The 71559-nt window shown below is 31.6% G+C and overlaps 7 protein-coding genes and 1 pseudogene across 7 annotated transcripts in view; 2 read left to right on the top strand and 6 right to left on the bottom strand.

The window, feature by feature from the left end:
- The window catches only part of LOC114417373 (ABC transporter C family member 12-like), a 14938-nt gene extending 3591 nt beyond the window's left edge, over positions 1 to 11347 (bottom strand). The window contains exons 1-23 of the mRNA XM_028382544.1: positions 10348 to 11347; positions 9964 to 10142; positions 9384 to 9423; positions 8659 to 8815; positions 8412 to 8526; positions 8249 to 8329; positions 8091 to 8115; positions 7486 to 7542; positions 6875 to 6940; positions 6354 to 6428; positions 6110 to 6217; positions 5842 to 5976; positions 5390 to 5496; positions 5210 to 5303; positions 4204 to 4371; positions 3976 to 4116; positions 3501 to 3701; positions 3299 to 3397; positions 3065 to 3217; positions 2282 to 2664; positions 1852 to 2032; positions 1412 to 1735; positions 1 to 677 (exon numbers count right to left, since the gene is read on the bottom strand). The exon at positions 1 to 677 is cut by the window's left edge and continues 80 nt beyond it. Of these exons, the coding sequence (XP_028238345.1) occupies positions 1 to 677; positions 1412 to 1735; positions 1852 to 2032; positions 2282 to 2664; positions 3065 to 3217; positions 3299 to 3397; positions 3501 to 3701; positions 3976 to 4116; positions 4204 to 4371; positions 5210 to 5303; positions 5390 to 5496; positions 5842 to 5976; positions 6110 to 6217; positions 6354 to 6428; positions 6875 to 6940; positions 7486 to 7542; positions 8091 to 8115; positions 8249 to 8329; positions 8412 to 8526; positions 8659 to 8815; positions 9384 to 9423; positions 9964 to 10142; positions 10348 to 10680 (3899 nt within the window). The 5' untranslated portion in view covers positions 10681 to 11347. The remainder of the gene's footprint in view (positions 678 to 1411; positions 1736 to 1851; positions 2033 to 2281; positions 2665 to 3064; positions 3218 to 3298; positions 3398 to 3500; positions 3702 to 3975; positions 4117 to 4203; positions 4372 to 5209; positions 5304 to 5389; positions 5497 to 5841; positions 5977 to 6109; positions 6218 to 6353; positions 6429 to 6874; positions 6941 to 7485; positions 7543 to 8090; positions 8116 to 8248; positions 8330 to 8411; positions 8527 to 8658; positions 8816 to 9383; positions 9424 to 9963; positions 10143 to 10347) is intronic.
- Positions 11348 to 14675: 3328 nt separating this feature from the next.
- On the bottom strand, positions 14676 to 24706 carry LOC114417372 (transcription elongation factor SPT6-like). The gene is made up of 18 exons (XM_028382543.1): positions 24545 to 24706; positions 24361 to 24423; positions 23337 to 23448; positions 23169 to 23250; positions 22978 to 23053; positions 22635 to 22749; positions 22302 to 22521; positions 22017 to 22208; positions 21796 to 21918; positions 21290 to 21670; positions 21086 to 21196; positions 20230 to 20997; positions 19251 to 19395; positions 17984 to 19152; positions 17699 to 17896; positions 16839 to 17253; positions 15221 to 15731; positions 14676 to 15078 (listed from the first exon to the last, which is right to left on the bottom strand). Exons 1-18 carry the CDS (start codon positions 24594 to 24596, stop codon positions 14934 to 14936), a joined length of 4878 nt encoding a protein of 1625 aa, XP_028238344.1. The 5' UTR covers positions 24597 to 24706; the 3' UTR covers positions 14676 to 14933.
- A 4316-nt stretch (positions 24707 to 29022) lies between these two features.
- LOC114417368 (immune-associated nucleotide-binding protein 9-like) lies at positions 29023 to 34130 on the bottom strand. Its single transcript, XM_028382539.1, has 6 exons — positions 34050 to 34130; positions 33551 to 33780; positions 32752 to 33020; positions 30335 to 30499; positions 30104 to 30238; positions 29023 to 29442 (listed from the first exon to the last, which is right to left on the bottom strand). The coding sequence occupies exons 2-6, from the start codon at positions 33753 to 33755 to the stop codon at positions 29194 to 29196; spliced, it is 1023 nt and encodes a 340-aa protein (XP_028238340.1). The 5' UTR covers positions 33756 to 33780; positions 34050 to 34130; the 3' UTR covers positions 29023 to 29193.
- Positions 34131 to 36864: 2734 nt separating this feature from the next.
- On the top strand, positions 36865 to 44259 carry LOC114417367 (cysteine-rich receptor-like protein kinase 10). Its single transcript, XM_028382538.1, has 8 exons — positions 36865 to 37397; positions 37780 to 38174; positions 41366 to 41488; positions 41569 to 41738; positions 41831 to 42041; positions 42694 to 42931; positions 43028 to 43178; positions 43629 to 44259. Exons 1-8 carry the CDS (start codon positions 37018 to 37020, stop codon positions 43935 to 43937), a joined length of 1977 nt encoding a protein of 658 aa, XP_028238339.1. The 5' UTR covers positions 36865 to 37017; the 3' UTR covers positions 43938 to 44259.
- A 5060-nt stretch (positions 44260 to 49319) lies between these two features.
- LOC114417369 lies at positions 49320 to 52652 on the top strand. The gene is made up of 3 exons (XM_028382540.1): positions 49320 to 49530; positions 51310 to 51665; positions 51754 to 52652. Exons 2-3 carry the CDS (start codon positions 51312 to 51314, stop codon positions 52318 to 52320), a joined length of 921 nt encoding a protein of 306 aa, XP_028238341.1. The 5' UTR covers positions 49320 to 49530; positions 51310 to 51311; the 3' UTR covers positions 52321 to 52652.
- A 9-nt stretch (positions 52653 to 52661) lies between these two features.
- LOC114417366 lies at positions 52662 to 55000 on the bottom strand (annotated as a pseudogene).
- A 91-nt stretch (positions 55001 to 55091) lies between these two features.
- Positions 55092 to 57912, bottom strand: LOC114417364 (pentatricopeptide repeat-containing protein At1g11290, chloroplastic-like). The gene has a single exon (XM_028382534.1). The coding sequence runs from the start codon at positions 57840 to 57842 to the stop codon at positions 55392 to 55394; it is 2451 nt and encodes an 816-aa protein (XP_028238335.1). The 5' UTR covers positions 57843 to 57912; the 3' UTR covers positions 55092 to 55391.
- Positions 57913 to 60174: 2262 nt separating this feature from the next.
- On the bottom strand, positions 60175 to 63483 carry LOC114416383 (mediator of RNA polymerase II transcription subunit 15a-like). Its single transcript, XM_028381241.1, has 6 exons — positions 63142 to 63483; positions 62677 to 62855; positions 62290 to 62586; positions 61046 to 61246; positions 60867 to 60955; positions 60175 to 60514 (listed from the first exon to the last, which is right to left on the bottom strand). The coding sequence occupies exons 1-6, from the start codon at positions 63449 to 63451 to the stop codon at positions 60304 to 60306; spliced, it is 1287 nt and encodes a 428-aa protein (XP_028237042.1). The 5' UTR covers positions 63452 to 63483; the 3' UTR covers positions 60175 to 60303.
- Between the last annotated feature and the right edge of the window lie 8076 nt (positions 63484 to 71559).

Below are 71559 nucleotides of genomic sequence, written 5' to 3'. Positions count from 1 at the left end.
CCATCAATAATGATTTTTCCTTTTTGTAGCTCCACAATCCGGAATAGTGCGTTAAGCATGCTAGATTTTCCTGCACCAGTTCTTCCAACTATCCCTATCTTCTCAGTTGGAGGTACTGTAAAGGACAATCCATGCAACACTGGAGGAAGTTCTGGCCGGTATCTCAGAACAACATCCTCAAACTCAATTGATCCTGATGTTGGCCATCCTGGTGGTGGACGATGTGTCTCAATTACACCGGGAGCCTCAGTTTCTAAATTTATGTATGTGTCGACACGCTCAACAGAATTTAAACTGTTTTCAGCTCTACTTGCTTGTCTGAGGACACCACTCAAGAGATTTGTTATGTTCAAAGTATAACTGAGAAGTAAACCCATTGTAGATGCAAACATTGCCTGGTTTGCAGCTCTTGCATTCTGCAAGACAGCAGATGTTGCTATCAACCAAATCATCAGGCCTCCTAATGTTTCTAGCCTTATGGTTAGCCAACGATTTGAGCTGATATTCACAAGAGTGAATCTGATGTTTTTATCCATGAATTTTCCATTAATGTGTGCCATTCTGTCATATGCTTTATATGCACGAATGCTTGACAAACCGTTCAGTGATTCACCAAAATGTGCATAAACAGGAGATCTTGTAATGGAATCCATGCGCTTTACCTCTCGAGCTGTGCTCTGCAAGGCAAGATGTTAGTAGAAAAGATCAATTCCTCAAACCATGACAACATAGTGCCAACTTAAAAATAATAAACTTTTCTGGTGTTTCTTTCCAGAAGGGTGTTTGACTGTTTTCTATTGGCACACCTTCACTTGAACACCAGTTTGACACGTTTGTTATGGTGGTTAGGAACTTATACCTTTGCAGTTTGCACTAGTTATTCCATGTTTATTTATAAATTAATTTCTTTAAAGAATTTTAACATATAATAGCAATATTGTAAAAAACAGAGAAAATAGTAGGAAGTAGGGTGCATATGAATCAGGCCTTCATTGCTGAGATAATGTTACTGTGGTTCAATTATGAAGTTTGGAGACTATAAACTATGCATCATGAGAAAAACTTCAGTGGATGTAGAAGGACTTCAGCCTTCAGATATCTGAAAGATTTCCCTTGTAATATATTGTGCAACAGAATACTAAAACTTCTAACCTGGACTTTAACCAAAAGAAAATCCTGTATCTCAATGTAAATTGTTCTGAAAAATATATAATACCCATAAAATGTTTGCACGTGTCCATTATTTAGCTATCATTCATCTATCTCTCTATGCAAATAAAAAAGAAACCCCTTTCTTTCCAGATATCCAAATCTCAAGAGAATCCATAATGCAAAAGTAGATAAAACCAACTTGGCATGTGAATAATCTAATGAGACGACTCTAAAACTAAGGACAAGATATGGGGCATACCTGGTAATATAGATAAGCTGCATAAAAGAAGATCAGAAGTGGCATTATAGCCCACAGGGATATGGTGCTCACGGTGCCTATAAGAACAAATGTCGAAAGTAGTTGCCAGACTTGCCCCAAAAACATGTTCACCAAATTAAAAACATTGGTATCTATATCTCCCGTATCTTTTGCAAACCTATTAATTATGCGGCCAACCGGATTAGTTTGGAAGAATACCATAGGAGCCCGGAGGATTTTATCTAGCATTGCATCGTGCAAATTTTTGGCAGCACGAAGACTACAAATGATCAACCAATAAGAGTTTGCAAGTGCCACAGATACCTGAATGCAGCAAAGGAAATATTCATTTCGTTTTCCCAAAAGCTGATAAATATAACTCTCTGTAAAGATGCAAATTACCAAACAAAAAATTAAATAGAGACTGATTGCACAATGACCTGTCCAAATGAGAAAAGTGCATAGATCAAAAGAAAATACGTTGGATCATAATCTGCAGTGGAATCTTGAGATGTCCACACACTTAACCATGTGCTACTTGAAATTCGAAGAACTTCTGTTAATGTATAGCAAGAAAATAGTATGGAAACTACCCACAGTCCTCCCAGTGCAGATTTGTACCTGTAAATAATCACAAGTCATAACCAAATTGCAGCATCTAATTTAATTCAAGCACAAAATAAGTGTCAACAAGGCCAAAAGGAAAAGGAAAGAGAAAAAATCAACATTTTGTCATTTTAATGGAGGGAATACCATGTGTTCCTAATCCTTATCATTTGACAATCAAAATTATCTTATTCATAATTTCTTAATAACAATAACTCAAAGCAAATAAATTCATCCTTTTCTGAGGTTCCATGGCAATCTTACCGCATTACAACTTTCCAACTAACCACGCCTGTCTCCCGCTCTTCTTTCTTAATAAGTACTGATTTTCGTAATTTTCCTTTTTTCTCATAGCTTGCATCACTTGGTAATTCCTCAATTGCTTCATTATTCATGGGTAAATCGTTATCTGTGCCATGACTTTCTCTATCTTCATTATTATCTGCTTGTTCCATTTTCCCTGCATTTTCCATTAGTTTCTGAAATAGAGGCCCACTTTTTGATAACTCCTCAAAGGTTCCCTGCTCCTTAATCATTCCTTCACTAACCAGAATGATTTTATCCACCTGAGGGAGAAAATGTAGTTGGTTGGTGACAAGAACCCTGGTTTTCCCTCGTAGCCCTTCCTTTATACAGTTCCTGAAAACCTAAAGGTAATTGCAACTCAGACTATATGAACTATGATCATATCTATTTTCAAATTTTTAAATGGTCAACCATTAATGGTGATATCTGAAATTCAAACATTTATACTATATAAAAACTTCGTACCCCATTGCCCAGAGGCTCTTCGCTATGCGAAGGTAAAGAAAGAAAAATCCACGAGCATGCATTCCTTGCATTAGTTTCTTAATAATAAAAATCAGTTAGATTTGATTCTTGCTCACATAATATTGACAATTTGAATCAACATCGTTTATACTTGTTAAATGTTAAGGATGGAAGTAATTTTTGAATTTCAACCAATGTACCCTAGCCTCCATAGATGGTACTTATACCATAACATGGACTTGTCATCTAGAGCTTGATAAGAAATAAGGAAGATACCTCTTGAGCAATATGAGCATCAAGAGCACTCAAAGGATCATCAAATATATATATATCCGAATTTGAGTATACAGCCCTAGCTATGGAAACTCTTTGCTTTTGACCACCACTAATATTGACTCCTCTTTCTCCGATCTCTGTAAAATCACGTCCCTGAGAAGATATAAATGAGATGATTATAAAAAGAAAATTCCCATTAGTTTAGAGAAGATGACATTTTATAAACAATCTTACAGGTAGTAAGTTGAGATCATGCTGTAGAGCAGTCATATCAATGACCTTCCGATATTGTTCATATTCAAATTTTGATCCAAATAATATGTTTTCACGAACCTGAGAAAAGAAAGCATTCAGAATGATAAATGTGGTATTTTTTTCACGTAATTTGGTTTAAAAAAATAGATAAAAATTGAATCATAAGCAAGCTGCAACTCACTGTGGCATTGTAAATCCATGAAATCTGAGGAACATAAGCAACAGTGCCTCTGATTGTAGCATTTCCATTGGCTAAAGGAGGTAACTCTCCAATCATCGCTGAAATAAGTGATGTTTTGCCTTCTCCAGTACCGCCAATGATTGCAACTAAGCTGCCAACTGGTATTTCCACATTGATATCTGATAATGTCGGTTTCTCTTCCTGTGAATTGAATACAGTTTTCATGCATGAAGTGAAGTGTGAGTTACTAATATCAAAATTATAAAATGTATCCAAAAAATTGAAAACTATAGAATCTCATTCATCAAAAGCAACAACATGGTAATCTAAAACCTACAAGGATTATGAATATCATTATTCCAGTTGACACAGATTTGGCTTATATTGTAAACATATCTGTGCCTGTTAATTTTGAAAATTAACACAACTTTAAAAAACTAGTAACTGTGAACAGAAGGATCATAGACAAATTCACCTTACGATCCCATGAAAAGTATCCATTCTCAATTGAGATGGCTGGAAGTCCTGGTTCAATAGGTGGATTTTGTTTTAAATTTCGCTCCTCAGCTAAGAACAGTTCCTCCAAACGTTGCAATGAGACATTTGCATTTGCTACCTGTTAGAAAAAACAATCAGTAAGGAACAATTTGACATCGCCAAATAAAACAAGTGTTAACAGAACGTAACAAGGGACAACAACAACCTGACTTAGTAAGTTTGGTAGCATATTTAAAGGAAAGCGCAAAACTGAAAACAGAGATAATGAGGTAAATGCCCTGGCAGGTGTCAATTCTCCACCCAGTAAAGTGAACATTCCAAATGAGGTCACCGTCACAAGAACAGGGATGCTGTTCAGTATAAAACTGTTAAGCTGCAACAGAAGACAAGTAGTTAATATATATATATATATATATATATAAATTTTTCACAATCTAGGAGAATTTCTATGTTATAAGAATGTTTACAAGCATTCTAAGAACATGTTTAGTCATGTGTTACATGCATATATAGAAATAAGTAATTGTATATGTTGTATGAATGATAGATGAATATATCTCCAAAATAATACAAACTGATACAAAATTCCAATAAAAGAACTTGTGGGTCCTATAAGCATATGGCATTAAGTACAATACTTCTGACAAAATAGTTTGTCACACTTATAAACAATTCTTTTATTTTGGTGTGAGATCCCAAGATATTACAAGCCTGGAATTTCATGAATGGTGGCAAAGTATCCTTGGAATTAGCCCCAAATGTAGGCAATAGTAGCATGTATTGCTACATATATCAAGCTTAAGAAACACTGACATTTGCCTTCAAAATCATCCCTGATATAGCTTAACCCAACAACAATGTCAATAGGCAATACAAATATTATTACCCAAGGAAGGTCTAGCAACATATTAGAAAGTCATTTTCTGATATCATACCAGGTGACCTTTTCCTTGAAAACAATTTATACTGACAGATTAATGTATATTAAATTTGAATGTACTTATCGACCTTGTAAGCCATCAATCTTTTGCTACTTTTAAATGGAGTATATAATTAATCCAATTGGTGTAAATGACTAACCCAGTGCTCTTGATGCAGAATGCATGAAAGATGATTAATATTAAATCCATTAGTTGTCACCATGAATCACAGACTGGATAATGGAAACAATAGAGTAACACTAAATTCTAAAATTATGTCAAGGCTCATACAGCATATAGCAGCTGGGCTTTGCGGAACCATGATAGCTCGTTGTCTCGTATGCTTAGAATTCTAGACTGAAAGCTTGTTTCCCATGCATAACATCTGAATCATATCAGCATATCACAAAAACTGTTAAAACACAATCTGAGTCACATGTTGTAAGTGGACATTTTTTAATGTATTCATACTTTACAGTATCCATGGCAGCCAGAATTTCATTCATGAGACCAACCCTTTTGTCTGTCTGTTGCAGTCCTTCCTTTGTCAGTTTTCGCATTTTGCTAATCACAAATGTCTGCTCTCAAAAACAATAAAATTATTTATTTATTGGATCAAAACCTATAAGAAAAAAGAGAGCAGTTATTGTTAAGAAAAGGAACAACATACCAAATATATCAGTTTCAACTATACTAATTTCAAAACTCTCTAACATTTGCTCTCTTTATTAAAATTAATTGAGTTTTAGCTTCTCACCAATAGGAATCATATTATTAATGTACCAAATGTACTATACAAAGAATAGAAAGATATCAAGTGCTGCTAGACAAGGATTCTCAGGGTTTTTTCCTAATATTTGTCTTTCAGACAGCAAAAACCATAATACACATATCTGAGGTATAAAAGAAGTGACAAAACTTGCCTGCAGTGGGATAATGAGAACTAGCATTAATGATCCAATAAGTGAAGCAACACCTAGTTGCTGGTATAGGAGAACAATAGCTACAGTGATACGGAATGGTGCTGACCATAGTCCATGAAGTTGTTGACATATTTGCTACACATTGCAAATGAACATTAACAATAAGATTTATACCATGGGAGCGTTTTACACTCTAATTAATAAAAATAAAGTTTCAGTTAATAAGTAGACAATAGACATGAATATTCAGTATAAGTAGCAAATGAACCTGTAATGCATTGGCATCTGATGTTATCATATTCATAAGCCTCCCAGATGGGAAGTTCTTTCGACCATCATTAGTTAGCCTTAAAGATTTTCTAAATATAGCAGCCACCTATATATAATTAGACAAGGTCACATCATATTAACTGTGTTGATAAATAAAATAAATTAGGATAAACCAGTTTATTTAGGGCTATCTAGATTGGAGGAATAGGTAGCTGGACTCTTAAGAGAAAGAGACATCATACCAAAGTTGATCTAAGCCGAAAACCAACACGCATAACATTCTGGAAATACTGTGCTTCACAAAGAACACCAACTGCCTGAAAAGAGTTGAACGACTCGTTAATTGTTCTTTTCTTCATGTTAATAAATGCTATCAAAAGTACAAGACAGCTATGATATTAAAAACAAACTCTGCATTGTCAGAAAAAAGTATATATACTCCTCTATCATTCTTCATGCATTAAAGATATTCGTACAAGTCACTTATTCAGGGAAAGTTCTAAAACTAGTTTGTTCAATTGGGAAAATGTGGCTATAGAAAAACCAAGAGTGATAATATGTTTTTTTTATTAGTTATTTTTATATGAAAATAAAAACTGACATGAGAAGGTAACGCTAATTGATCTTTTGTTCTGAAATTATAGTACATCATTTGATTATTTGAAAAAGTATGAACTCATGCTACTCATATACTGTAAAACCCTTAAAACATGTTTTACATTGTACTAAAGGGTCTTTAAATTATAAGAGACAGTAGCCATACCACTCCAACAAATATTGAGAAGGCATAGATGTAACCAATCCAAGATGGGTCTCCTCTTTGCATTGACTGTCATTCAGCATAAATCACAATAAATGATAATGTAGCTAGCAGAACAAGCCACAAACATACTTGTAGAAATGAAATCATCAACGTAATAACAAAATTATCATTTAAAAAGGGCAACTTGTATATATGAAGAAGGTAAGATTAGAACTAATTTTGACCATTTAATCTTAAATGAATGGTCAATATTAGATTTCAATAAGCCTAAAGTGACTTGGTTGCAATAATGCTTTATTTGCAATCAAATACCTCTGAACCAGGAAATTACCGTATGCAACACATTAAAGTCTGAGTTTGAAATCATAAACAATCTTCATCGTTTTTTTGTACATAATGTTTTTCTCTATAGTGAGGGATGATATGATCTCAAAACAAATAGGCTTGTGAATTGACAAATTTTAATTGTTGTGTGTCCATTCTTTTATTTATCATGTCTATTCAGTGTATGCATGTGTTGTTGGGTTTATCATAATATGATTATGCTTCTCCGCACTCTTATTTTTCTTCTCACATCAATCCAATTTGGTTTGAAGGAGAAATAAACTTACATCTAAGAGATGATTCAGCAAAATAGGTCCCACAAACTGAGAAAGATCATTACCAATCTGCAAAGATCATTAAAAAATTTGAAGTTCCACAGGAGTCAGCACACATAAAACTTCACAACGTTATTATATGCCTTTTGATGTACAATTTTTGGCAAACTATACACAGATTATAATTCTATATACAAAGCAAGTCGTACAAGATGAGTTAAACTCTGATGAGATTACTGGTTACTATAAAAGGAACAACAGGCTGCAGCCATGTACACCGACTATTCTAATGCCCAAAGAGCTTTTGCGAGAGTGTTTCAGAGTTATAAAACCATTCCTAGGCCTTCCCCTAACTTTTTAAGCTTTTGGCATTGCTGGTTCTTGACAAGTAGCATTTGTCATTCTTTCATTTGGTAAAGCTAATGACTTAAGCTTAGTTAATTTTGATTTTATCAATTTAAATTACATTTGAAGTTTAAATCGTTGTGACAAAATAAACCTCTCAATGTGCAATTAGAAGTAAGTAACAATGAGAAATGTTTACTGATTCATTTGAATTTGAAGCAATTAAGTTAAAGTTAAAGATCAAAATGGGGGGGGGGGGTTAAAATGTTCACCTTAAAGATGCCTCCCATCCAAAACCTAACAAAACATTGAAACCAAATCAAATTAAAAATGAGACCGTAATATTACTAAGTTCATCTTTGTAGAGTCCAAATAAAGATTAAACAACTAAGGAAAGACAAAGTATCATAAAAAAGCTGTCAATATGCACCTTTTCCCCAGACTACTGTTCAATGCTCTTAAAAGCCATGGGTTAGAGCTTTGAAATTCTAACATCCAACACTTTTGGAACCTGTGGTAACCAAAAAATACTTTAAATTATATATACAGGATGTAAGAATTTCATACAGTAATCGTGGAGAAAATATACAAACTTTTCAGTTAATGTCTCTGTTCGATCCCATTCATCTAGCTTCCAAACATCCTTTTCAGTTATTGGTTTTCTGTAGCCTTGTTTCATGAGTGGCGTTATCCATCCGAAACATATTCCTACACAGAATGCAGAAAACATCACTAGTTAATAGAGTTACGAGGATAGAGACTACCTAATTGCACAAAAAAGGAAAACAACCAAAAAATACACAGCAAATTGTAAAGCTGTGAATTGTTAATACTACTCACTAGAGAATATGTTGGCATGCCTCTCAGGGCAAACTTGATCATCTCCACAAAGAGGTTCATATTCACCATGGTCAGGTAGCTCAGCTTGCATTGTTGTATGACCAGAATAAGGAACCAAATCCGGAATGTAAACAAAAAGTAAGGTACCAAACAACACCTACATCAGAAAAGTAGCCACAATAAATTCATTGTGATGTATCTGAGTTAGTGGCATAGCAACTTTGAATGTCCTGCTGTTTCATGGTGAACTAAATAACAAAACTGTAACACACTAATCGCTCTTCCATCCCAATCTGCATTAACTTACAAGTTGATACTTGCATATCATGCTAGTGCAGGATCATACTTAGCACAACCTATTAAATGTTTCACATGTAACATGTTAAAGCAACACCTTCAAAGCTACTGTTTTCAAACCCAAATATACAGAACAAACACCGTATTTGCTAGATTTTAAACTACGAATTGGGTTCATTTATTTCTAAGCACAAACAAACTAGTACAAATCCAGGCTGAATTGCATCAAGTTTTCTAAAAGGCTGTTAGACAATGCACATAATCATTATTGGCCTAGGCTTATAATTATACAATAAATATGAATTTAGTAGCCTGCTTTAAGAAAACGACACTCTTCTTAAAGTTGCAGTCTAGAATTGAAATCAACATACATGTATAATGAAGATTATTTTGAACTTCATTAAAAGATGAGAAAATCAGAAATTCACCTGGCAGATGAAACTGCTAATGTACAGAAACAGAGCAGATCTGCAAAAATGAAATGAAAGCTGGAGTATGTTGCTGCATATACCATCAAGAATGAAGTATATATTTTTTTTCTTCTGATTCATTTCAAATAAAAGTCCGGAATTCATTTCCTCTTCTGTGGCATTCAATGCTTTTCCTTGGTGACACACTGAAAGTCATAAACTTTTACACAAACAACTGACAGTTTTTTATTTTGAAAAACAAAATATTTATCGTTTGTAAATTGAAAAAACTCGGTTGACTTTCCATGCATACTAATCTCAAACTGGTAACCCTTAATTCTTTAATTTCCTTCCCAGGCCCATGACTATTGTCAATATACTGAACGGGCTTATTGTTAACAGACATATTTCACTGGGTATGTCCATCACATTAAAGTAAATTATTTTAGAAAAAGAAAAACTCATGATGCTACTAAAGCAATAAAAGCTTACTGTTTATATTACTCCTTAGAATATGAGAAAAAAACAGTATGAAATACAATGCATTATTGACCAAAAAGTGAAGAAACAAGGTTTTAGGCTTAAAATTGAAATCTACCTGCTGCAGTAATCTTTCACTGGCAGAAGAAGGTTAAGCATTACAATATCTCCCACCAAAACATATATAACTCCAAAGCGCACCAACCATCTAAATTGTCTGATATAAACCTTTGTTTCCAAGAGGATGAGAGTTATCATTGAGCTCCAAGTAAGCGCTTCAACGATCAGTGTAGTTATCTGCAAAACCACAAAAGCAAAAAGCGTTTAAAATTGCACATTCCAATCAAATTGTACACATTTTTCAATTGCAGCATAGCATCTATCTCCTAACTATCACTAAATGAGCTGAAGCCATCATCAAATATCAACCTGGAGTGACAGAAGATACTGCGCATTCATGCAAAGGGACCTCATTGGAGTATAGTATGCATGACACACTTACCTCAACTGGAGCAAATTCGGTTTCGCCATTCAGGTTGAAAGCTGAATTTCCAGTTAACAATCTCAAAATAGGTTGAACAGCACAATAAGCAGCCAACATTCCCAGAAGATAGCTATAGCAATTCGAACTCAAACAAAACCTCTGAGCTTTAGCATTGCAAGTGATAAGCCATATCCGATACAAGCACAAACCCACAAGAACCAAATTGGAAATGGAGATAACAAGAGTGTTGATTGCACAAGGTGTATAGGACCCAAAAGCACTATCCACTGCTTTTGCCCAAATGCTGTTCTCTGCTGGCCGGCAGTACCAATTCAATGGCTGAAACCCCATCTTTGGTTCAGTCAGCTAACACAAACCCTCCACAGATTTCACCAATGATACTTCAAAATCTCTTTTTATAGCATAAAAGAGATCAGTATCTCTAACATCATACCACAAACATCATCACATTAAAACAACAAAAGGGGGGTGGTAGTGGAAAAATAAATGAGAAACACCACTCGTTCCTTAACCATGTAGAAAAACATCAAGTACAATAATTTGAGTGTGACTCCTCCCACCTTTTTGGGTTCACACAAGAAAACCAACATGAGTCAAAGCTACAGTTAACTATGTTAGTGTACAATTTGCATGAAGACCCGTCTTGGACTTTGCCAATTAAACTGAAAAAAAAAACAAGGAAACTGAAAAAGTATCCAAAGAGCAATAGCAAGTGACAGTTACAAAAACGTAAGGGTTGAAAAAGAAGTGAGAATACAATTGTGGGACGGTGTCACAAGACAAATATGGAATGTAGCATAGCACTTAACATTATTATTGCATGACAAATCTTATTTGATACTATATAGATAACATTGTGTAAGGCATAAGGTTGGCATATTGGTGTAAGATTTAATTGTATTCACATGTAGGGGACAGTTTATTTAGCATAAGGATCTATATTTAATTCTCTCCCTTTGTGAAATTTTGTTAGGCCAGTGGCACCCAGGGGTGTTCACTGGTAGGTTTGGTTCAGATTTAGAAGGGTAAATTTGGTTCAGATTTGGGAGAAAATAATATCCAAATCCATTGATTTTAATTGATTCAATTTGATTTGAATTTTAGATTTTTTTTTTTTTTTTGTCTAATCAAAATCGAAGCAACTTCATGATGAACAAGTTGGTTTGGATATAGAAAGTGTGAATTAAATACTCAAACCAATTAACATTAAATTTCAATTGGTTCCGTTCGAATTGTCAAGTTCATCAAATTGATCTAAACCAATGACACGTGTGATATCTAACCCATTAAAAAAACTATAGATAACCTCATGCTTTAGATTTTGTGAGTGATGGATATGCAACTTCAATAGTACACGACAGAAGACAACGTTGAAAGTTTGAACCAGAAATGAATAAGACAAACATTGTTCTATATGAATATTCATTGCTAACGTCACGGCTTACGGGTTATATAGCGTAAAATAATTAACTAAAATGAAAATAAAGATTCTCTCGGTTCAATAATATAAGTTGGGACCATTTTACGAAGTTAAAAATAATGATAAAGAATGAGTATGTGTTCAATAATGACTCTGAATATGAGGCCACATATACGACCTGAATGATGTCAATCCAGTGAGTGGCTAGTGGCTACTAATGACTCCAAGAGAAATATTAACGACGTAATTTTTTAATATATTTCATGGCATCAATTAAAATTTATTGAAATTCTTAAATTTATGCAAATCTTATTTCTTAGTATTTCAAAGATATCACACGTGATTTTATAAGTATTAATTAATCTCTAAAATAATAAAAGTTATATTAAAAATATGTTGTTAGCATCACTTGTGATTTCCCATAATTTGTTTGGTGTACGAGTGGCAATGGGGCGTCACGGATACTAATCCTTCTGGGGTGTTGCTAGGTGCATCAGCATTATTGCTGGTGCACCCAGTACTCTACGTGAAAAGATAAAAATATTCCCTGGGTATATTTAAAGTAGTTTTTGTGCACCTAACTCATTCTGGTTGATTTGTGTATGTTATGATGTGATCTGCATATGGTTTTGTTGATCCACAGTTGATCTGTAGTTGACAATGTTGATCCGCAAGTTTCTTATGGATGAAGTTGATCCGCAAGTTGCTTACAGATCAACTTGATTCGCAAGTATTTTACGGATCAACTTGATTTGTAAGCATCAACTTGATCCGAAGGCATAAAATCTACATGTGGATTAACTTGATACATAAACTTTTTACGGATCAACTTGATCCGCGCGATCTACGGTACCTCGTATGTCGCCGACGACCACCGCAACACTGAACACGGGTACCTTCACCTTTACCGAACCTAACCTTTGCCAACGAACCGAACAAAATGTGGCACTGACGAGAGAAATGGGAGAAGAAGACTGCACAAAAAATGGTTGTTGCGAATGTTTAGAATAAAAATAGTTTTTAAAGGGAGAAAGAAGCCAAGGGCATTTTTGGTATTTACAAAGAATGTTGGGTGCACCAGCAATAATGCTGAGTGCACCTAGCAACACCCATCCTTTTGTCACACAGGTATTAACAAATTTTATGAATTTTTTAAAGTATTTACAAATATTCAAAGATATTTATTAAAATATAGATTTCAAAACAATAGTTATTAAAAAAAATTTAAAATCAATAAATCGTGATTGAAAGATAAGAATCTCACAAAAGGTAATTAGTTAGATTTGTTGACAAAAATTAATTATTAACAAAGTCAATGCAATAAAGTGATAAAAAAAATAGTCTTTGAAAAAAGTTAAAAAAAAATAAAACAAAACAATAAATATATTATAAATATTTATATATAAAAAAAATTAAATAAATTGAAACATACAATACAGTGAAATTAAAAGTAAGTTAAGACAACTAACAACATCTAATGTTGAATTGCTTTCTTAAGCGAGATTCTACTGGATCCTACACATCACATCACACTTGTTACTATTTTTTTTCAAGGTGATGAATGGTTTAAATGGGTTTAATTTTTTTTAGAGACTATGTGTGTTTTGCAATCTATTGGGTAAGAGATTAATTTCGTTCACGATACATGATTGTCGTTGTTCTAAGAAAATTTTACATAATGAAATCTCAAGTACAAGTTCTTCCACTAAATAGGTTGTTCTCATTTATGTGAATTCTGTGGGATCTTACACCACTACGTTAACCCTTTGGATTTAATTGAAACTTTTTATTGAAAAAATAATTTTTATTGTTAAAAAATTGTTAGACAATGTCACGAAAGCAATTCTTGATAGACTTCCAGCAGGAGGAATACAAGAATGAACCAAATGCATACTAGAATAGGAGAAATTCAAGAGGTTGTACATGAGGAAAAAGTATTACACATATCAACAAAATGTATCAACTTTTTAGTGATCCATTATTTAAGAACTTATATTTAATTTGAAATAATTGAGAGAAACAACTCAAATACAAAAAAAGCCATAAATCAATTGAGGTAAGCAGGAATCATGAATATTGCAAACTCCTTCATAGTGTCTTCAAATCCTAAGAATAAAAGAAAATCAATGGGATGAGAAATGAGAAGCAACCAGAATCAAACGGAAGAGCCAATCAAGGGTTAATAAATTTCCTCAAAAGGAAGATTAATACAACCTTTTTTCATAATTATAAGATAAGAAATTCATAAAGTGAAACAAGACATGGTCTCAACCTTAAATTGAGGCTCTAGGGATAGATATGTTTTATACAAGTATCTAATAATACCAAATAAACGTACCTGCACTCTCCCGAGATCAAGGTTATCATCAAATTCAGTTATTTCCCTTTTAATAATGTAATCAATCAATTTTTAGTTTCCTTAATAATTTCAATATGAAGTATTAAGAACTCCGTAAAAATACAAGTTCATCTCAACATCAATGAAAGAAGTTGAACCAAAATCTCATTTGAGCGTCAACTTCACTGTTAACCCTGTGATTCATTGTATCTCACGTAACAAACATTTACGTGGAGGAGGAGAATTCCTTCCCCAAGAGCACGCTACTAACACATTCCTAAAACAATTTTTTATTGTATAAAATTTATTGAAAATCAATAAATTAGAAGTATAGTTCATTACTAAAAAATGAGACATACAATTTTATAATTTTAAACAAATTTTCAGTCGATAATAGAGTGTACTAATAAATTTGTATTAAAAAGTGTTTTTTTGCATTTCTCTTCCTACCAAAAGCAAAGAAAGGATGGGGCAATTATAATATTTACCTCTATTGAGAAAAATAATAAAGAGAAAATAATAGATACAATAAGAATTGGAGAGAGAAAAAAATGGATGAAAGTAAAATAAAAGATAAAATTGTATGATAACAATCTCCTTAATTGAACAGGGGAGGGAAGAAAGATTAAGATAAAGAGAAACTGTTAAAATATGTCCCTAAATGTGATGACGAACTTATCAAGTAATACGTTGCAAATATTATGTTTGCGTAAATACTAACCAGTAACCAGGCCAAATATATAATAAGATGTACCCTAAACAAGATATCATTCATTTCTAGAGAGGAAAATAACAACCACTAGGAATCACTGGCAGTTAAAATAGTTACCAACTACTACCCCCTGTCCCTCCCCATCCACTGCCATCACCAGAGGGAGTTGCATTCTTCCCCCTTCCTGAGTTCTCATTTCCTGACCCAGCATTACCGAATCCCCAACTGCCATTTCCTCTGCTCTCTTCGTCCTTGTTCCTAAAATTAATTAACACATTGTTCAATAGAACACACATTCTTCAATGTAAATTTAGAACTTAAGATTAATTTGAACACATGTTCCAGAGTTCAAAATCAATGTTATCAAAAACAATTTTAATGAACTTTAAAACAAGCTCACCTTTCTTCATTTGAGTTGTTTCCACCCCATCGACCACGTCCTTGGCCATTACCATCGCTTCCTCTTCCCTGATCCTGACCTTGTCCCCAACCACTATCACTATTGCCATCACTATAACCACCTCTCTCGTGGCTATTTCCACCCCAAGGAACACGTCCTTGGCCATCACCTTGGCTTCCTCTACTTCCTCTTCCTCTTCCCCTTCCCCTACCCCTACCTTGTCTCCCGCCATTGCCTTCTCCAGAACCCCTCACTTCCCAACTCTTACCTGCACCAAAGGAATCATCAGGGGAATCTCTAGAACCAGAGCCCCAATTTGAACTTGGAAAACTACTTCCATCATTGTCATCACCATTAAAATAATCACGAGAGCCAGATCTATGGCCAAATCCACGTCCACAACCTCCACTATCATGGCCACGTCCACAGCCTCCACGGTCGCGGCCTCGTCCACGGCCTCCACGGCCACGGCCACAACCAGCATTACTACCATTTCCACTGTCATTGTAAGCTAAAATACATAATTCAAATGAGTCAGATAAAAAAAAGGAGTTAAAGCATCAATATTGTATTCTGGGATACTTATGTCTACAAGGAAACACAAATTCTACTTCAATCTAAATTCAATAATGTTAGTAACTTTCTTCTAGGAACTTATATTATTAATATTGTACTGTAAATTTGTAATAACAACATGCATATTTGACAATAGTATATAGGGTTATATTTTTTTACCAACAATCTTTTACATTATTTGTTTTTTCTGTAATTTTCCATATTACCATTTTATCATATTTTTCTCTCTTCTCTCTAACTCTCTAAATCATACAATACTTTTGTACAGTGTACATACAAATGGTATAAATACAATATCTTCATTATATACAATTCAGTGACCTTGAATTCGAACAAATAATCCAAGATCACTATTCTTTTCAGAGGAATAGGCTGCCAGAGACATAAAAACTTTTAATTTGATCACAGGGCAACAATGCTTCTGGAAGAAATAAAATCTATTTCTTATTTCTGAAACAAAAATGAAAGTCGTGTCAAGAGTTTATTCAGTTTACACTATTATGAATTTTGAAAGTACATAATTACATTCAATATACATTATATGTACGTAATAATCTCATAACAATGTAAAACAAAGCCAGTCCATCTATACGTTATCCAAACTCATCTACAACTACAACTAATATATGAGGGTTAATTGAGGCAAACAAAAAAGTGTGAAGAAATTTCCCAAGTCCCGGATACTAGTTCACTGGAAAGTTGTGGAAGACTCAGTTTATTACTTGTGAGAAGGGAACAAAAGTTCAAGATAATCATTGGCTTGTAAACAGTTTCACAGTGCTTTAACAGGAAAATGAAGAGAACTGATGCATGTGAAGAAATTGGAGGAAGAAAGCTTGAGTATGATGCAAGAGATCATGGAAATGCAAAATATGAGGTGGTTTTAATATCAAATAAATTAGAACTTCATTCCTAAAATAGATAAACTTGCTATTTCCCCCAAATTCCAGAACTTCTTTCACCACAAGTTTAATAAATTAAAGTATCGAAGTATATAATGTTAGGTCCAATAAGTAAATAAATTGAAAGGTCCTGCTTATACCTATTGATTCAGTGTGCTGATCTACATTGTTGCTTCTCCATCCTCCAGACAAGGACTCCCTAAATGATCCAACTGCTATGCAGGATTTTGCAGGTGCAACATTATCATTGATATGATTTTGAAAATATGCCACCAGCTGCTCAATATTTTTGAATATTTGCTTCCTAAACTTGAATCCCTTTCGCTGGATAGCAACAAACTCATGATGTGGATTTCTACTTCTAATGTAAGACAAGATGAAAGTGCCAGGATGCTCATATGAAATGCCAAAGCCATATGCTATCCTATTTGGATATTCATCCTTCTCAAGTTTTAAGAGTTCATCAACCTCAGCTTTTGTGCCCTTCTTAAATTTTCGGAAATTAATCATATCTTTCAGATGAACTACCAATGGATTGACATAGTGTTCAATAACCTGTTTCCATGGAAGAGGAAATTATTAACTGAAGGAAAGAAGTAAATCTCAAAAGCATCAAGAAATGTGCACAAATACTAGATAAACAAATTCAAAATGAATTTATTTTCAAGCTAATTATCCATGGACCAATATAAAATTAACTTGGTAAAATATTCAAGCAACAACTAACCTACATGTCCCGAATATATAGGCATTTGTTTTCTATGCATAAATTGATTAAATTTAAAATATGTGCCAAATCATGACATAAAAAATAATAAACCTTGATCTTCATATCATGATTCATTACCTAAAGGAAATAAACAACAAAGAACAGAAATTTCGAGTAATAACTTGATATGTTTAAACCTAAACAATGAAGCAATAAAAAAACATATGGAAGAATTATGTAGCAATTGAAGCCTCCTTAAATGTATCAGAAATCTAAATTAAGAATGCCAACCTGATTTATGTCCTTAAATGTTTCCTCTCCTATTTTTAATGTCTCTCCAAGTTCAGGCAAGTTTTGACTCTTGCCACCTTCCACAATGTCTTTGTGTACATAAACTCCATTAAAAATTTTAATAGACAGGATCAAAAAACTAAGACCCCTTGAACTTGGGTGAAAAATATATTCCCCAACTTCCTGATCTGCAAGGAACTGTTCAATAAAGAATAGATAAAATAAAATCATAAGGTGACTGGAAAATTAAAATTAACTCAAATATCAAACAACAAATAAATTAACCTGTTTTGCTTGATCTGCAGTTATATTTTGAAAATTGGGGTGAGAAATCATCCTGGGCTTGAAATTTTTAGTTCCAAGCTCCATTTTGTCTGCTCTCTCCACCTGACTAATTGAAATGATGTTTCCTTCATGATAATAAGGATCCATGTCATGGAAACCTTGCTCACCATCATTCTTCAGCTCGCTCAATTTACAAGTCAGATTGACCCAACATTTGTTCTTATCAATTAGTTTGATCTTGCATGTAAGCACGGCACCTTGATGCAATTTGTCTGTTAAAGAGATATTCTCAGTTTCATCTGAAAAGTCCTCCTTAAAAAGTACTCCAGTCATTCCGGAGTCAAGCACACAAAATGCCTGTTTAGACATCACGTTACGAACTGTTGCCTGAACTCTTTTTCCTTCAACTAGTGCATCCCCAGTTTCTCCAGTTATCATATAGAATTCCTCCTCTTGAGTCAGTTCCGTATAGGGAATCCTAGGATCCTTAAATCCATGAAGTAATTCCATCTTTATGTCAATAAGAGTAATCCTTTTGTATTCACCTTTTTCTATTTCCAATCTATCAGCATATTCATTTAAATCAAAATTCTCAAGCAGGTTTGGATCATTTTGAATGTATTCAATTGCATTCACTCCAGAAAAATTAGCTTCTGGATCAGGAACATGTTTCTTGTAAACAGCTAATGCTAATTCCTCAGAAAGATTATACGACTCTGGATGAATTCTTGTATGATCAAGAGTATTGCTACCATTGTCAACAAAGTTTTCTTCATCGCAAGAAACCTTTAAAAAGCCAACAGCATTGCAGAAAACCTTCTCTTTATCCAGCCCAAATTTAGCCAAATCCCTTCTATTTCTCACATCAGTACCCCCAAGTAATTCTCTATGCAACACGCCAGCTTTCTTGGGTCCAAGACCAGAAACAAACTGCAAAGGAGCTAGCAGCCAGTCATGTCGGATGGCCAAATTTATGTCTATGCCTACTTGGTTTGTAACATCTGTCATGACCCATTCAATTATCTCTAACTTCTCATCACTTGTTAGGAATTTCTCCAGGGTGTTCAACTTCCATGACACAATCTCATTTTTCACTCCACATAATGTTGCCACCATAGCCAGCGGGTTTAGAAGGTAACGTCCAAGAGCCACAGCTCTCTTGACAATGCCTACAAATTTTTAAAAACAGGAAAAAAGTACATCAAAATGTTGGGAAAGAAAAGGAAGGAGAGAGGACAGAAATGATTGCAATAATCCCGTGGATTACCATGTTGTCTGGGAAGCTGGTTCTCAGAAATTTTTGAATCTTCATAAAGACGAGGCAAGCCTTCATCCCCTAACACAACTGGTGGCACTCCTTCCATTTGTTGACTAAAGTTTTGAACATTGTGCTCCGACATCATTGAAATAATCTGACAGTTGAAATAATTTATTGAATTCATGGTGTCTATTGACAAAAGAAAAGAACAAAACCATGTAATAAAGAAGCTAAGAAAGCAGTTGCCATGTACTGATAACACCATAACAGTAGAATAAAAAACAAACAGCATTAACAAAATAACTGACTGCTGGAATGACATTAATGAAACTCCAATACAAAGGAAAATTAATAAGCTCTAAGCTGTGATTGCAAGAATGCAGAGGCAATGTTGACAACTTGAAATACAGGAACTGCAGTTCATGATGCTAGTTAAATCCTAAGAAAAAAATTCAAGACACCAATCTACACTCTCATACTAATGCAATCCTTATTGCAAAACATCCTTTTAAAATTAAGAAATGCTACCTTGATGGAAAGTAAATAATACGTACATACTTTTCATATTACAAAGCAAATTGTACAGTAAAAAGAAGTGTTTCTGACATGGTGCCACAGGGATCTTTTTTAAATATTTCATCTCATACTGTGAAAATAACCTGGTTTTAGCCCATGCTTTGTTTCCCTCCAAAGGCAAAAGAAAATACAAAAATAGCATCCTGCAGCATTTGCATCTGCATCTGCATGCAACCTAACCCTTCTTAGAAAATGTAAAGCAACAAAACAGTCAAGAATTGATGTGCTTTGATGTCTCATTTTGTGCCTAACATAAGTATGGTTTTCTCTAATTGAGATGCATCCACATCCCTTAAGGATGCAAAATCAGTTTCTTTCTTCCCAAAAAATGCATTTGATGACTCTTAAAGAATCACATAATTGAATAACTACGCCATCAAGAAAACAAATTAAGCTATAGGATTTAGATTACCTCATTAATCTCCTCCCTCAACCTTAAACAGAATGCATTATCTGCTCCCAGTACAATAACACGTGGTTGATAAGTTGTTAGGAACTTTAGGACACACTGTTGATCATTTTTCTTGCTCTGCTGGTCAATGATATTCAGAGATCGTAGTGTAAGTGAACGAGCATGCATCACATCAACCAATTTTCCTCCAGAATCCAACATGACAAATGAGGTACCTGGCTTTCCATTTCCCCCACAACAAGCCATGACTCCATTCTTCTGTGCAGTGTCACTTTCATTTTTCAAATACGGTGCCACAGAGACTCTGTTCCACACTTCCTTTGCATACTTCATTAATAACCAGTTTTTAGCCTTAGCATTTAACAATGCCCGAGCATCCTTTTCCATAGCAGGCAAAAGGAAATTTGAAATGGCATCCTGCATGATTAATTTACGCTGTTCATTCCAAATCCTAGTAGATATTCCTTCACCATCTTTGAGATAGGAATCTTTACAAGTCATTGTCAATTCATTTATGGTATGATCAGGCAACTCTATTTTAACTTGAAGAAGTTTCTCTTCTTCAGCCTTCTGAATGAATAGCCACTGGGAATCCTCAAACTTTGAGAGAGGTTTGTCCCGCAGCCACTTAACACCAGCAAATTCATGAAAGGAATCTATTGTTGTATTTCCTTTTATTGTAGGGCTAGTTGAAACTAATGCCTTATCCATAAATATGGTGCGCACATATTTCCTGAAAGGAATCTCACTGCTTAACATCACTGCAGCCTGAAAAATAAAATTGTAGATTTGTAAGCTAAGATTATCACTAGAGTTTAAAGTTATGAAAGACCAATTGATGAATTCAACAGGATACCATGTGTCTAGCCCCTTTAAGTACAGCTTCTGTAGTTTGAAAGGTTTGACACTTGTACATTGATGCTATTTCCTCTGGAGATTCCTGCGGATCTTCTTCACTATTTGTTCCCTGGAGTCCAAGAACCTCTCCAGTCAATTGTCACCCAAAAACAAATGAAATTAAGAAAATATTTGGGCAGAGGTAAACAAATAAAAAAATTACCACTTTCTCAAGAGTAACTAAAGAACCAAATTTCTCAGGATCGCCAAATTTGTTTGCAAGTGACCACAGCCCTGCCTTATTGCAATTGGTGTAGTATGATTTTGTCAGAGGCCTTTTAAAACCACTATCAAGAAACACCTCAGCTGGTGGAAAATGCAAATTAAACTTCCTATCAATATCATCAATCTCACTCTCAGTTTCAGCCTTCTTGAGCATATTGGTGATTGAATCAAATATCTGCTTATGAAAACTGGATTCATCAACAAGGAAAGACATTTCGCGTTCTTCCTCAAAATGTTTGTTATAGTATTCCATGAGCAAGCTCTTCCGCTTTTGAAGAAACAACCACTTTTTATCCAATTCCTGTATTATCCAGAGCATCTACACCAAGAATGAAGGAATTCCAACAAGTTCTAAAGTATTAAATTCTTTCATTCACTAAATTTGCTATTTTAACTATCTACCGTTCTTCCTATTCAACAGAAAAACAGTAAATTTGAAATTACCTGGTGCCATTTCAACATAGGCTTTCTTTCAATATCATTGAATATGTTTTCTAATTCTTCCGCTTTTGGATCTTCTAGAAGACTAAGGCATTGTTCCTTCCGGTACATTGCAATAAATGGAATCTAAAAAGTAAAGCCAGCTAAGACATTTAAAAAAAACTAAAAAGGAATATTAATCGTTGTATAACCCAATAAAGCAATTTAAATATATAAATGCTTACATCATATTTCATTGTATGATGCAATTCCAAGAAACTAATAATATCTTCCCTTTTTGCTGTATTGACTAATCTGCAGGATTTAGCCTCATTGAACAATGGATTTATGTTGGATGCTAGTTGACATAGTATCCATGAACTTTCTTCTTCTATACTCATTCTGTCAATTGCAGATCCTACAATGTCCTGAATTATCTGTAAAATTTTGTGACAGATTATAAGTTACATCAAAATATTTTCATTGACAATTGATATATTAGTAATCAACAAACATTTTGTAATCATCACCTGCATTCTCTCAGGTATGTCCATATCATTTACACAGTTATCCTCTCCAGCTGTGTGCATGTCAGTAGGGATGAATGATTTATACTTGTTAGGATCATCAGACTTAGTAGCATGAATTTGAACTTTCCCAATGTGGTTTTCCAGCTGACCTTCCTTGCCAAAACTATGTTTGTCTTTTGAAAATGCGGGCGAATTTTTTATGCCTTTAAGCTTTTTTTGTCTATAGGCAAAGTTGACAACAAAATCACATATTAAAGAGGTAATAACTTATCTGTCATAGGTTATGACATCAGAATAGTGAACCACTAAAAGAACTGAGTATATGGAAAATACCTGAGAGAATCTCCCTTACCATAGATGACATCTTCATCATCCACTATAAAATCTGCCATGTCATCCTCTACATCATCGTTAGTCTCATCTTCAGCAATATCATCAAAGAGTGATACTGGAAAGCGAGAATTTTTTAATCAATTTACAAACAATAGCATGCCAAGAAACCAGAATGAAAACACGTGTATCAGGCATTATTGTTCCAAACACAATGTGGATCAGGCATTATTGTTCCAAACTACAAGATGATTATCAGAACACACTGCAAGCTATCATAGGACATTTTAAAAAGCAATAGAAAGAGAAAATAAAGATAATAAAACCATAAGCAGATACAGATCACCTCCATCATCAGAAGAGTATTCCATCAGCTCAGAGTCTACACCAGCCTTTCTAAGCCTCTTGAATTTTCCATCTCTCTAGAAAAAACAAATGAAGATGAAAGAAAGAAGCATGATAAATGACGAAAGCCTCTCTAATGCTTAGAAACACATACACAGAAGGACTATTTATAGAATAGAGGCAGAAGCTAACCAATGTTTCTTGATTGAAGCTCTTGTTCTCGCGAATCAACTCAAGATCCTCATCGTCAAGAACAATGTTTTTCAATGATTTCCTGAAAATGAGTAGCAAAAGCACACAGTGATGAATACACAATGCAGATGTATGAAAATGCATAACAGGGTAGGAATTAATAATAACCTCTCTTTTTTCTTCTTTTGTGCTTGTTTTTTATTTTCTCCTTCTTCCTCCTCATCATCTTCGGCATCATCAACAATAAACCCATCATTCTCAAAAACATCCAAGTCTTCCTCTGCTTTTCCAATTGAGGACAATAAATAAATAAATCACAAATTGTTCATTAACAGAGCACCATCATCAATGCTACAGGCTACAGGCACCACTGTACAAGTGTACAAGTAACCCTGATCGATTCAACATGTGATGTTTAGCAATGTAATAAAACTCAAAACTGAATGAAATTGATAATAGACAGAATTTTCTAAAAATGAGAAATTGCAAAAAAAAAAAAAAAAAAAATCGCCCAAAATAGAGCAGTAAAACAAAAGGGTGCGTGCTTGTTCTCTATATATGAAAATGAATTTCTACGAAAAATATATCACGAACACACGGGACAATCAATGCATAATTCTACCTGAAATTTAGACTAACAATACTATAGATTAATTTTTTTAATATAATATATATTTCAATTAAATCCATATTCCTGTTCAAAAAAATCCATATTATATATTAAAAATGTATAAAACAAAATTATATGATACTCTTAACACTTTCATCCAAACTCTGTCACGAGATAACCACAAGACGATAGCAGCTTGAACTTTTCGTTAACCAGAAAATCATTTTAAGAATTTAATTTAACAACTTCCTACAACTATTCCTTTCGTATTTTTAATATAAATCACATCTTTTTTTTTAAATCTTATTCAAAAATCACAAAAACGATCTTCAACAATAACAATTAAATATAACCAACAATAATATTAAAGGAAGAAAAAAAAAAGTGTGACATCTTCTACTGAAAGAACTCACTAACAACGTGTTCCTTCTTCCAGCATCTTTACTTCCAAAAAAAAAACTGTTATATTTTTTGGTTTTGCTGAATACGAACATTGTTACTACTCTCTGCGAGTGAAAGAGAGAGAGAGAGAGAGAGAGAGAGAGAGAACGATGATTGAGTTTAAGTTCACAGCGTTACTACCGTCGTCGTCGTCAACTTCGAAGGTAACAGATTCTTTGATTTTTCCTTTCTTTCTGATTTTCTCTGGAAAACGCAAAACCAGAAACGAGATTCAGAACCAAAAAAAAAAAATCACAATATTAACAATTGCTATAAAATGATTTTGACGAGAGTTCTGCAATGTTGTTGACTTGTTGTTGTTCACCTCGCTCATCTTCTTCGTGTGGAAACGTTTCTCTTCTTCTTCTTCTTCCCATTGTTGCAGAAATTACGATCGAGAGAAAACCCTAAACAATGATGAAAGTGTCAAAGGTTTCAGAAGCTGCAAACAGAAATGAAAATGTAATGCCCTTGGCGTGAGCTAAAAGTGGTGCCTCACTGAGACTCTCGCGATTCTATTTTCGGTTAAGTACCAACGCGGCTCAGAATTTTCTATTTGACGAGCGTGCCCTTGGTGTTTCGGTTTATTTACGAGAGTGCCACCCGGGCACTGTGCTTTGAATCTTCCGTTGTGATTTTGCCACGTCGGAAAAGGGGCTAGGTGGCGCTATCTGGAGGGGTTGGGAATGCGGAAGGTTGCAAGGGACAGATGGGTCATTTGGTTGAAAGAGTTTGGGGCTTAGTGTCATTTCGCAGAGGAACATGCATGGAATGTGAAGACTGAAGAGGGTGAGCATGCAACTTTTTTTTTTCACTAATACAGGAAAAAAAATTTCTTTTTGTCTTTTTGAAGAAAGAAGGAATTTTTTGTTGGAAGAAATAAATTTGGTAAGTTGTGTATACATTTGATTTTGTTTTACATTTCTTATTTGAAAAAGCATAGACAGAGAGACATTTAATTAAAGAAAAATATAAACTATATACTACCTGGTAGTCTGATACCTACTCCTTTTAATACACTTTTTACTATTAATTGAAATTTATTTAAAATTTTATGTTTTTTATTTAATAAATCTCACTTGTATTTACATGATTTTTCAAAAACTTATAACTCGGAACTAAAAGGAGTGTATTATTTCTTTTAAAAAAAGAGAGTGTATTATTAACACTTCTATATATCAAGGAGAAGAATTGTGCAAATACTAACATTTTTGTTCTAGAAAACTATTCACGGCTTAGATTCATAACTCGATTAATGTTTAAATTTGTTTTTTAGATTTTAAAATTTTATTTTAAAGTTGAAATAAAAATAAAAATAAGAAAATTATAATTGTTTGATAATTTTATAATTTTTTAGATTTAAAAATAATTTTAAAGTTTTTTATAGTAGTATATTTTTATCATTAAATTGTAATAATAATAAAAAAGGATAGATAAAAATTAAAAGCATAAAAAATTATCTTTAAAATGATTTTTTTTAAAATGTAATTAACTTTCGAAAAAATCTATTTGACTTAAGGAGAAGAAAACTTTAAAACAGATTGAGTCAAATTTGTTAATTTAATTAACTTTATCTAATCGAAAATCCACCGGGACTATACATTTATTGTGCATCCATCTCAAACCACCATTGATTCATTTTACATCTATTTTTTTTTTTTGAAACTGAATTCTTTAAAGGTATTAATAAAATACTTAACTTATAGAGGCAGAACTTGTATACCTAATATTGATAGAATAATTAGACAATTGATTTTGAAAACACATAAAAGTAATTATGCAGTGTGAATGAATGTGCAAGTTTTATGTGTGTTTGACTTGAGAGAATATGCAGTGTGTTTGACTTAAGGTAATGTGGTGACTTGAGAGAATAAACAGTTAAATAGAAGCACCAAAACGTTCTCCAGTCCCAATTTGAACCCCACCACATAATGTCTCTCATAGTCACGAATAATTTCACCACAACTGGCTTCATTATCTGACCTACGAACAACACCATGCATCAACATTGATTTTATATCATCCTATATTAGGTGGTTTCTATGATGACGTAGATTCTTCATAGTAAGGGGTGGGAATAGGTTTGGTTTGGTTAGGCTTTGAAAGGTCTGAGCCTCGCTTACGATTGATTTTTGAGGCATGAGTCTGGTTTATGGCCTATTAAAGGCTTTTATTTTGACTCGGTCTGACTTTTTTAAAAGCTTAGCCTGGCCTGATAACATTTTTAAAAGTCTTCTTCACATTAAATATTTAATATCCCTTTGTTATAGAATAGAAACGTAATAGAAAAGGTAAAGGAAAAGGAAAGTCAATAAAAATAAAGAGGAATATAAAGGGACACATGACTCACACCTAAATTATAATTAAAGTCTTACTTGATTATATGAATAAAAGTTATGGAGCAGTAATGTCTAATCAAAGTCTAATTAATTGTACCCAAAAAATAATATAAGTATATATATATATATATATATATATATATATATATAGGCTAGACTTATAAGACTTTTTAATAAGTTTAAGCTTGGTCTATTTAATTTAATAGGCTTTTAAAAAAAGTCTAAGCCTAACATTTTAATTAAATAGGTCAATTTAGACCAGACTTTATATAGGTCAGGTCGTAAGCTCATATAGGCTGATCTGGCCTATTCTCATCCCTAATCATAACCACAAAAATTATAATTGAGATAATCTTTTCATGCATAGAACAAAAAGATAGGAAGATAGATTGGATCACCTTGACGTAAACCACGGGATGGCCTTAAAGGATCCAGTGCCACACCATATTAACAAAGGAGTCTGTGAATCCAATGTCTATAAGAGAATTTCTAACAAAATCTCACTTTGTGGTGGGAATTGCAGTGTGCAGTTGCTTGGTTCTCAGTCATTAGAATAATGTAGTGAATAGGGTTTTGTCACGTGTTTGTTTTTTATATTTTAATAAGTAAATAATCAAATTTGTTTATAAAAGTGTGAGGAGTTAATAAATTGATTTAAGATAAAAAATTAAATTTAGTCCATGAATATTCAAAAACTACAACAAATTAATTTTGTACATAATTTAATGATAAATTAGTTCTAAAAATTTTGAAACTTAATGACAAGCTTATCCTCAAAATACATAATTTATTGTCAAATACTTAAATTGGTTCTTAAACATTATAACTTAATAACTTAATGATAAAATAGTTTTACAAATTTAACAATAAGATTAATTTGTAAATTCAAGGATTAAATTTATATTTTTTATCTATTGGACAAATTTAATTGATGAGTGTTGTAAACTCTTTAGTATTATCTTTCATTCCAACATATTAGGAAAAAAAATAATAGGTTTAAGGTAAGAAGTTTTACTATTGAGACGGGTCAATTGGAAGCTAGTGAGGAGATAAACACAAGAGTAGGATATATTACATATGACCATCGTTTTTTATTGTGTTGTGGCGGTTGCAATATGGATTGTAGCCATTAATTGCAACATAAAATTATTATATGTTTGCACTGAATATAAAAAAGAATTTTACAATTATTCTAATTATTGGCATAACTTTTATTTATAATACAACATAACTTTTCATTCATTTAAAAATTTGGTATTCCCTAACATCCCTATAGTTGAACCCATGCAACCTTTGACACTTGGAAAGTTCAAAATAGAAGATTAAAATGTAAATTTAATTTAATATATAGTGACAAAAAAGAATAATAGAATGATGTTAAGACTTCATTGAAGCCGCCAATACGGTTGTAGACCGATATTTAAAATCATGCATACCACATGCATCAGTGTTTGGGAGATATTGAAAGAGGATTTGAGGGAGAAGAAGAGAGGGCTAGGTTAAAGTATCATGGTAATTTTTTATATATGGCCCACTAATTTCAAATTACATTATATTTGTTAATTTAACAATTTTTCTTATTGATCTTTCATTTGATTGGCTAAGTTATTGCTATAGTGGGATATTTCCTTTTTCAAACTTTCAATGCAACTTTTTAAGTTACATAAAGATGCTCTCCATCAAGTAGCTATGTAAGAAATGGGTAGTTATCAAATGAATAATTAGAAGACCAGCTCATGAAAAAAAATGTTTCAATCATAATAATAAAAAAAAAGGATAAACCATTTTATAATTTCTGTGAATAGGTCATAATGTAATTTTATCCTTGTATTTTATATATATATATTTTTGATCGATGTAAATTTTAAATAATTTGTGTCACCACTTAATGATCACATAACATGCATTTAGTTATATCACATGATTATCATGTAGTGATATAGACTGTTTTCACAAGTTTTAAAATTTAAGAGAATCAAAATCAGGAAAAAAAACTAGATGAAGCTAAATAAACTTATAAGAAATAAAAATATATTCAAACTATTCTTCAACCCCAGCAGGGATGCATTGTAAAAGCTAATTAACATCAAATATGTAAACCGAAAGGATTCTTCTGTTGATAGTTTAATTTCATTTTAAAATTTTGCAATTAAACCAAACACGACAAAAAAAAAAAACTTAATTCTAGAATCTCGATCGTTTCAAGAAGATGAAAATCATAATATTTAGTTTAATCAATTAATTTAAAAAGAGAAAAAGAAAATCCAAAAAACACATTTTGTCAACTTCATAATTATTTGATCTTTTTACATACATAAAAATTTGAAACAAAGCATGAAATATAAAATTAAAATTTCCGTAGAAATACAAAAGCCAAGCGAGAAAATAGATATATAATTTGGTTATACAAGATCTAAACACACAATAAATCATAATAAATATAAACTTAAAATAAAAAAGTATGTGACGATAAAAAATGATGATAAATTAACAAGTTCAATGCAAACACAAACACCACAGTTTAGTTACACATTGCAATCCTTAGTAAATATTTACAACATTTAGACGAGTATAATCCATACACTTAATTACAACCATGCAAGTATAATAGAAATGTTTAAGAAGGTGCTATAAATCAAAGAATGGGACAAGGAGGTGGAATTGGTCTCCTACCCCGGAAAGGAATCAATAGGTTAAATGGAAAAGGAAGCCCAGGATCTCTTCTTCTATTTGCCTTTTCTAGATCTTCTTTAAGTCTTCGAATTTCATCATTTGATGCATTTTGAAATGACCTATAGTTTTCCTCAGCCTTAAGTCTAGCAACTCTTTCTTCTTCCAATTTTTTCAAAAGATTTGCAGTTTCTTCCTTCAACTTTGATTCAACCTGTATATTAAAATAAAATTATTATTTGAAAGAACAAACTAATTGAATCAGCCCAATACATTTAAGTAAAAAAGATTTCCAATACTTAAAATTGATTTGAATATCTTTATTTCTTAATTTATGATACCAGCCGCCAACCAAGATAGAAATAACAAAATATTGTGCTAAGTTTTGCTTACAATCCATTCTCCCCCCAAATATCTCTTTTAATTTGGAGAAAATCTTAAGACATTATCATTACTAAATGTGAAATCCTCTCCTAAAAGAAATTCAATGTTATCAATATATTCATTTGATTTATAATAATAATAATAATAATAATAATAATAATTCCTTGGGATTACACCTTCATTTCAAAATAACATTGGCAGTTAATTAGTGCAAGAAAAAAACATATAATAGTATTTCATAATATGAGAAATACTATACTACAAAAATAGAAGAAAAAAAATAATCTCAACGATTCAATGTAAAATAACATTTTAAGTGTATGTTTATTTCCAATTTATATAATCTCACTTTTGCAAATACATATATGCACCAATTAATATTTTACATATTTTATCTCTAAGAAAGTTAACATATTTAGCTTCAATGTAATATATATGAAAATCAAATGTTATGAAATAAATATTAAAAGACATAAAAAGATAAAATATACCATATTAATCATTCGTTTTAGCTCGTCGTCATATTTTTGTTGCATTTGCATTTTAATCTCAAACATTTCTTCTTTTGAATATCCTTTTAAGGAGTCAAGTGCTTTTTGTTGGTTATCCCGCATTGTTGCTTTCTCCTATGCAATCGAGTGATAAGTTCAATGGAGTAATATATATTATCTATCCAAGTGTCAATATTAAAGAAACACTATAAAACTTTATAAAATTTTCACCTTTAATTCTATAAATAACTCGTTTGTAAATGGTAGTCCACCATTTTGTGATATAACCATGTCGACGAGAGTAAGAAGTTGTTGAACTTGTCCTAATTGCTTTTCTTTATCCTTAGTCTTATTATCAAAAAGTAGTTTACGATTGCCACATAGGATCATAATATCCTACACCAATATAAAACTGTATCAAAATTGAATCAACAAAATCTAAAGTTAGCATTGAAAATTCACATAGAATATGTTCTTATATATTTCAAGATATTTATGTAAGTAGTATTAAAAGCAGAAGTAATTGACAAGAATGTGACTCATTAACATGGGTTTATTTAAATATGAACACATAGTTCATATATTAAAAATAATTTTTATTAATGTATAATTATTTTGAGTATAATGTGTATATTTTCCAGTATGATTGACAATATAATATGTTAATTTTTATAGTGAAATACCACAAATTAATTACATTAAAACACTTTATTATATACAACACTAAAAAAATGTTATCTATACACTTTTTTTTTTATCTTACACAACAATAAGAACTGTTGGCATTTTTACTATGTCACTCTTGTTAATAAAACATACATTTCATTGTGCATAAGGACTTGTTTTTTTTTAAATGATTTAAAGAATATATATATATATATATATATATATAATAATAATAATAATCCATTTTTAAATATTTTACTTAAATTAAATTTTATTTTCCATTTTGAATACAACTATGAAAGTAGTTTTTATTTTAAAGACATTAATAATTGTAACTTTATTTAAAAAAATTATTCAAATTAAATTTTCAAAAATAATAATAAACTTGATTACTTTTAAATTTTTAATTTTTAAAACTAAACAAATATGCATTAAAAAAATTAAAGTCGTTTTACTCAAAGTGAATGAAAATTTTACGAGAATAAGTAAAAATAAATATGAAATTTTGAAAATAAATGTTTTTAAAAATTAACGTTTGAAAAAGTTAGCCAAAGATTTATTACTTTTACGAAATAAACTACAATAAACACATAATTATTTATTTAAACAAGTCCTATTTAATTAAATATCGAACAATATTTGAAACCTCTTGAGTTGTACCTTTTATGTGTAATATAGTAATGCAAAATGTTAAGTTGTAAAGAAAAGTAGGTATGGGACAATAAAAAAAAAACATGTATGCTATTTAATTAAATAATAAAAGATGTAAAATAATATATTAATCTTTAAATTTGGCTTAATATTTTTACCATACAAAATGGGAAATGAATTTTTAATATCATAATATTTGAAATTTTTATTTATTATAATTGTATTAATACATGCAAGCTTTATATCTTTTTATATCTTGTATTTACTGTATACAAAATATGGTAAATTCTTCTAACATTTAAAAGATCGTATAAGTTGTTGTAACAACTAAAATTTAAATTACTATGATTAAAAACATAAAATAAATTTCAATGATTAAAAAAATTATATTAAACTAATGTTAATATTTAAAATTTTAAATAATTTTAAAATTATTTAAATATGGTTTTTTTACTGTTACAGATTTTATGAATAAAATAATTAAATATTTGAATATTTTTATATCTATTTAAATTTTGAATAACTTCTATTATTTTATCTGAAGTAACAATATTAAAAATTTATTTAAACTGTTACATATATTTTTAAATTTCTATTTATTATACTATCGTGAATTTAGATTTTATTATTTTGAAATATATTTTGGAATTTATTTTCTAAAAAATAACAAAAAAATCATGAAATTTTTAATATATGATTTTAGAGAATAAATTTTGCATTAGTTACTTTCTTTTGTTTAGTTATAGTTGTTTTAAATGAATTTATGAAGAGTAAATAATTTGTGCATTGATATGATACTGTAAAATATATGTTGTCATCCAATCGAAAACTCTCTTATCAACAATAATTTTTAGGCTTAGTGACAATATAAGATTTCTTACACTGACAAATGTTTATAGTTATCAAACTCTTTTATAAAGAAACAACTATATAATAAATATATTACACCGAATAAAAAAATTAACAAATATACTATATTTTATGAGTATAGCATTTAATTGTATAAATTAAATTATCTACTACCTTTGATGTGTGTGTGGAGTTATCAAATGATAATTTTTTCTTATTCTGGAAATTAAGATATATATATATATATATATATATATATATATATATATATATATAAAATCATATAAATCATGTGTGTTTATTTGACTACTTAGTAATTACATGACTACTTAAAAAAAATCATGTGTATTTATTTGACCATTCAAGTATGATTTAGAGACTTTTATTTATAATTATCATTTCTCACGATAAAAAGAGTTCTCACTTGATAATTATGAAAATGAAAATAGCATATATTAATTTAAATGATAATGGTAAAAAACCTTAAGAGGTTGTGGACACTCATGACCTAAATAATCATCAAGTGTCTCCTCATTTTCTTCTAGCTCATCTCCTCCGGTGAAAACCACGATCATATAGTCAACAATTTTGTGGCCAAACAATGCTTGCAAGGCAAGAAATGTAGCTTGTTCTTCTTCAGAAAAACGAGTTTTAACAGAGAATACCATAAGAATAGCATGAATTCCATCCTTGGCCATATCAATACATTTGACTATTTCCTTTCCTGCAGAATGAGTTCCATCAAATAGTCCTGCAAAATTTATTTGGTTTTAGATTTAGAATTAAATATGTTTTATGTTCATGCAAATATAACTTTTACTTGTATTCCCTATATATATATATATATATATATATATATATATAAAAGTAATGCTCATCATCGTCACTTGTTTTGGACCTCGTAATGCAAAGAAAAATTATCATCTTACAAGGACAATTGGATGGCCTAAAAACAAAGAACAAATATATTTGTATTGCCATATTTTGCAAGTAAATTATATTTGTAGGGATCTAAAACTTGTACGTTTTTGCTAGTAGTAGGTTCAAGGTGATCAAATTACAAAGGTTATAGGATTAAATACTAATTAAAATGAAGAGTTATATCGGAACTAAATTGTACATACATAAATTATTTATTTAATTTATAGGGACTTAAAGCTTATATTTATACATGATAAAATTTCCAAGAAGCGTAGACAACAATAGTTAAGCAATCACAATCCTTTTTAACTCAAATCAAATACAAAATCATGTAATGAATAATAAGTTATGTTGCTTTACCTGGGGTGTCAATAACATTAACAATTGGTCCATCCTTTATAATAGTTCTTTGCAATTCACAAACACGTGTTACACCAGAGGAGCTTGACTTCGATTTGAAGGCTCTCCTTCCAAGAACACTATTTCCTACTGCACTCTTGCCATTGCCAGTACGTCCGACTAAAACTAGTGTCCTAACTTCATTAGACGAGGATGTTTTTGCCATTGATAGTAACAAATTTAGGTTACAACTGCAAGGAAAATATATCATAAATAAAAATTTAGCAATAGAATAAATTAAAAACACACACACACATATATATATATATATGAACATATAATGTAATTACAACTAATAAACATTTAAAAAACAAATAAGTTTTGAAGTATAAAGTATGTCTCAATCAACAATTTCCTTGAATTAAGTAACACTATAGAGTTAAATAAACTTATGTATGCGTGTGAGATGTAAAATCACGATGCATAGAAGAAAATGAATATGAGAGAAAATACACAGTACACGTTATTTCTCAACTTTCAATTATATGATTATTTTAATTTCCTATCCTTGAGATCCTTTTTATATTTTTGCTCAGGAAAGAAACTACACTTGCTTGAGAAAAGCACAAACAAAAAATCCTAGCATCTCAAAACAACATAATTGAAGTGTGTTTGAGAGTAACAAGAGAATAATATACCTAAACCGAAGGTGTTGGAAAGGAATAATACAAACTTTTGGATTTGAGTCAGAATAAAAAGAGAAGTGAGTTGTAAATCCACATCTCGGAAGACGGGAGAAAACAGAAAAGATAATCCCCAATATAAGAAAAATACATGGAATCTACAAAAAAAGAAGTTCCCAAAACCCGGAAGATAGATTCACGTGTAACTTTTTTGAAGCAACCTTAATTATTCCCCATACATTTTCTTTTTGTATACCCTATTTGAAAAGTTTGTTTTAGTGCTTAAATAGCACCTATGTTAATGTTTATAACCATTATTATGGGATCGCTAAGAAAAAGGGCACATACACGGGTAATTGCTGGTGTGGAGATTAAATTTTTATATTAGTTAATCATTTTTTTTAGTGGTATTCTAAGAGTGGTCGCTAATAAAGGAATCTAATACCTTAGTGGTTCCATATATGCACACCATTAATACAAACATATTTTTAAAGAATACCAAAGATAATAATTTTTAGTCACTACAATTTAATGTTTTTTGTTTTTCATTGTTGTAATTTTTTTTTCTTTTAGTTCTTAAAAATTATGTTTGTTTTGTTTTAAGTCTTTAAGACACTTTAAAAAAATACTAAATTATAGAGACTAAATATATATTTAAACTTAATTTTCAAGTAGAATTTTCATTTTTTTCCTTTTAAAATTGTAGTTCTATTTTTTTCACCATTCCTATAATACAAAATCAAAACCACAACCAAAACATGATATATTCTCATCCAAGTGCACCAATAGAGCAATTAGAATATATACAAATTTCTTCAAAAGAAAAATTTAAACATTAAATTCATCAAACAAAATTAAGTTAATAAAGTCACAATATTTCCATTTAGTATAGACTAATTCTTACATAAGTGAGCATGAAAAGTAAGAACATGTAACCATACATGGTAGGATCCATGTAAAAAGATGTTTCTATGTAACCTCATATCCTACTTTTATATGTTCTTAACCAATCACATATATGTTTGTTATTTTATATAATATTTATTTATATTGTTGGAAATTTCTCCATAATTAAGATTGATATGATTCACATTCAAGCAAACATGCAAATTCAAATACATGAAAAATTGAATAGCACATTTCAAAGCATGCATAGGAAGTTAAGGAGCACTTTCCAAGGACTTGAAATTGGTCTCTTTGACCTTGAGACTTCTACACTCCACTTAAAAAATTGAATATTAGAGTTAGAGTTTTGAATGTAACCCATTTATTAGTATCCACCACTCACTCTTGAAGGCCACATCCCTCTCCTATAAATAGGGAGACATGTGAAAAGTTGGAACATCCCACTTCATCTCATCTAAAGAGAAGCAAAGTAAGAGTGATAGTGAGAAAGAAAGTTCAAGTTTCCACCACACTTAGTGAAAATTGAGAGAAATTGTAAACCATTCTTGTTGGGTGAGATTGAGAGATATTTTCTTGTATTAAGAGAGTCATCGTAATCCTACTTCTAATAAGAGAGATATTTACGGGCTTGATTCCAATTTTTACCTTTTACATTGAAAAAACTTTTCATATTAAAAATTCTTAGTATCATTTTTCTATTCTCTATTTTTGTTTTTTCAATTTTGCTAAATGTCTATTTTGAGTGTATAGAAAGAAAAATAGTATTGATCCAACATATATCAATTCACTGGGTTTAACCAATGACGTTCACTGATCTAGCTAGGATATCCATGTTGGGTCAATGACCTATCCCAGTTTTAAAACAATAGTTCAAAAAGTGTTAATTTTAACGGTCTTGGGGTTGAGAGAAGATGGAAAACAAAGGAAGTTTCAACTATTTGTTAGGGATTCTTAATTTTATATTTAAGTAATTTTCTTTATTTTTTAAATTTTAATACATTATTAGAGATATGGTAAGGTAATAAAACTCGGGTCGCCTCATCGTCCTAAGACAAGCATTGTTAGATAAAAGGACAAGTGTAATGGCGATTATAATTACCAAGATATGTATGTAATTGTCAGTTAAAATATTTATCAGAAATTACACTGTTTTACGGTGGTTTATGATAACCGCCACATATAACTACCAATAAAGTTCATATATTTTGTAGTGTAAATTACAATCAAGCTACTCTTTTTTTTTTTTTGAAATTTTAATCATTGAAAATTGGTTGCTTATTTATTTTAATTTTTTTAAGATTTTGTTATAAATTGTTTGGCCCAACTTCTCCTTTTAAGAAAAAAAATAAACTTAAATAAAAAGACTCTAACATGCTCAATATGAAACGTGATGTATGAGTAAAAATGAAGAAAAAAATTATGAGTTTTCTACTCAATAATATTTAGTAATAAATCAACAGAAGATTCATCCACTTCATTTTATTAATATTTCAATATGTTTGAGAAAAGGAGAAGTCGTGCCACTAGTTGGATTATTCAACTATTCATTTTTAAAGTGGTCCTTTCTTCAGATTGCTAAATTTCTTGGCCGGCCATTGAATTGTGGTGTTACAATATTCTTAGTTGACATCAGAAAGCGCCACTTTAATATCCTAATTATGTTAGAGAAACAGGTGCAATCATCCTATAACCGGTTTATTCAACTATTTCATTTTAAATTCAAAGTGGTGCTTTTCTGTAGATTGCTCAATTTCTTGGTCATTGATTTTCAAACATATGTGAATTAATATCATAAGATCCTCTCACACACAACCCTCCATAGTCTTGGGGACTTGAATTCTACTATTACTACAAGTCTATAACATATTGCTATGCCTATCATTTCATTACACAATAACAATGGCAACAAAAGCACTCATTACCATCCAAAGTTTTCTTGGCTTCATGACCGCCTTCACCATGGCAAGTGCACAATCCCCAAACTACATGAATGATGACTGCCACAACTCAACAACACAACAAGCCCTAACCCTAACATACCAAACCAACCTTCACAACACCCTCTTGTGGCTGTCTTCGGATGCTGCCACAAGCAAAGGATACAATCACACCACCACAGGAAATGGCACAGTTGATGCTGTGTATGGCCTCTATGATTGCAGGGGTGATGTCACAGGATCCTTCTGTCAGTTTTGTGTCTCCACTGCAGCCTCAGAGATTCTTCAACGCTGTCCTAACAAATCTTCTGCTGTGATATGGTATAACTACTGCATTCTCAGGTAATCAGGACCAATTCAAGGATAAGACTTCTAAAGCTCAAGCTTTTAACCCAATCAACAAAAAAATTATTTGTTATTAACTTTTATAACGCAAAAGGCCACATATTTTAACAAAAGGCACAGCACAAGGTTTTAAATATTGGTTGCAGTTGCGTTGCTTTTCATCACGTTTGTTGATATCGTAGAAAACCATAGACAAATGCGACCAATGCATTCCTAGTTGCAGTCGTGGATGGTTAAATTAAAAATCTTGATGTTGCCGTCCAAATCATGGTTGTGGACCGTTTTTTAAAACCTTGGCATAACATATAACTTTTCAATTTAAAATAGTCTCTCTTAAGATTTGTGTTAGGCCTCACTCGCTATTGGGACGGTTTTGTAGGTACTCAAACCATAACTTCTTTGGGAACCTTACCACAACTCCATCATGGCAAATTGTAGGGTCCAAGAACACAACTAATCCAGAAGAGCTTCAGAAATCTGAGGATTACATGCAAAGTTTGAGAAGAGAAGCCACTGTGGAGACCAACAAATTATATGCAATAGGAGGGTTCAATTTGAGTAATGGTGAGGAAAGGTATGGGTTGGTGCAGTGCAGTAGGGACCTTACTAATGTTGAGTGCAGTCAGTGTTTGGAGGCTATGTTAGTCAAAGTTCCTCAGTGTTGTGCTGCAAACCTAGGATGGCAAGTTTTGGCTCCAAGTTGTCTTATAAAGTATGATGATTATATGTTCTACCAGATTACTAATCAAACATCTTCTCTTTTGCCTAATCCAGGTACATATATATAATTAGTTGATTAATTGTTCAACTTTATTGCTAGGTTACTATTTTGGTTTTCTTGGTTTCATCCCGCATGTTGCACTGCCACTTAAGTGTGTTGAATTGCAATTTGGTTCGTTTGCAAGAGATTGATTTCACGATTCAAAATGTGAACTAGCAGAAACTCCATCCATTATGTCAAGGCTTCCTTCAAGTCTTAAACCCAAACAAAATAAATGAGATAAACAAATAAAAAATCATACTCAGCGGCAAATGTAATTAATCTTTTTTTATACTACTAACGTATATTAAATATGATTTTTACAGCAGTTATTATAAAAATTAATGATTGTATTACACATGAAAATATATAGAAAAAAATCTTTAGTATATATATATATATATATATATATATATATATATATATATATATATATATATATATATATATGAGTGTATTCTAATTATTTTTTTATTAAAAAAACAAACTAGTGGGTGCTTTTGACCTGGTTCAGGAAGGATCGGTAGCTGGTGATGGGTGAATGATTTGGTGAGATTATTTGGTGCGTGTTGCTTTGGAATAATGCAAGTGTTCACGACACACTTGACTTTGGAACATTTTTCTTTTTTGGTGAATGGACTTTTTGGAACATATGATTGTGCTTTGTGGTGTTTAGGTGGAGTTGTGTTATTTGTGCGTGCGACAGAAATAGAAAACTTTAGTATTTGATAGAGAAAGACTGCTTTTAATTTCTTGGGGAAAAGATAGCTTACATTTTCAGATTAGAAGTCATTCTTTCACGTCAATTTCTATTTAAAAAATAATCATATCACATTAATATTTTCTTATATTCTTCAATTAAATATTAAATCATTCAACGTATGCACTGAATATCTTTTTTATTTATTTATTTATAAAATGTACCTTTTCCGAACGTTAAGGATGAGCATAGAACATCCTTAATAATTTGTGTTCCATACATGTTACATAAATTATCAGAAATCTTTATGTTTAATTTGTAATTATTAATAATAATAACTTGTAGTTTTTATGAATATAATTTTATCATTTAATTGTAGTTTTTATTAATTAATTTGTAAGTTATATATATAGGTTCATAACATTTGGCATAAAAATATTTTAAAATAATATATATGTTTTGAATCGAAGTAACGAAATTGATCATTATACCATGATTTTTCTTTCACTTAAAATTTTCAGAAATAATCTTGGTTTTTTCTAAGTTAACCCCCGGGAGGTTAATGCGGACAATTTGTTTAGTAACCATTTGTGATTAGGTAAACGGGCTCATATTTGGGTCAGCACATTTGTTAAGGGCATTTGTTATATCCACTCTCTTTTTCTTATACTTAAGTACACTCTCCTTTTTCTTTTTTAAACTCAAATGACTTAAATAATCTTTTTTAATCTCAAATCTTCTTCTTTTCCTCACACGATGACATACTCCTGAACAATATAATACACTCTTTCAATGGCAACAAAACATTCCCCCTCCTTTCATTAGAATCATTTATCTCTTTCACTTTATTTTTTACTTCCATGACAATAAAACATTCATTTCTTTCTCATTTTCTTGGTTTTACTGATTTGATAGTGTTATTCTCTTGTTTCGAACTAGAAAAAATGCTTACAAGCTTTGAATTTTCATACATGATTTGTACATGTTGTATAATTTGGTGAGAAGTTCAAGAGGAGGGGTATAGTACACATAAAAATGCTTTCTTTATATGTCACTTTACTTAGATGATCTTCTTTTTGGATTTTATAACAAATGAAACATGTTTTTTTCCTGGAAAGTACTTTCTTGGATGTTTTTAAACTTCTGGAAAGTACTTTTTGGAATAAAAAAAATTAAAATTATATTTTGGAAAGTACTTTTCATAACCTAATGTGTTTTAAAAAATATATTTTGGAATGATGTTTAAATTTTTGTTTTCTAGAAAGTACTTTTTGGGAATACAAAAATTTAAACATCAATTATGAATTGTACTTTCTTGAATGATGATATAGGGCATATTGGGTTTAGTGAGATCTATGGCAGTAAGGGGAGTTAGAAAAAAGGGGAGTGGATATAACAAAAGCATTGTTAAGAAAGAGTTTGTGATCAAGCCCAACACTTTTTTTTTTTTTATAATAGTCTTCCGAGTAGGAATATAATTTATTGAAGCCTCTGAAATAATATAATGAAGAGTTAATTTTCATGAACTATAAATGCATTTTTTTACACCAATAAAAAGTGGTCCTAAATATGTTTTCTTAAAATTAATTATAATAAAATTTAATAAACTAATTATATATGACAATTCTGATAATGATATTTTACATTATCAACGCATTTAAATTAAATTCTAATAAAAAATTGTTATTATGCGAGCACTAAGGAGATTCAGTTTATGTTTCATATCATTTATTCAAATGGTCATTCAGGTGCCACACATGGAGGCTTAAAATATGAGCAATCAGAAGTCAGAATTTTCTATTTCAAGCAAAAAAATGTATATTTGCAAATGTGTTAATTACATGTTATCATGAGAACACTAAAGAGATTCAGTTCACATTTCCTATCATTTATTCAAATGGTCATTCAGGTGCCACATATGGAGGCTTAATATATGAGCAATCAGAAGTCAGAATTTTCTATTTTATGCAAAAAAAAATGTATTTTTGCGAATGTGTTAATTACTTTTTGAAGAATTGTTTGATTGTAGTCTGTCTACAACCTGTTCTAATGGTTTGCTAATTGCAATACTATTGAACAGTCCGAGGTTCGAGACATCACATATATGTTTGATTGTAAGTTTTATTTTGTTTAGTTTAATGACAATACAATGACACTTAGCATAATTTTATACTATCAATCAATTAGAAATCAATGTTGTCATAATTTTTAAGATAATTATTGTAAAAGTCAACAACTTATTATACATTATTGTTTGTGACTGAATAACAATATAAAACTGTTTTATAATATTAGTGCATAACTTATTTTTTCTTTTATTTTTTTTGGATTTTGATAAAAAGAGATCAAAACAAGAATTATAAATTAAACACTATTTCATCTGTCACTTTGAATCCTTTGACTAATTAGAACTTCCATAAATTATGTGTTTTTGTGGAATACATTTGGTATATAAGAGAAAAGAAATGTGACATATTCATCTTTGCTATATTTTTGCACTTGCAGCTAAGAAGGGAGGTAAAATTAAGTCAACAACCTTGATCATAATCATAGTGAGTGTATTGGTGGCACTAGCTTTAGTAGTTTGCTCTATCTACTACTTGTGGAGGCAGTATCTGTCAAACAAAGGTAATTGACATTACAAACACGGTGAAACAACTCATCTGTTGCAATAATGCAAAATACAAAGTAATAAGTTTTCTTTGTAGATGGATTGCTATCAGTGAACACCCCTACATCTTTTCATGGCCATGTTCAAAGAGAAGATGCATTGACTGTAGACCTTCCTACAATCCCTTTAATTTGGATTCGACAGAGCACTAATAACTTTTCAGAGTTGGATAAATTAGGAGAAGGTGGATTTGGTCCTGTTTACAAGGTGTCACTGAATTTTTGGATTTGCATGCTAGCTATGTACAATTTTGCTTTGACTTTTAGTTGCCATAGTTATTATTTATCCTTTTCTTTTAGGGTAATTTAGAAGATGGAACAGAAATTGCTGTCAAAAGACTCTCTAAAACATCTGGTCAAGGTTTGGAGGAGTTCAAGAATGAAGTGATCTTCATAGCCAAACTGCAACATAGGAACCTTGTGAGACTCTTGGGTTGCTGTATTGAGGAAAATGAAAAGCTGCTTGTGTACGAGTACATGCCAAATTCTAGCCTTGACTCTCACTTGTTCAGTATGTTTTAGTTAAACTCAATGCTAGTTTTTTTTTGCCTTCACATTTTCTTTTCTTTTTATTGCTATGTGGTAGGAGTAGAGAGGTGTAACTTTATTGCCAAAATTGAATTTTCTATAAGCAACAATTCTTTCTATACCTTTCCATGAAAAACCATATATATATAGATATATGATGAAACAGAACCATATATATAAGCATCATTGCCTATAAAGCACATACAAGTCTTCCACTTGAGGTGTCAGACTGTCAGGTATATTTCCAACACAGACACCTCAATCATCTTAAAATAAAATGTAAAATATTAAAAAATAATGTCTCCTAACATTTTTGGTGAAGCATTCAGACTATATTATAAGGATATATATACAAATCTTGATTGTTTTATTTTCACAATACTGTATATATTAGTTGTGTCACAACATCTTATATTTAGACATTATGTTTAGTGTCTGTGTCAGAATTCGTGCTTCTACTTACAAATTGTGTATTTTGGAAATTAAATTTATTGATCACATTCAATGAGATTTATTCAATAGAAGGGAAAATTACAGGTTCCTTAAGAACACAAATTCTATGTACAACTTTGTTATTTGTTTTCTGCTCCATATATTAGTGTTAACAAATCTTTCCTTTGTCACTTGCATGTCAGATAAGGAAAAAAGAAAGCAACTAGATTGGAAGTTAAGACTGAGCATTATCAATGGAATTGCAAAAGGACTTCTATACCTTCATGAAGACTCTAGACTTAGAGTAATCCATAGAGATCTGAAAGCCAGCAATGTTCTTCTGGATCAAGACATGAATCCAAAAATATCAGATTTTGGATTGGCAAGAACATTTGAAAAAGGCCAGAGTCAGGAAAATACAAAAAGAGTTATGGGCACCTAGTATGTGTTATTGGCGACTCATTTTCATCATGGCACATTAATATTTAATGAATTACACAAATTTGCTATACTAAGTGTTCTTTTAATTTTAAACAGTGGTTACATGGCTCCAGAATATGCAATGGAAGGGTTGTATTCAGTGAAATCTGATGTTTTCAGCTTTGGAGTTCTTTTACTAGAAATCATATGTGGGAAAAGGAATAGTGGATTCTATCTTTCAGAACATGGTCAAAGTCTTCTTGTATATGTGAGTTTTCCCGCTATCATACCATTAAGAAATGAATAATATAAAAGAGTTAGGCTAAAATAGGATTTTGATCATTTATCTAGATTAAAAATTTCAGTTTGGTCCTTTAAATTTAAGAAGTTACACTTTAATTCTTTAAAGTTGATCTGCTAGACCAAATTGGTCCTTTAATTAGTTTATTATACTAATTTTGTCAAACTTAGTGACATGTAACAAACTATGAGAGATGTCACTCAGTCAAAATTGACTTTTAGTGTCAAAAATCGCGGAAGGACCAATTTGGTCTAACAAAGATACTATAAGATATTAAAATGAAACTTTTTAAACTTAAGAGATCAATCTGAAACCTAAAATATAAAATATAGATAAGAGACTAAAATTCTATTTTAGCCAAAGAAATATGCATGTGTTTAAACATGAATTTCTAAAAAATTTCATATTTGCATGCAGAGTTGGAGACTTTGGTGTGAAGGAAAAAGCTTGGAATTGTTGGATCAAATACTGGAAAAGACATATAAAACCAGTGAAGTTATAAGGTGCATACACATTGGTTTGTTATGTGTTCAGGAAGATGCAGTAGATCGACCAACCATGTCGACGGTTGTTGTCATGCTGGCAAGTGACACAATAGCCCTTCCAAAACCTAATCATCCTGCCTTTTCAGTTGGAAGGCAGACCAAAGAAGAAGAATCAACATCAAAAACTTCCAAGGATCCTTCTGTAAATGAAGTAACAGTATCAAATATTTTACCCAGGTAGTGGATATAACATGATAAAAGTTTTGCTTTGAAAATACCAAGATTGTACAAGAAATTACAATTAAGTTTACAACAAATTGGTCAGCCAGCCTCCTCTACATTTGAGAAGCTTTTTCGTGTTTGGGATTGCAATCCTAAAGTTTTATCTATACATATATGTATATTCTATTCATATCATTGATTGCAAAATCTTGCATTCAGAGCAAGGTAACACTGATAGCCAAATTCCTCTGATGTTATTTAGGCCTCTTGATAAGATGAGATTAGCATAAATAATTGAAAATGGAATGGCAAAGTTATGAAATATTTGCCTTGGCGGTAAGTTACAGACAAAATTAAGTGTGGTTCCATAGGTACTTTGCTGTTGTTCAGTGAAAACATAACAGTTATACCCATGTTATGTTTTCATTAATAAATTTAAGATTAATAAAAGTATTTAAAAAATTTAATTAGAAATTTAAGTTATTGTTCCACCGTTGGATTATACTCCCTTCTTCTAAAATACATGTCACATTTAAAAAAAAGATACATATTGTGCCAGAACAGATGTTATGTCAGTTTTTTAATATAACATTAATTGTTTTCTATAAGTAACAATTCTTTAATGGTTAAACAAAAAATTTAAGGATTCAGATGAGATAAAATTTAAGACATTTATTTAGAAAAGGAGTAAATTTTAAATATTAATTAAGATGGAAGTAAAAATTACAGTGAAAAAAAAAGTAAACTTTAGGAAAATCAAATACTCCCCCAACAAATATTTGACCTTCAAACTATACAAAGCTATGAATATAAAATCAAAATCTGTTATTGGATCCTTTAAATATTCCAACATCCTGTCGTATATATGCTGAAGATTCATCAGACAAGCTGTCCATATGTTCATACTACTAACCTACCTTTTTAATAAAATAATAACATTATACCAATAACTAATCCCAATTGCGTGTGGCAATTACCTAATTTCGACTTGCATTTAAAATTATTTGTGTAAATTAAATTAAATTAAATGGATGACGATTATAATTGGTAACATCAGTTGTCATAGATGATTTTTATTTTTTTATTACTATTATTATGAGAGTCATAGATGAGTTATGGACCAATGAAAAAGAAAACTATAATTTTCAGATTAAAAAACTTATTTAAGTGAATTTGCTCTAAAATTTATAAATTATCAATGATTTGTTCAGCCTCAAATACTAGTGGACTAAATCACGATGAATTCCATGTTAAGGTGTATAATCTAATTTTATATTTCTTTTCTCAAAATAACCTAAATTAATAATTTTTATTAACACAATAAACATTTTTTTTTATTGAAATACATATCCTGATATACATACACTCACATGTATGTTTAACTAATTACACAAATGGGCTCAACAAAGTATTTCAATTATAATACATGTTCATTTGTTTAATTGATAATTAGGTAAACAATTATTGATTAATCTAATAAGTTGACAATTAGTTAGAGATTTACTAAATAAATTTAATGATTATAACTAAACAGGAGTTGGCAATTAATCATTAATGAACATGTATTACAGTTAACCATTAAGTTGACAAATAATTGTCAACTTTAAACTAAATAGCTGAACTTATTTACCATTCTAATTATATTAATTAATGGCAAAATATACATAAAATTTTGAATATTTAAATTTTGAGAAATGATTATAATACATCTTAGCTTTAAAGCTAAGCAAATTGATAATGTAAAATAATAACAACATAAGTAAAAAATTATAATAATTGTGAAATCAATTTTTCTTTTTTTTTTCCTTATTTTTTTGCTTATAATTGAGACCAGAATAGTATCCCTTAATTTACACATATATATTTATTGTGAAGTAGAAATGAAAAAAAAGGTAAAATAAGAAATCTCTTAACTATTTTATTAGGATATTTTTTTTTACATTTTTTTCTACATAGAAACCTCTTAAAAGATAGGTAAAAAAAATCGAAGTAGTATACTAATACTTAGGCATCTGCATATAATTTTTTCCCTTTTTAAACTTCCTTTAAAATTCTTACGTTATAGAAATATTTTTATGGCACCCTATAGAGAAAGAAAAAAAAATAAGGGATTTAATCTTCGCCCCCCTTAAACTCAATTCCTGCCTCCGTCACTGCATAAATTTGATTAGCGAAAAAAAAAATTAAAAAAAAATAATATGACACACATTATCAAAATAGAGAAATTAGAAATGCAATTAAGCATATATTTTATTCTATTGTTTTAAACAACTATCCTCAAGGAGACTTTTTCAACACGTATTTAATTATGGTTAATTTACCAGCAAGTTTGACCCATAATTGTATTCAAGCTATGAGATTGAGACACCTTTGTTTATTTTTCCTTGATCAAAACCAAGTATACTTTCTCCCTTATTTGTCTTCTTTTAATGTCGCAGTCAGTAAGTACGTAGTCCCAATCCAACTTATATACTATTCTGAAAATTATAGAAAGAATATTTGGATGTCACCAGATGGGGGCAGATACAAATACTGTTGTGGGAACTTAGTAAGTATAAAAAAAGTTCATATTTGTTTCTTTCAGTTATGCAAGAATGCACACTAAACCAAAGTCTTTACATGAATAACATGAGTACGTATTGGCACAAACATAGCAAAATATTTTAATTCTTAAGTTGTCAGACTTAATAAATTTATATGTAATGTGAGATTGATAAGTTTAAGTGATAAATTGTTTTTTAGTGGATATATATGGCTCCAGAATATGCCATGGAAGGCTTGTTTTCAGTGAAGTCCGATGTTTTCAGCTTTGTGTTCTTTTGCCAGAGATCATTAGTGGAAAAAGGATCAATAAATTCCATCTTTCAGACCGTGGCCAAAGCCTTCTCATATATGCATGTTCCTAAATCCTACTATACACTTGTATCCATTAAAAAGGAAAGGAAAAAAAAAAGATAAATGGTAAAATTGATGCAGGCCCCTCAATTCTAGGTCAAAGTTTGTCATGATTCCTTTATTTTAACAACATTATTGTATTTTTTCATGAAATGTTTTATAATTAGTGAATTTCGTTACTCGCCCTAGTATTATATATAGGTTCTACAATGAAGATTGAAATTCATCAATTATAAAACATTCCATGAACAAAACATTATTTTTAAAGCATAGAAACTAAAACAAAATTTAACTGAAAATTAAGAGACCTACAACACATTTTACCTACAAATATAAATGACTTTAACTAAAGGTGTATTAACAATTATAGGCATGGAACATCTGGTGTGAAAACAAAGGTCTGGAATTGATGGATCCGTTAATAGAAAAATCATGTGTAAGTAGTGAAGTTCTGAAGTGTATGCACATTGGACTATTGTGTGTACAAGAAGATGCAGCAGATAGACCAACAATGTCAAGTGTTGTTCATATGCTTGCAAGTGACAACGTGACTGTCCCAAGCCCGACACGCCCTGCATTTTCTGTTGGAAGGTTTGCCATTGAACGAAGGTCATCATCACCTAACACTATGGTCATTACTCTGTCTATGAAGTAATTAACCCTCTCCGAAGTAATACCTAGGTGATCAATAGAACTGGACATGCTTTTGTTCTTGATAAAGGATTAACTGAGGAAAAGGTTGCTAAGGATTGAAGATTATGTCAAAGTCATGTTTCAAAAGACTATGGTTGCTATCAATATTGAGCTACAAGCTTGGTTGTTGGGGCAACAAAACTTGCTAAATGGGTCGTGGTGGTGGCCACTTTGTTAGACTCTTGGATTTGATTTTGTGGAAACATGATATGGTTTGAATTTAGAGTTTGCTTTATTTTTTAAGGTGTGCATTGTTTCATAAGTTAATGTATACTAAATTACTAACTCATTTAATGGCCTCATTGGTTACATTAGTTCACGATAGTAGTTTGATTATATTTTTTTAATTGCTTGTAGTTTGATTACATTTAATTCTAGATTAATTTTGTATATTGTATTATAACTATGTCATATCCTATTATTTTAAAATTGTGTTATATCTCAGTGTGACTTGTATCTTTAAATTTATTGATTTAAGTAGTAGTTATATTTAATGATTTTACAAAATGTAACTTGTATTATTAATAGACTAATAAATGCATCAGAAATGAATGAGTGCTTTATTAAAGTGAGTCTGTATTTCTTATAATTAGAAAAAAAAAAAACCTTTTGCTTCTTATATTAAGGACGATGGGGATAATTTGTAATAAAAAGTTAAATACATTACATTGGATTTAAATAATATGTATTCACATCAATTTCATATAACCATATGATGGCTAAAATTATTTTATATTAGCACATGTTTTACTTTAGAAAATTAATATCTTTTTATTTTGTTTTTAAAAAGAAAAAGGTTATGCATTGATAATATAATCATTTAATTACAAATTACAATATATAATAAGTTTGTTAATATTTATAATAATGATCTTAAAAATGATATCAATGATAATTTTTAATTACTCAATAGTGTAAATGTCTTTACACTTATATTGCCAATGGATAAACATTAAACTTTCCTTATAATTTTAAGAGTAATTTTTCAAAACTCATTAAATTTTAACAAATTTAATTTTGCTAGTACCAAAAGAATTTAATGTTACTAATTAGAAACTTGTCTTAAAAAACTAAATTAAGAAACTTTTTTAGTTTTATGAATTAGTTAGAAGGACATAGAGAAAAAGGTAGTATTTCAAAAAGAATTTATCATTGTTTTAAAAAAGAGTTGGATGACTATTCATTGTTAGTGTAAAAACTTTTACACTAACAGATCAATAAAAAATTATTATTAGTATAATTTAATTATTTTTTATATTTAGAAATCAAATATATAAGGACCAGGAAATTTACAAATTAATAACTTATATACAATATGATTTTAGATATTATAAAAATCAATAAATTTATTTTAATAATTTAATATTATTTATGCATATCATGCTTTCTCTCATTATAAGTCTTCATCTTGTACTTTTTGTGAATTATTTTTCTAAAGAGAAAATAAAAATTATAAATTTATGTTATTAATTTGTGACTAGTCATTTTTTTGTTAATCAATTTTCACAGGACGAAAAAAAGTTGTTATCAGTAATTTATACTATTTATTATTTATTGACTAAAGAAATGATCAAATACTTAATGGTATTTTAATACAGAATAAGTAATACAAAAACATTTTTTTAAAACAAATCTTGTAAAAAAATTCAAACTAATTTCTCAAGATAATACAAGGACAATGTAATGTTCAGTGTTGACCAATTGATTGACGGTAATTTTTACGCAGTAATTACGACGGTCACTCATTTTTCTCATCACACGTGTCTGTGAATCAGTAAATTCTCTCGCACTGCATTTCACCTGATCCCTTGACTGAAACGGCCAGAACCTTTTCTTTTCCGCATTTGGTCTTCGAGAAAGTGAAAACTCAGAATTTTCTCATCATTTTTCCCGAGAAAACCCTAACCATTCCAATGTGCTATCGCAATTACCTCTCTGCACTCCAATGACGCGTTGCTGCGGCATTCGGATTCCGTGATCTGATTGGCGATTGGGATCCAATCTTCATCAATCCGATTTTGTTGGTATTGCTTTCTTCTCTGCATTTTCTTCTCACTCTGGTTCAGTTGTTTTCTTGTAGCTGTTGAAGCTTTACAATTTGATTTCTAGAATTTGAACTTAACAATGACATTTTCTTTTATATTTTACTGGGGTAAAGCAAAGTGCACAATCTTTTAGTTCAGTAATCACATTTTGGCGTCTTTTGTTTTTTTATTAAGTTGTATTTTAATTTGAGCTAAACATTTTCTTCTTATTTTACAGTGGTAAAGGAAAATGCACATTCTTTACTTTAGTAATCACATTTTTGTGTTTTCTGTTTTTCCTAATGTTTTTTTTTTTTTGCTACAGAGTAAAGAAATTTGTTTTGCTAATTGTCACTGTGATGTGTAAGCGTATGTTAGGACTAGAATGAGTTTTTTTAATATGGTGAAATTGGGTGGAGTAGTAGTTTGAACAACTTGTGGTTTGAGTTTGAATTTGCTTTTGTAGGAAATAAAACTGGATTTTTATGTTAATAATGTTTGATAGCAGAGGACAGTGTGAGGGATATGTATGTGGCTTTTAGAAGGCATTTGGTGTAACTTCCTTTTGGAAATTCAGCTTATTGTGTTTGGTGTTAGTTTTCAACTTGGTTTCCTGTTAAACCTTTTTTTTTCTTTGGGGTTTGGTTGCTTACAAAATGTGGTCTATTTACTTCAATTTGCGTCCATGTTGTTCTTAAATTCCCATCTTATATACTCAATTCTGTTTTGAAAGGGAAAAATGTATACTCTCTGTTCTTCAATTCTCTTTGCTCATTGTGGATTCTAGCTGGTCTCCAACAAATCAAGGATTATACTGGGCAGCTTTTCCTGCTACCTTAGTAATTTTGGGAACCGATGCCGAAGTTTGTGGCTGAAAAGGTTTTTTTGTTTGGATGTCAGAGCATTTTAAGGACTTGCTCATTGGAGAAATCCATCACTAGTGAAGCTTCTTTGACTGTTCATGTTTGATTTATCGAGCTCCATTTTCTGGTTCTTTCAAAACCATGTGAGCAAAACTATAAAAAGGGGCAGATTAGATGATATCTTTAAACTAGAATCCTTGTAAGTATATACATGGCTAGAAAAGGGTGGGAAACTCAATCGTTAAGGATCCTGTTTTCTGCACATTAAAAATAGCATAACCGCCACAGCCAATGAATCAATCTAGATAAAAATACCTAGAGGAACCATAAACATAACACTATCCAGCAACAAGTTTTCTGCTTGAGTTAAATGCACCAATGGGTGCATTATGTATAGCTTGCGTCATTCCACATAAAGTGAGATTTACATTGAAGAAGACTTCCTTCTGGCTGAAAGGATGTTTGGCCAAAATTTAATCCAACACTTGCTTTTGCATGTTTTGCAAATTTGTGTTCACTATTTTAAAGTTCTTTTCTGTACTTTATCTTACACTTGCAGGCAAAACTCTGTTTTCAAATTTATTTATTTATTTTAGAGGAAATTTATTTATTTAACTACTTTCTACTTATTAGTAATTGTTCACTAATAAACACGTCTTAAAATCTATGAACCAAATAACCAAACTGTGTTTTTGACTTTTTGTGATTATTGATATTACATTATACATCTACTGTTTGTTTTCTTTACTAGATCCTTCCTTACCTTTTTCTTCTGTAAATTTTTTGTTAATTTCATGGTTCATATTATCTTCTAGTAAATGAGGATAATACTATTAATTTAAATATGTATAGAGTTATGAATAAAATTAAAAGCAAAATATATTTAACAGTGTATTGAATTCTGTATTTTCTGTAGAAATGGAGCACTATGATCTGCAAAGACAAAGAAGGGAGATGAAAAATAAAGGAAGGAATGTTGTGTGGTCAATTGCGATGGATAAGTGTCTAATTGAAGCCCTGGCAGCTCAGGCAAAACGTGGAAACAAAATTGACAAATGTTTCAATGAAAATGCATACACGGCTGCCTGTGTAGCAGTAAACACTTGCTTCAGCTTGAATTTGAATAATCAGAAAGTTATCAACCGTTTGAAAACAATTAAGAAGAGGTATAGAGTAATAAAAGATATCCTAAGTCAGGATGGTTTCTGGTGGAACCCAAATACAAAGATGATTGAGTGTGACAGTGATGAGCTTTGGAAGAATTATGTTGCTGTAAGTAATGTTTCATTTTTCTCCACTCTTGAATGTGTATGAATTTGTGTACAATACCTATTATGGTGTTCTTTGATTTAATGAATAGGCACATCCCAATGCGAGAGGATTGCGCGGAAAGCAGATAGAGATGTATGATGAACTTAAAATCGTTTGTGGAAATTATCAAGCCCCAAGTCATTGGGCTAAGAGGAAGAGTGGAACTCATCTAATGGACATGAAGAATTTTGAGGATGAAGCAGCCTCCTTTGTTTCTCCCAGTTCAGAAGACATGAGTGAGACAGATGGAACTGAATCATACACTGGAATTCCAGAATTTGACCAGATACCAGATGGTTTTCAAGAGCCTCCTGTGGCCCAGCCTGTAAGACAACTTCCAAAGCGGCCTCGTAACTCAGATGCTCTGCAGGAAGCATTGATGACAGTGGCATCGAGCATCCGACGTCTGGCTGATGCCATGGAGCAAAGCAAATGCTCATTTGATGCAAGTGAGCTATTACATGCTGTGATGGAGATAGATGGGTTGGAAGAGGGTAAACAGATGTATGCATTCGAATATTTAAATGCTGATCCTGTCAAAGCCAGAGCCTTCCTCACCTACAATGCTAGGATGAGAAAGACATATCTGTTTAGACAGTTCTGGTGGTGGAGGTGAGGGTGATGGTGCCTTGAATGTTTTTGGTGTACAGATATCTAGGGACTGTTTCACAGACGTTTTCTGTGTTTTGAGCAATTTTTTGTTGATGTGTTGTTAGGATAATTGAATGTATAGACTCTAGACTGATAGGAGATAGCCATATGCCGGAGACATTAGAAACATCGTCTCTTCCAAGTAACCATGGCCATTTGAAACAGGCAAAATAGATAGAAAGCTGTGCACATGCACATGTAATATACAAAGCAAAAATATATTACTTTGGCTATTAATAAAATGAAAAGAAAAGAAAAAAATAAAAGAAAATTCTAATGAGTCTTATTTGAAGTTTATCCTTCCTTGTGTTTTATTGGGCTATGATCACATGAAAGGATATGATCGATTAATTCACCAGTAATAACCACAAGAACAATTTCCATTCTTAAAATGAGGAAACCTACGTAAATCGCGAACTATAATTTCCCTCCCTGTCACAAGTGAAATATACTTAGTGGCATCATGGCAATCAACACAAACTCTTAGATTCTTTCTGATGTGTAATGTCATGCCAGGGCTTGTATTCAAAAGTTCAAATGCAATAGCAAGCCTCTCACTATGGCTACCGAGCAATTGTTCCTTCACATCTTCTTCCACGTCATGAATTGAATTGGTGTGAGGCACATAACCTGCAGCCTTTGTCTCATCTCCAAGAGTCTCAAGAAAAGCATAAATTCTTTTGGATTGAGGATGATTAGTACTTCTTGAGTAGAATGTATGAACTTCTTTTCTCAACTCTACCAAACTGCAGCCTGGAGTTTTGTGGAGCCCCTAATCTTCCATGGCTGTTCTCACCTTGGCTACTTTATCCCACGTTGAATTAGAGGCATATATGTTGGCAAGCAACACATGATACCCTCCCTCATTTGGGTCTAACTCAAATAGTTTGTCTGCAGCCTTCTCTCCCAATTCTACATTTTTATGGATTTTGCAAGCACCCAACATCGCACCTAGAACAGAAATCCCTGGTTTGATAGGCATGTCTTGGATGAAATTCCAAGTACAATCTAGCTGGCCAGCGCCACCAAGGAGATCAACCATGGCACTCTAGTGATCCATAGTAGGCTCCAAGTCATAGTCTTCCTTCATGCTTTTGAAGAGGAAGAGACCTTGTTCCACAAAACCCAAGTGACTTCAAGCTGAGATTTCAGACAAAAATGTTATATCGTTTGGCTTAACAGCTTCCTTCGGCATCTCATTGAACAGATCCAGAGCTTCTTTTCCTAGACCATGTGTTCCATATCCGTCTAGCATTGCATTCCATGTTATAACATGTCGCTCTTGCATCATGTCGAAAAGCTTTCTCGCAGTTTTAATGGCTCCACATCTTGCATACATGTCAACAAGAGCAGTGGAAACAAAGACATTTTTGTCCATACAAGTTCTTATTGCAAGTCCATGAATCCACTTAGCGTGGCGGTTGACTGAGAAATCTGCAAGAGCAGTAATTACACCGACTAATGTAAAACAATCAAGTTTAATGCCTTGAGATTGCATGATACAGAATAGATTTAAAGCCTCCTTTACGCACCCATTTTGTGCATAGCGTAATATCATGGCATTCCGAGTGGCATTTGTTTTCTCCTTCAAATTATCAAATATTGAAGCTGCTATATCAACTCTCTTGCATTTAGAATACATGGATATTAAAGAGTTCATTACTGACACATTAGAATCAAGTTTCAGCTTGTCCGGTAATTTATGAACAAACCTCCCTCTTTCAAGATCACCCAAATTAGCACAAGCAAGTAAAGCTCCCATCATTGTAACACGTGTAGGTACCTCCCCTTCATCAACATCTTAAGAAAAGTTGCAAAGACTTCTTCGGATTCACCATTTTGTGCACAACCATCAATCATGGTATTCCGTGAAACAACACTTTTACTACTCATCCCCTCAAAAACCAACCTTGCAGTCCTTGTGTGCCCATATTTGAAGTGCATATCAAGAAGGGCATTTGTAACATTAACCGGAGATTCAAATCCTGATCTGAAAGCATAACCATGGATAGACCTTCCAATTCTCAAAGGCTTCATATCTGCAACAGCCGGTAAAATACTGACCAACGTGACAGAATCAGGCTTTTGGCCAGCTTGCTGCATCTGGAAAACTAATTGCAATGCTCTCTTGGCATATCCATTTTGTGCTTATCCTGCAACCAATGTTGTCCATTAAACCAAATCCTTCTGTGGCATTCTCTTGAACATCTTATACGCATCATCAATTTCCCTACACTTGGCATATAAATTCATAACAGCAGTTATGGCAAACAAATTGGACTTAAACCCATTAGTTATTATCTGCCCATGAATCTCTCTACCCCTTTTGAGGTCCAAATTCTCTCCACACAATTGCAACAAGCAAGCATAATCACCCACAACGGGTCTAACCCCATCACACATCATTCTATAGAAGAAAAACAAGGCTTCACCTAAACTAGAGTTTTTTGCATACCCTTTTAGCATACCCGTTAACCAAGTACAAAATAAAAACAAAAAAAAACTTTGGACAGAGCAAGAAAACCTCTCCAAGCTCTCTTCCCCCCTTTTAGAAACTACCAACAATGAAAACTTCCCTATAAACCTTCCCCTTCTCTTCCATTACCCACTAATCCGTACTCCCAAACATAACCCAAGAGGGACGAGCTTGTTAGCTAGTTTATAACTTCAGTATGGAGAACTTGAAAACATGTTAATAACTTCGCAAACCATTTTGTATAAACAAAGACACCCGCAGACAAAAACAACACTATTAACATTTTTAAAGGATCAAATTATACATTAATCCAAAAAGGTGTACAACTCAAGGATATACTGGCATTAAAAAATTATACAACTCAAGAAAAGAGTAGGTGGCCACTGCTAAAACGTGGCATTAGAATGGCCACTGATGGTCAAAGGTTGATCCAAATAATGCCATTCTTCTAGGGTAACAAATTTCAACTAGTTCTTCCACTGAGGTACTCAAGTTACTGTAGTCTAGGACCTTGTAGAAGGAATCATGATTGAATAATGATAACAAAGGTATCAATTGAGTCACCAGTAATCCCCACAAGAACAGATTCCATTTTTAAAATGATGGAACCTACGTAAATCGCGCACAATAATTTCCCTCCCAGTCACTAGCGAAATGTACTTAGTGGCTTCATGGCAGTCACCACAAACTCTTAGATTCTTCCTGATGTGTATTGCCGTGCCATGCCTTGTATTCAGAAGTCCAAATGCAATAGCAAGCCTCTCACTATGGCTACTGAGCAATTGTTCCTTCACATCCTCTTCCACATCATGAATTGAATTGGTGTCAGGCACATACCCAGCAGCCTTCATCTCATCTCCAAGAGTCTCAAGATAAGCATAGATTCTCTTGGATTGAGGATGATTAGTACTTCCTGAGTAGAATGTATGAACTTCATTCCTCAACTCAACCAAACTGCAGCCTGGAGTTTTCTGGATCCCTTTCTTCTCCATGGCCGTCCTCACCCGAGCAACTTTGTCCCACATTGAAGCAGATGCATACATGTTGGCAAGCAATACATGATAGCCACCATCATCTGGGTCCAAGTCAAATAGTTCGTCTGCAGCCTTCTCACCCAATTCTACATTTTTATGGATTCTGCAAGCACCTAGCATTGCACCTAAGACAGTAATTCCTGGTTTGACAGGCATATCCTGGATGAATTTCCAAGCATCATCTAGTCTGCCAGCACGACCAAGGAGATCAACCATGGCACCATAGTGATCCATTGTAGGTTCCAAGCCATAGTTTTCCTTCATGCTTTCAAAGTAGTACATGCCCTCTTCCACTAAACCCGAGTGACTACAAGCTGCGATAACAGAGAGAAACGTTATCTCATTTGGCTTAACAGATCCATTCTGCATTTCATTGAAGAGATCCAGAGCTTCTCTTCCATGGCCATTTGTCCCGTATCCATCTATCATTGCATTCCATGTTATCACATGTCGCTCTTGCATCAAGTCAAAAAGCTTTCTTGCAGTTTGGATGGCTCCGCATTTGGCATGCGTGTCGATGAGAGCTGTGCAGACAAAGACATTCTTGTCCATCAAAGTTCTTATAGCAAGTCCATGAATCCACTTAGCCTGGCGGGTAACTGATAAATCTGCAAGAGCAGTAATTACACTCACTAATGTAAAGGAATCAGGTTTGATGTCATGAGATTGCATCTCACAGAATAGATTTAAAGCTTCATTTACACATCCATTCTGTGCATAACCTAATATCATGGCATTCCATGTGACGACTGTTTTATGTTTCAAATTACCAAACACTGAGGCCGCAATATCAACCCTCTTACACTTTGAATACATGGATATCAAAGAATTCATTACAGACACATCAAAACCAATTTTCTTCTCATCCAACAATCTATGAACATATCTCCCTCGTTCGAGATCACCTAAATTGGCACAAGCATGTAAAGCCCCCATCATACTAACATTCGTGGGTTCCACCCCTTCATCCAACATCTTCAAAAACGTCGCAAACGCTTCCTCAGATTCACCATTTTGTGCATAACCATCAATCATTGTATTCCAAGAAACAACATTCCTGCTACTCATCCCTTTAAACACCAACCTCGCACTCCTCACAGACCCACATTTGAAGTACGTATCCAGCATTGCTGTCGCAACATTAACCATATATTCAAACCCAGCTCTGAAAGCATAACCATGAATAGACCTTCCGATCCTCAAAGCCTTCAAATCTGCCACAGCTGGCAAAACACTGACCAGCGTGATGGAATCCGGCTTCTGGCCAGCCTCCTGCATCTGCAAAACCACCTGCACAGCCCTCCTGGCGAACCCGTTCTGTGCATAACCCGCAACCACAGTGTTCCAGGAAACCAAGTCCCTCTGCGGCATTCTCTCGAACATCTTGTATGCATCCTCGATCTGCCTACACTTGGCATACAAATTCACAACAGCAGTCATGGCAAACAAATTGGACTGAAACCCATTAGTTATCACCATCCCATGAATCTCCCTCCCCCTCCTGAGGTCCAAATTCTCCCCCGACAGCTGCAACAAGTAGGTAAAATCATACACCACGGGCATAACCTCATCACACCTCATCCTCTCATAAAACCTCACGGCATCGCGCAAAGTCGAATTTTTCGCATACCCTTTTAGCATGGTATGGTAAAGAACATCAAGCTTGTGCTCCACGGGCTCAAACACACGTGCTGCCTCAGTGATGCTGTTGAATTTGCAGAAGAGGCTTATGAGCTTGGTCTGGAACAAGTGCTCGTTGTAGAAACCGTTTTTGATTATGAGAGGGAGGATTTGGTGAAGCTCTTTGAGGGAAGTGCAGAGTTCCAAGAGTATGGCTGAAGGGTGTCTGTAGACATGGGAAGGGATGAAGATTCTTTGGTAAAGAGGGGTTGTTGTTGTTGTTTTGAGTTTTTTGAGGTTTGGGTTAGTGTTGTTGGGAATTGGTGCAGGGTGAAGAGTTAAGAGCTGCGAGCTCATTCTCCTTCGATTTCTATCACTTTTGACGCAATCGAAAGGTACCCAAGTTATTTGGAGGATTCATTAGATTCAGACTTATATCACTTATATTTGCATGCGTGTTCATGGAAAGGTCTAAAATGTGGAATATTCTTTGTTTATGTCTTTTATTTTAGCATGAGTTTAGTAGTGAAAAGTTTGTAAGGAATGAGTAAAATATGTTTATTGGTATTTTATTTTTATTATTTAATATATTAATAAGAGTAATATGATATTTTTAGTATAATAAAAGAAAAATTAAATTGGGGAGAAAAAGATTTTTACATGAGAAAGTTTTGGTAGAAAACTTATTTAAAAATATTTTAGAAAAATATTATTTTTCATGAATTTTATTTTTTTAAAAGGGATACGAGAATTTAAGAATTTTAATATAAGATTATTGAAAAAATTTAAAATTTTTCTCCTATCAAATGCCTCATAGGTGTAAAATAAAACTTTTACATTTCTTTTCAGCCACACTTTGGCTAAATGAGATTCTAGTTAATTTGATGAAATTAGGGGTCCTCGATAATGTGTAGACAATGATGTTTATCAGAATTCTCCAATTGAATTTTCGAATTCTCTTTAGATTTTTAAATATAAATTTATGAATAATTAGAAATAGAAATTGGTAAAAATCAAGATGTTCTAAGAGAAATTTTTAGAAAAAATATTTTAATTTTTCATTTTGGTCCCTCCTGACTTCTACACAAGAAGATGAAAAAAAAAATTTAAGAAATAAAATTAAAATTTTTATTTTGGTCCTTTGATGTTTCATTTTAGTCTTGTTGACCTGAACACAAGAAGGAAAAAAATTATAATAACTGCCATTTTAGTCTCTTAATGTTTTTAATTTGATCTCTGATGTCGTGGACACCATGGTGAAGGCTACTTAGGCGAGAGACACACTTTCAACATGGCATTTAACGTTGGTACTATTCATCCATTAAGAGAATTATTAACGACTGCTAACAAAGGACTAATTTGGCTGAGAGAATGTAGTTTTAGCAACTGTTTTGCAATTATTTTTTTATTTGTCATTGATTAACTTGTCAGTGTTTCACACTTTTAGAAATGAATTTAGTTATTTGCTCTCATGACAGTGAACTACCGTGTGGTCTAGTACTAATGTGCTCCCTTGCATATCCTTGTTTGCACCTTTTATTAAAGAACATTTGATAAAAGATTTTTTTTTCATACTTAAGAATCGTGAATCTTAGGGATCATGATTCTTAAAAATGATCAAAATATGTTTGCTTAGTACAAGATTTCATGTTTGGTTTTAATAGAATTTTTTCATCACATATATTTTTCTCCAAAAATATTGATTTAGAGAAATAATTTCATTAGATACACTTAAGTAAAACTTCAATGTTTAAAATATCTTAGGAGACTTTATTGTTTAAAATATTTTGTTATTTTTTAAATAAGAAGAATTTATGAAAACCTTTTTTAAAACTTGACAAAGATGTTTCCTTGCTCTTGCATGTCCTCTAGGCTCGAGTGTAACGATAAATCAAAGATGCATAATTTTTTTTTATAAAATTTTTGGGCTTGATTAATTTAAGTTAAAATATCTTTATGAAAATATGAAAGAAAGTCATTCATTTTGTTTTTGAAATGGTAAAGATTACTAAATAGTCACGATTCAAACATTTCAACATAAAGTTCTCACAATAACTATGGAATAAGAGAATTTGTTTTGGTATAAACCACACATAGTCTCTATTCACAAACAATCTTATTCAAATCAAATAATATTATTATGAACAATTTTTTTTTCTAAATATTTAACATAATTAAATACTAAAAACTTGAATTTAAGATCATTGGTAGGTTAGAATAATTTTATACCAATTGATCCACATGTTTAAAGATAAGAAAAAAGTGAATTTAAAATAATCATTACTAAGAACCTATTTTTTTATAATTTAGAAAATTTAATGATCATCAAATTGTCTTGACTCAAATATTTAAAAAAAACACGAGGTGGTTTTTACGATAACCAAATAAGAAATAAATTCAAAATGGTATTACTAACCACCCATTTTTTAGCAGATATTTTAAGTTTAATAAGATAATAATTAAATTGTTTATTTGATTTAAATTTAAGTAAATTTAAAAGTCATCATAATACGATTTTTTATTAATTGATAATATTAAAAAATATACCTTCTTAGCGCATGAAAATTAAATTCATTTAAAAAATTGCATTGTAGTGTAGCCATTAACATATTCACCCCTTCAAAATATATAGAATTAACTAGGTTTGTTGCCTAATAATGTACTCACACAACCTCTATTATCTAGGCTGTACAGTAAATTGAATGCATAATGTTATATTTAATGGAAGTAACTCCACATCATTGTAGTGCTTGAATTTAAGACAAGACTTTCGAAATTTCAAAATGAATTTCTAACAAGAATATGCACATTCCTTCAGTTATATATCATTAGGACATATCTCCCATCCTCCATATTTTGAGGTGAAGGTTCCTCCACCAAAGAGTTGCGCATACTCACATATTGCTTCTCTAACACAACGATCCCATGACACTGCAATATCCTTTAGTGACAAAGGTTGACTTAGCCTTTGGAGACAAAGTGTCAACTTCAACTTAGCTTTCATTGATAGATCTTCATCTAGGTCCTTCCTGCTTGTTCAAAATTGGAAAACAAGGAGAAGCTAAGAATTTTGTCTTTCTAAATGGAAATACTAGAAATAATAATTGTTTTTTTTCTTAATTTTCCAGTTCATCAAGAAAAAAAATTCTGACTAATTCAGAATTAGATCGAGAGATAAATAAAATCTGACAAATAATTATTTTTATCAAAGATCGAATTCAGGTAATAACCAAATAGTTTAATTTAAATTTTAACATATTAACCGCTTGTATCTAATCACTTGATAAGAAAGAATAATAATTTAAATATGCATATTGTGGTAGAAAAGTAATAATTGCTTTAAAAATACAAATAAAAGAAAAAACAGTCCAATTCCCTAACCTGGCTTCCAATGGCATTTCATCTATAATGGCAACCGAGCAATGTGGATAACTTGCAGGAATATGCAACCAAAGCGGTTGAATTATTGGCTACATGATCAAGATTATAGTCAATATAAAAGGAACAGAAAAACAGCAAAAATAAGGTTATAATTGAAACTAGAGTATAAAATAATTCACCTTTTTATAAGAACCATGATTTGACATTGGGTTTACATTAACACTCACTGAATTGAACAATAATTTTACAGTTAATCCTTCACCATGGGCAATATATCCTTCAGCTGCAGTGGTGACAATTTTCCCTTTATCAGCAACTACCTCAGTGTCTATCAGTCGCATATTTATCTCCTTTATTTCTTCTGAAAGAGCATTATTTTCCTACAAAAGTTACCCATACTTAAGTTATTCGAAGGGTTCTGCTTTCCATAAATAAACATTGCAATAATAATTCATGCATACTAAGAATTACATGTAGGAATGAAGTTGTCATTCTTGTTACGCATGAAAAGGATAAAGTGATAAAAAGTTCAAGGAACAATATTACATGAGCTCACAATATGCATAGGAGTATAAAAAATTGCTGGAAATTGTAAGAACAATATGCATAGGAGTATAAAAAATTACTAAGAACAAGATTCTTCTGCAAGTTAAATGCAAAAAAAAAAAAATTAAAATATATTTGAGATCTCTAAAATATATCTGATTTTTGTTGTGTCTTTGATAACTTTTTTGTTGTTTTGAGACCCTATTATATTAAAAGTTTTATTTCGGATACTTGTTGTTAGTTAAGTAATGAGTAACATCTTAACAACTCTTTTAATATATACACAAGTCGTTGAGATGGTGTCACATTATCACATAATTAATGACAAGAACCCAAAACAAAACTTTTAATATATCAGATACTCATAATAACAATTTTTTAAAGTCATCATTAAAATACAAACAGTGACTTATTCATAAGACATCACTTGTTTACCATAACCACAAAGGTAATTTATAACTACTGCTATAAAATGAAGATCTAGTATTCATGAAAACTATTATCAACTTTAATTTTTAATACATTTGGGTTCAAATGAAATATGATGACATGAACTCTCAACATAAGAAGCAACCAATTGAATTACAGATTTCACTAGATAAACTGAACAATGTTTTAGTCCACAACATCTTGGTGAACATCATTTCATAGGAGCAAGGTGGAAAAATCAGAGTGTAGGTGTAGAAAATGAGGTGGTACGAGTTGTAATCATTCATCGAAATCAATGAATGTATGGGATGATATATATATATATATATAATTTAGTATATATGTTTCAAATAAAAGGTCACGGGATATTCTTTAGTAGACAATATTTTTTGGTAAACAAACTAGCTAGAAAGAAAAAATATACTACTATTCCCCTAGGTAAGTTTACCTGACTAGTGCTTGAATTTGAGAAAAGTTTCTCTGAACTAGTTAACTGCAAAAAAATTTCACTTGCAGGCATTGAATTAATGAAATGGTTCATATTTCTTTCTCTAGGAGCAAATTTACGACGAGTCAAATATCTTGCTTGTGAATCTGTCACATTAACTCCCTCCAAGTCAGAGCCAATTGCACTAAGTGGTGGTCCATTTAGTGGTTCCAATGTTGACTTGCCATCATTCAAATGGAATACCATTCCAATGTCTTCACAAGAATCCACCAATGCTTCAGCCGATACAAAGTTCATCTAGAAAAAATATCACAATTATAGCCTTTTAATTAGTATGTGTATAGAAACATTTATTATGAAATATATCACAGTAAGTTCTAAGCCAACCACATTAATCGAGTGTTGCATTGCAGGGCTTGCATCATCCGAAATGACAATATGGCCTTGACAATTTTCGTTCTCTTCATTGCAGTTTTCAAGCAAGGGTGAAGCTAAAATCCCAGAGGTGCTGATGACAGGTGGTGTTATTTCACCACTTGTTTGTTGTTGTACAACATTTCCATAACCTAGTAATTAGAAATTAACAAAAAGAACGTTTGTCAATAATAACCCTTGTATTAGTGAGTTTGTTTAAACTTAACAAAAACAACTTTAAAATAAGCATTTTTTTTAATAAATAAGATTTGCTTCTTAAAAAAAAACAGAAAATTACTTATTTTAAATAAAAATAATTTAGACAAATGAACACATCAGAAAATCATAAAATTACTTATTTTATTTAAAAAAACACTTATTTGAAAAAATAAGCTTAAACAAACTAACTCATTATTAATTGCATAAGAAGAATTATACCTTGTTGTTTAACAGACTCTTCTTGTGGATCTGCAGCACTAGATTGGTTTGCCACTTGATGAGAATTTGGCTGTGTCATATGAGAATCATGTGGACCCATTACTTGTGATGTTGGTATGTTTGTAGATGTTGCTTCCACTTGAGAAATTTGCAATTGTGAAGAAACATATTTAGGTTTCGTAATAGAGTATATATACTTTTCAATATTATCGACTCTTTGCTCAAAATCAGGGGTTATTTCACTTTTGTTCACTTGGAAGAGTGCAAAAGTGTTTTCCAATGCCCGCTTATGATGTTCACATTTCGCCATCTCACGTATCTTTGGTGGTTGAGAAACATACCCAAGCTTTAGTGCAAAAGAAAAAATTAATTACACATAGAAGAAAAAATGTGCAAAATGAAAGTTGCCAAAATTCATTATAGACTTGGAAAGATCATTTACCTGTTCATATCTTCTATTCAAACCTTTGTAAAGGTTATCGAGTTTTTTGAAATATTTACTTTTCATCGTTTCGATCTGCAATGAGGATGTGTCACGATCATTTTTACTTCAACTCTGATTTATGACTATCGGCAACAATAACTAAATTTATACTAATTATTAATTGTTAGAAAATGATCACAACATGCATAAGTATGAATAGAAATGAAAAAAATAATTTTATAGAATAAAAATTCAAAAATTCGAAAAGGGAAGTTCATGAAAAATTGTTAAAATTATTGAAGTACATGAAAGCTCTTATAGAAGAATTTCAAAAGGAAAAAGAGTTTCTTACTAAAATCTTGTTGCAAGAGGAGACTTTCTGGAGGCAAAGATCTAAAGTCCGTTGCACAAAGGGAGGGATATGAATACCAAATATTTTCATGCGTCTGCCTCAGCACGCAAGAAAAAAAAAGCACATAAAATTTTAGGAGGATGAGGAGGGCAAGAGAGTAGAAAGTTAGGAGGGCATTTGTGCTCTAATATTTGATTATTTTGTAGATCTTTTTTTGGGCAGTGAGAGTGTTTTGGATCCTATTGTTCAGAAGATGGCACCCAAAATAACTCATGAAGATAATGCCAGATTGATTCGTCCTTTTACAATAGATGAATTTAGGGAAACAATTTTTCAGATGCAGCCAGATAAAGCTCTGAGGCCTGATGGATTCAGTCCAACTTTTTATCAGCATTTTTGGATTCAGCAAGGGGCTTTTCCTTAGTCTGTTAATGATACAAGTATTGTTCTCATTTCTAAAGTTGAGAATCCTAGGCATGAGAGACCTTAGACCTATATCGCTATGCAATGCATGTGATTTATAAGATTTTGTCCAAGGTGCTTGCAAATAGGTTGAGGGAGGTAATTGATAAATGTGCATTTGAGGGGCAATCTACTTTTGTGCCTGGTAGATCTATAACTCCATAACTGATAATGTTTTGGTGGCCTCTGAAATTTTGCATTATTTGAAATGTAAAACAAAAGGGTAGGTAGGAGATGTGGCTTTGAAAATTGATATTAGCAAGGCATATTAGTAAATTTCTTTGTGAATGTTAATAATGAGATGGTTGACCCTGTTATTTTGGAGAGAGGTCTTTGTTAAGGAGATCCACTTTCTCCTTATTCATTTTGTGTGCTGAAGGTATTTTTGCCTTAATTAAGGATGCTGAGAGGAAAGTGAGCTACACGGTGTGAAGATTTGCAAAGGATCCCCTATTGTAAGCCATTTGCTTTTTGCAGATGACAACTTCCTTTTCTTTAGAGCTAATGAGAATGAAGCTTTGGTGATTAGAAGAATTCTAGATGAGTATGCTTCTGCCTCAGGTCAGTTGATAAATCTGCAAAAAGTCTGAAGTAACTTATATAAAGAATGTTGATCCTATTTTGAAGAATGTAGTTACTTCTACCTTGGGTGTTAGGGAGAGTGGGGGTGGTGGAAAGTATTTGGGTTTCCCATTTGTTATTAGGAAGAATAAAAATGCTATCTTTAATTTCATTAGGGATAAGGTGTGGAATAAGATAAATTTTTGGAGTGGGAAAATGCTCTCTATGACTGGTAGAGAAATCCTTTTGAAATATGTGGTTTAGGCTATCCCTACATAATGGATGAGCCTCTTTCAAATACCTAAACCTCTAGAGGATGAACTTCATAAGATGATAAATTCTTACTTGTCGGATTCTAACAGGAGAGAGAAGGAATAAATTGGTTGGCGTGATAGAAGATGTGTGTTAAAGGAGGATGGGGATTGGGTTTCAAAAATCTATTTGCTTTCAACTTGGCCATGTTAGGAAAGCAAGCATCGAGGATTGTTCTGTGCCAAACGTTTTGTCGGCTAAAATTTTTAAACCTAAATATTTTCCAAGAGGATATTTTACGAGAGCCTCATTAGGGCATAACCCATCTTTTACTGGGCGAAACATTTACTCTTCTAAAATAGTCATCAAGGAAGGTTATATATGGAAGTTGGGAAATGGAGCATGTATTGGTATGTGGAATTAACCGTGGTTGAACATGGAGAGCCAATTAAGTATTGAGGCTCCTATGGTTGAGGGGCTTCAAAACTTGAAAGTGGGGGATATTTTTGATTCCGTGAATGGGTGCTTGAATGATGGACTTATTCGGCATTTATTATTCCACGTGAGGTTCATGCAATTTTGAGAATTCAGGCTTTGGAAGTTACCCGAGAGGATTCTGTAATTTGGAGGCACGCAAGGAGTGGGGAGTATGCTGTTAGAAGTGCATATAACTTCATTATGCACAACTTCATTGACTATAGAAGTTTCTTAAAAGTTAAGAGATATGGAAGCTTCGTGCGTCACCTCGGGTAAAAAAAATTGTGGAGATTGTGCAGAAATTGTCTTCCAACGAGAGAACCAACTTGAGGGATCGTGGGGTTGATAGCTCAATGAAACTGTTTTCCATGCTTGCCAAGATATCCTTGGGTGTTGGTGGAGAGGGTCCATCTTAGGCAAACCATTGATGATCTTATTTAATTTTGAAGTGGACTCAAGATCAGAGCTCGTGTTCAAACTTTTGAATAGTGTGAGCGTGAATCATAGACAGCGGGTGGCAATGATAAGCTATGGAATAACAAAGACGTGATAGACTAAGTGGTAATCCAAAGGGGTGATGAATTTTTCCAAGATTGCGGGTCCAGCTATGAATGATGAACAGTGGGTTCCTCCCCCTCATGGTTCTTGAAATGCAATGTGGACTACTCTAGTTTCTGCCAGCATTCGAATGTGAACTTGCATGGAAGACTTGTCATGCTAATTAAGGACTAATTCCACGAAGCCGTGTATGAACATAATGGTGGAAGGTGAAGCATGAGACCTTGCTTCAGCTATTTCCTTTGTCTCCACTTTAATTTGGACTGGAAAACTTTATTTTCGAAGTAGATTGCAAAAGAGTGGTGGACAAGGTGAAAAGTTCATCAGTGGTGGACAAGACAGAATTAGGAGATTTAATTCAGTACTGTAGAGCCCTACCGCACTTAATCCAACTTTTAATATTGGCTTTGTAAAGAGACAAGTCAATGGTGTTGCCCATGAGCTTGCAAGGGTTACATCATCTTGATCTAGTGTCTATACTAGTTATCATGTAATCCCATGTATTGAACAATTGGTTTTGAAAGAAATGATATAAGTATTATCCGGTACAAAAACACTATGTTTAATGTTACCTTTTGATAAAGTTGTTCCCTCCATTCTGTAGTTGCTTCTGTTCCTGCTCCTAGAAACATAAGATTAACATATACACTCAGTGAATGAATTTAGTAAATGAACGGGTTGGGATGAAAGTAGTTGCAATATCCTCCTAAGAATAAATGAAAAAAATATAGTAAATGAATTTAGACTCAAATATAAATATATTTTTAGTAGCTAATTTTTTTTTAACTTTTGTATTTGGTTCCTATTTTTTTTTTCTTAACTCCTGGTTTCTAAAAAATTTATTTTGTTCCTACCTTTACATTTTCTCTATTAACTTCAAATATCACCATCTGATAGCAAACATATCAGCAGTTTTCATAAAAAACAATTATGGACCAAAAGAAAAATCCAAAAATATTCAGAGACTATTTAATATAATCAATGTAATGGCACAACAAAATAACAAAAAATAAAATCAGGAAACAAAATTCAAGAAATAATTTATTAGAGATCAAATGACAAATTTAAAAAACTTCCACGATCGACCAAATATTATATCTAGCAAAGAATTTATATGATTTCGTTTATATGTGTAACTACAATATATAAGAAGTATAATAATTAATTAAATTCTCATATAGATTCTTTTCTATATGTGTGAGTATGATTCTATAAAAAAAAATGAGTATGATAATTTTTATATAAGAATGTTACAAGATTGAAATTATCTCAAGGCAAAAGCTAGCTCCATTGGACTATATAGGTTAGAAAATAGAGGAAAAAACATTAAAAAATTCAGTAAAAAGACAATAGTTATTAGAAATTGCATGTTTAAAAAATAAATATTATAGCAAATTACAACATCTTATGAGATTTTGGATAATTACACAAACATTCCTCTATTTTTTTTAACGATTACATGCATGCATCTCCTTTATAGAGGGTATTAGTGTAAAATTTGAGGGGTATTAAGAGAGTGTTAGAATAATATTTTCAAACATATATATAAGGAGTGTTAATGTAATATTTTCAAATTAAAGTAGTTTGTATATTAATGGTTCAAATAGAAAAGTATAAAAATTTGATTGGTTACAAACTTTAAAAATGATATCTTTTATGACAATTCCTAAAATTTCACTTAGGTTCTAATAACTAATTTAGTTAGAGAAAACCTAGTTAACTGTATTAATCTAGGAAAACTATATGTAATGAAAAAGACAAAAACAAATTATATTAATTTGGTCCCATTGTCATGTGTCAAGTGACTATCTTAAGTATTACCATACTAGTATATGTAGTACCATGTCAATAAATGATACCTCTAATTTTTTTTTTCTAGTTTCCTAAAATGATTGAATGTTATTTATCTACCTTAAAATGAATGTTAGGGAAAACTAGTTATATTATGTTTTGGAGGATGAAAATCAAAGAATTTTCTTTACAAGGAGCAAAAACAAAATTTACTCATTTTATAGGATTAAAAACAGTGATTTCAAATTTTAATAGTGTGAAAAATAAATAATTTTTTAACAGTAATTAAAATAAAAATTCTCTCACTTTATAGGGACTAAAAATATATTTAAGGCTAAAAAAATGTATAAGAATTACATCTTCATCATTAAATATAATGAAATCAATATTGTTTTAGAAAAAAAGTAAAGTAAAATATTCATCCTTAATAATGAATATTTTATTTTTCCCTATAAAAACAACTTAAAGAAAATATTTTCGAAATTAGTGACAAATGTAAGGAATAAATATTTAATTCTAGGCACTTTATTGTTATATATATATATTTTTAATTTCATTTGATGTAGTGTGCTAAAATTTCAATTTCAAATTAAAATAATACCTTAGTTTAAGAGAAATGAGAGATAAGGGAGAAACCAAGGGAGACAGAATGATAATTAATTTTTTTATATAATTTTATCGTATTGATTTAAGAATTTTAGAGAAGGGGAGGGGAAAATAAAGGGTTTTAAAATTTCTCCCATGATGTTTGTTTATCCTTTAATGTAGAGAAATGTTGGGAATTTAAGGAAAAACATCAAGAAATCTTCATCAACAAGTTACATGCAAATCACATAGATGACGCGTCAGATTTATCCTAAAATCTTGGGACATTAAGTTTGTGGAATCATTCTCATTTATATATCGTTCAACTTGTCTATTTTTATTCAATGTTTAAAATTTTATATTCACACTTGCATCTCAACAAGAAGATTTAGAGAGATTTTTTTTTAGAATAGATTGAAAAATTAGTCTTAAAATTTTAGTTATCTACCATTCCCATGATTAATCTTTATTAGAATATAATAATATATTACTATTATTTTCTTTTCCTCTCCTCTTTCCTCATTTTTTTTTTGGTTGGATATCATTGCAAACAGTATTTTTTTAATCTTTCATCCTTTCATCGAGATTAATCTTCTTCAAGAGATTTGAAAGTACTGTGAGATGTGCCCCAACCCCAACAAGTTATTTTCTTTGCACACAACCTCTGCTTTGAATTCTTGACCACTTGCTTAATGGACTTAAGTTTATTGTTACTCAAATCAATCACTTGTTGGTGATATAAATGTTGATTGTTTAATAAAATAAAAAGATATCTTTAAATTGTTATGATATGTTTAAATTCAAAATTTAAAGGTTAATTAAATTTAAATTAGAATTAGTCAAATTAAAGAAATAATGTTTAGAAAAAAGGTTATAAATGAAAAATATAATAGAATATATAATGAAAAACAATATACATAACTTAACGAAGAAAATAATCACCTATGGTACAAATAATGAATCGCACCTTAGGCGATACCAACCAAGCATGTAGAGAGAAGACCAAACTAGAGTAGAGACTAGAAAAGACTAAAAAAAACATATATCTATGTCTTTTGGATGCACATTACAAATTATAAAATTAAATGACTCCTTGAGAGTTTGTAATGCATTTCATTGAAAGAGAGCTCTTAAAATTTAGACTTACAGTTTAACTCAATCTCACAATATTGGTTTGTAAATTAAGGGTTACACAAATCTTATAAGAACTACATTGGTCATATCTCAAACTAGTTGGTGTGAGATCTTACCTCTCACACTCAGGACTAAACATATGGAGTGTGAACAAATGTTGGTAAGTCAATAATAACACCTCCTCGATCAATCATGCTTAAGAATAAACATGTGTAGACAAATTAAAATGAGTCACCTAATTATAAATTTAGAATATTCTTTTATATCATCTTAAAAGTTGGAATAAAGCTTCTATTAATCACAAAAAATTCTTATAATGAGGATTGCCTAAATCTTATAAGGATTACATTAATCATGCATTTGCTCATTGTGTAGGATATTAACAAGAGCAACCTTATTAGACATATCTACTTAGAGTCAACTGCAAACAAAAAAAAAAGGCAAAACCTAAGAAGGAATTGGAGCTTGCTAAAACCTTTTTAAAAAAATTGCAAAGCATCAAGAAAACCACCAAGTAACAATTTTTTCACATATAAAAAAGGTAAGAAAATTTAATAGAAAACACAGAGGAACCATCCAATAATTCTACGCTTGTTAATGGTTGGCCAACAGAGCAAATGCCTAAGTTTAAGGGTTTAAGGTAAAGGGATCCCTTATCTCTCTTTCTTTTTATGATTGTTGTCGAGGGTATGTGTCGTTTGATGGGCCATACCCTCTCTCTTGGGAAATTTTCAAGTTTCTTAGTAAATGAAGGGATCAATATTTCTCCCACAGTATACATGTGAAATTTTGTTGGTTGAGGAGGTAATCATGGAAAATCTATGGATCGATAATTAAGGCTACTCTTTGAGGGGTTTGAACTTATATAAGATAAATTTTGGTAAAAACACCTTATTTTAATTTGTATTAACGTGGAGGATTCTTTCCCAACGGTAGGTGTTAATTTCTTACATTCTAGTACCAGAAGCCTTCTTTTTAAGTTTCTTTGATTATGGATAGGTGCAAGCTCGAAAAAGGTTGTCACTTGGGCACTTGTTATAGAGTCAATGAAGCGTTGACTAGCAACATGAAAAGGATAGAAATTGTCTCTGGTGGTTGCCTTATGTTATCTATTATCTATCTTTCCTTAAAATTCCAACGAAAGTCTTGAATATTCTAAAAAGGTTGTCCAGAACTTTTCTACGATTTTGGAATGACTCATAAAATTGCATGGATTAGCTAGGACAAAAATTGGCAAGCAAAATTTTTGTAGTGGTTTAGGGGTAAAGGACTTGGTATTTATTTATTTGAGCTTATTAGCTAAAGCTAAATAGAGTTGATCATTCCTTGTATAGATCTTGTCACTTTTAAAGGTTCAAAATCAATTCCACTAAAATATAAACTAAATAAAAATTTATTTCATCTCATTACATTGAGCAGAGAAAAATTCACCTGAGCCAAAAGCATTAGAGGGCAAAAGATTAGATTCATCACTTTGAAGCGGTTCCCTTACTGGATTATTCATCTTTGCTGATATCCTTGAAATGTAGTCGGCCTGCAAATATATGCATTAAGTTTTTTTTTAAAAAAAACAACAAATATTTGCAATACAATACTTTTTTTTTTTTTACAAAACAAACCTGTATAACACATTATTTGTGATGTTTTTTTGTTTGTAAGTGAGAAAAGCAAGTTCATTGGTTAATAAATTTTAGTGTTTATAACAATAAATTTCTAACATATAAGATTTGATAGAAATTACAAACTTAATTCAAAGTAAAGTCCATTTGAAAAATTTAAAGTCGAGACCATTATCAAGCAATGCCATTTAAAATCCAAAGGA

The sequence above is a fragment of the Glycine soja genome, chromosome 6 (genome assembly GCF_004193775.1).
Source record: "Glycine soja cultivar W05 chromosome 6, ASM419377v2, whole genome shotgun sequence".
Classification (NCBI taxonomy): Eukaryota; Viridiplantae; Streptophyta; class Magnoliopsida; order Fabales; family Fabaceae; genus Glycine; species Glycine soja.
The sequence above is the reverse complement of the archived record's forward strand: the minus strand, read 5'-3'. Positions and strand labels throughout refer to the sequence as shown.

Bases quoted from the DNA above. Each gene is read 5' to 3' on its own strand.
- LOC114417369 (XM_028382540.1), top strand. From the start codon at position 51,312: ATGGAGCACTATGATCTGCAAAGACAAAGAAGGGAGATGAAAAATAAA. The intron at 51,666-51,753 runs GTAAGTAATGTT...TTTAATGAATAG, and splicing joins TTTGGAAGAATTATGTTGCT to GCACATCCCAATGCGAGAGG.
- LOC114416383 (XM_028381241.1), bottom strand. From the start codon at position 63,451: ATGGCGAAATGTGAACATCATAAGCGGGCATTGGAAAACACTTTTGCA. The intron at 62,587-62,676 runs GTTGGCTTAGAA...TATTTTTTCTAG, and splicing joins TGCAACACTCGATTAATGTG to ATGAACTTTGTATCGGCTGA. The intron at 61,247-62,289 runs GTAAACTTACCT...TAACTTTTGTAG, and splicing joins CAAATTCAAGCACTAGTCAG to GAAAATAATGCTCTTTCAGA.
- LOC114417368 (XM_028382539.1), bottom strand. From the start codon at position 33,755: ATGGCAAAAACATCCTCGTCTAATGAAGTTAGGACACTAGTTTTAGTC. The intron at 30,500-32,751 runs GTTTTTTACCAT...ATATTGGTGTAG, and splicing joins AGTGTCCACAACCTCTTAAG to GATATTATGATCCTATGTGG. The intron at 30,239-30,334 runs GTGAAAATTTTA...TCGATTGCATAG, and splicing joins AGTTATTTATAGAATTAAAG to GAGAAAGCAACAATGCGGGA.
- LOC114417367 (XM_028382538.1), top strand. From the start codon at position 37,018: ATGGCAACAAAAGCACTCATTACCATCCAAAGTTTTCTTGGCTTCATG. The intron at 37,398-37,779 runs GTAATCAGGACC...ACGGTTTTGTAG, and splicing joins TATAACTACTGCATTCTCAG to GTACTCAAACCATAACTTCT. The intron at 41,489-41,568 runs GTAATTGACATT...TTTTCTTTGTAG, and splicing joins GCAGTATCTGTCAAACAAAG to ATGGATTGCTATCAGTGAAC.
- LOC114417372 (XM_028382543.1), bottom strand. From the start codon at position 24,596: ATGGGAAGAAGAAGAAGAAGAGAAACGTTTCCACACGAAGAAGATGAG. The intron at 22,522-22,634 runs GTATTTTCCATA...CTTTGCCTATAG, and splicing joins GGTAAGGGAGATTCTCTCAG to ACAAAAAAAGCTTAAAGGCA. The intron at 20,998-21,085 runs GTATCCTGTTGA...TTTATTTTTCAG, and splicing joins TTAAAGGGGCTAGACACATG to GCTGCAGTGATGTTAAGCAG.
- LOC114417364 (XM_028382534.1), bottom strand. From the start codon at position 57,842: ATGAGCTCGCAGCTCTTAACTCTTCACCCTGCACCAATTCCCAACAAC.